The sequence below is a fragment of the Chenopodium quinoa genome, unplaced genomic scaffold (genome assembly GCF_001683475.1).
Source record: "Chenopodium quinoa cultivar QQ74 unplaced genomic scaffold, ASM168347v1, whole genome shotgun sequence".
Lineage (NCBI taxonomy): Eukaryota > Viridiplantae > Streptophyta > Magnoliopsida > Caryophyllales > Amaranthaceae > Chenopodium > Chenopodium quinoa.
In genome coordinates this window covers 2,068,963-2,129,910 of record NW_018742904.1, presented here as the reverse complement: position 1 = coordinate 2,129,910, position 60,948 = coordinate 2,068,963, and the positions used below count along the sequence as shown (strand labels likewise).

Genomic DNA, 60,948 nt, shown 5'->3' with positions numbered 1-60,948 from the left:
CGATGTACGACCGAGTGTCCTCCAGCCATCCTTCTATTATTCGTGACGCTACTCATGTACTTCATGACATGTTCCACACGTCTACCTTAGATTATGAGGAACCCAAAGGAGTTGACCGTCCTCGAGGTCGACAACGGCGGAACAGGAGTGCGTTTGAGTATATCCGTGGTCTTGGTCGTGGTCGGACATCGTCATCTAGTCGTAGTCAATCTTCATCGTCTGTGAATATGCCCCTGAGAACTGGTACGTTTTGGTTGTTTACATTGCACATAGTTTTAAAGTGTTACTCCTGCCTTCTTAACTGTCTATAATTATATGGTGAATAGGAAGAAACGATGTTGATCAGTTTCCGTACAAGGAAAGGATACCTGCGATCATCATGCCGTACTTGGAAGGGTGGAATGATGTAGTCGGAGATGGTAACTGCGGATTCCGGGTCGTGGCTGATGTTTTTCAAATGGGCGAAGACAACTACGGTTTGGTGCGTCAGTTGATGTACAACGAAATTGCCTCTAACCGAAATGTTTATCGTCATGTGTACCAGGATGACTTGGATGGCGCTCTGCGGCGTATCCGGTGGGGAGGTGGACCTTGCGGCCAAAATCATTATTTTGACGCGCCCCTAGATCTGTTCGCCGTTGCAAACATTTACAAATGCGCAGTCATGCATTTCGGCCTGGGAGTGCATAGTCAAGCTTATTATCCTTGTACCACGGTTCTCCCTTGGCGGTCGCGTGAGACTGTCACCACACCGATCAGAGAGCTAGCTATTGCGTTTCTTGGGTCGTCATACAGAAATTTCATCCGACTAGACATGTCATCCGATTTTCCAGTGCCACCGATTATACCTCGGTGGTACAACATTTGCACAGCGAGCGTAGAGGGTTGGGTGCGAATACCGGTTGAACCATTCCATGTAGTAATGATCACACATGGGAGTAACCCCAGAGGGCGGCCGCTGCAACTCCGCAGTCCATAAGCGGGCCACCATCGGAAACTGGTCCCACGTCCCGGTCATGATATCCGGCCATTGCACGACGTAGTCCCCCGAAGATGCAGGTCGGACCGCCTTCATCGGGCATGCCGGGGGAGGAGGGACAACTTGGACAAATCCAAGCTGGCGAAGACAACGCTGGGCATGTACGCCTCGACGATCTCACGATACTGAATGAGTCCCGTGTACAAGGTCATGGGTACCCTAACACTAGGGTTCGGGTCGAAAGGCATCCAGTTCACCTGCACATAGTTTTAAAATTTAATAACATGAATATAATATGTGCAAATAATAAAATGTAGAAACAATTTATAAACGTTACCTCTAAGGGGGACAACCTGTCCAACAATAACCGTATCGATCGGAGGCGGTCAACGGACTTCTTCTCCGAGCGCGGACTCCACGCACAAGCACGCGGCATCCCCTCATCAATAGGAACTGGGTCACGATGTGGTCGCAATGCAGGAAAGTACTCGTATATCCAGGTCTGCAATAGAGTCAGACACCCAGTGATACCTGCCGCGTCAGCCCGACTCGCAAATCCTAGTTGGCGATACAAATACGCCAACGTAGCCGATCCCCAGGAAAACTGGCCTACACTGTCGGGGTCACACGCCTCCACTATGTCGCGTGGCCTGAGCTTGTTTCCGCCGCTCTTATCCGGAAACAAGGTACATCCGAGGAGTAGAAAAACATAAGCACTCAGCTGTGCGTCGTGCGTCCTACGTGCACTGGGGTACAAACACCGCTGCAACACGGATGCGATCTTCACACACCTCCGTGTTCCCAAACACCTAGCGCCTCGGTGTACAGTGCAACCCTGTCCACCGCCAACAACTCCGCCAGCAAATCTGCCTGATCCGCATCAGCCACAGCACAAAGTCGTTTACCCTCAACACGAATCCCCAGAATGGCCTCGACGTCATGTAACATGATCGTCATCTCACCGAACGGAAGGTGGAAAGAGTTTGTATCCGGCTGCCATCGCTCAATGAAAGCCGTGATCAGCGTACTGTCAATCTTATCGTGCATGGTGGCAGGAACGTGATTCACCCCAGTGCCCTCCAATCGCTCGAACATCTCGCTCTCCGCCGGCCAAGCCTCAGCCCATGTACGCAAAAAGCTACAAGTCTTTTCCCGGGTATGACATTTCAACAACCCCGTAACTGAAGGCCTCTCCTGGTCCTCCCAAATACGAGCAGCTATGTGTCCTAGAAAGCTAGGAATCACACTCCCGTCAACAGGCCCACCGGGCACCTCACTCCTAACAACCCAAGAATCATTACCGGCCCTCGACCGTTTCCTGCTTGCCCCAGATACAGTGGACGCAGATGATGTGCCAGATCTACTAACAAACCTACCACCCCTACCCTTACGCACCTCCACCATATGTGTCTCGTACATGTCATCAAACCTCTGACTGAATGGACCGTAATCATCATACGGTCCACTGCCATCGTCCACATCCTCATCCTCATCTGCGCCCTCCTCCTGCTCCTCCTCCTGGTCATCCTCCTCAGCATCATCATCGTCATCGTCATCCTCATCCAGACGGTGGATCCGTTCTCTACGAGCTGAGGCCGAAATACCACGGGATCTGACATGTCTATGCCCCGACCTCTCCACTGAATAGCTTCTACTAAGAAGCTCTACATTCTTCCCCGCACCATGACGACCCAGTGAATTCTACACAAAATTTTAAAATATATAAACATACAAAAATTTATACGAAAAATAGCTACCACTCCCAAATCAAATAAACTAAAAACATACAAATAATTGTAAACAAAATATAAACATAGAAAAAATACAACAAAATTGAAAAAATTTATAAAAATAAACAACAAAATATAAAAACAATTCAAAAATATATTACACAAAAAAAAAACAATATTTTAAAACAAATATAAAAAAAAAAAATGGGGGGGGGCGCCTTGGCTGGACGCCCAGCCAGCGGTGGTGGCGCTAGCTGCAGAAGACGCCACCAGTGGGCTGGCGCCTGGGCTGGACGCCACAGCCACGACTGCGACGCCTTGAATAAACGCCACAACCGTGGCTATGGCGTCCAGCCCAGGCGCCAGCCTACTGGTGGCGGCGTCTGCAGCTGGCGCCACCACCGCTTGCTGGGCGTCCAGCCAGGGCGCCCCACCTCCGTCACGACGATTTTTCCTTTTTTTTTTAATTACAAATTGTACCTTGCCTCCTTGGGACCTCCTTCCCTCCGCCGCCGCCGCCAATTCCTTGCCTTGCCGCCTCGACATTGCCGTTGTTTGAATTTTTTTTTTTAAGAGAGGTTGAAAGAAGATGAGCAATGAGAGTGTGAGTGATGAGAGTGTGAGTGTTTTTTTTTAAGGTCAAGGGAAATATTGTCAAACCAAGTGAATTTTGTGGGCTTTATGTAGTAATTTGTGGGCGATGTTTAACAAATCCCTTTTGCTTACCCATATCCACATGATGAAGGGACTCCAATGAATTTCAATATGCACAAGTGATTTGCTCCATCAACATGCAAGTTGCTGTTATTGTTGAGGTACCCTTGTGCATATGTGTGGTATTCAACATTATAACCCTCTGATGGATTTAGTGCCCACATAAATTGTCTATCTTTGTCATTCATAATCAACTAAAAATGTGGGTACAAAATACAATATGTTTGAGTAATGAACATAAAACTTTACAAAAGACCATATCATAATCTAATGACATTACTTCAGACTGCCTGACTTGTTTGGGTAATTGTAATCAACAAAATACACCTAACCACTTGATTGTTCAAAATGTTTTTAGGAAAAAAAACCAATAAAACTTACTAGGAGAAGTGGTTATGTGTGGCAGTCCATGTGTTGCATGGTTGTTGTAAAGAGTCCCCTAATCTGCATCCACCTCCAAATCTTCCGTGAGTTCTTGAGTCCCTTGATTTGCTGGCCTAAACATAATGTTTAGGTACTCCACAGCCTCCAATACATCCTTCTTCTGAACCTCTACCAAATCTGGAAGATTGCCTAGGTTTTCCATCTTTTTTTTGTTCATATGTGGTATTTTGTACTTGTTACCACCTTCAGCCTTGAGTATCTTAATCATACATTTTTGCAATGTAACCCAGATGTACTTGTTAACCTGGGGGTTGAATGTGTCATAAGACTCTTTCACCTTTGCAACCAGCTCATCTAAGTCCCTAGGAAAAGACTGATATTGCAAAGACTGTATAGACCTAAATAGCCCTAAGTCAAGGACATTCAAATCAGGGGACTGAGCTGGCTGAAAAACAAATTGAATGTTAAACCCATTAGCTGTTGTTGCTGCCAGAAACTCAACATCTGTAGGAACTTGGTGAGGCCTTGCATTGTCCCATTGGATGACCACATCCTTGGGCAGACCTTCAGGCCACTTTGACATGATTGCTAGAATGACCTTTGTTAGTAGCATCTCTCTGATTACTTCTCTGTTTTTGTTCTGGAGTGCCTTAGTTTCCATAGTCCCTCTTAGTCTTTTCTTGCTTGATTTCTGTGCTTCTATCTGGACAGTGAATGGGAAGATGCCATACTTCCCATCATGTAACAGTTCTCCATTTATGCCATATAATGGCTTCCCTATGATTGCCATGAACATTGCCTTGAGCTTGAATCTTCTTGTCTGAACTGCCATGTAGGGATCATCCTCACTTGGCAGTAGATAAAACCTCCTTTTGTTAGGGTTCAAGTAGAACCACTTCTCATCACAGTGTATGACATTCCTCATGTCAACAAATGTGGGGTCCTCATGCCCTGTAACTGGATTTATATGTGACAAAACCCATCTTAGTGTGGAAATCTTATGGTCTGCTGTTAGCAATGGTTTGTTGCAGCATGTGTGTGTTCTTAGCCTTCCCCTCTTCTTCAAATTGTGAACTGTACTAAGACTGATCTTCAATGCTCCTGCATAGCTCCTTTCTGTCTGCCTTAAATGTAGTGGGACTGACTGGAGAGTTTCATCAGAAATTTGCAATGGCTTTCTCCCTGTTTTGCCAATTTTTTTAGTCCTGACATCAATCAAGTCCCCTAATGCCAGCTGCCTTTTTATGTCTGTGAAAATTCTTGTGATTATTGATTTGTGAACATTGAATTCAGATGATAATTGCTTCATGTGACCCCTTGGTAATGTCCCATTGTTCATTTTCACCAAAATTGCATCTACGATTTTCCTTCTTTGCTGCAATGTTAATTGCTTTCTGCATACACTATGAGTCCCTCCATGAGCTTGCTGTTGCATTTGTGTTTGTTGAACATCAGTGTCTGCCTGTTGTTGCTGTTGTTGTTCTTCTTCTTGGTTGCCCTCCATGATTTCATCTTTTGAGTCGTACTCCCAAATGCCTGCATCCTGCATTTCTTCTTCTTCCTCAAACCACAACTCTGCCATCTGTTCTTCATTTAGAATGTGTTCGATATAAAAAAAAAGAGTCATCATTTTTTGCCATTTCTATTTTACAGCACAGGGGGGTGGAGTCAGGGCCCTGCTGAGTTGTGTGGGTTGAAGATGAACACTAAACCCACCTGTGCAGGAAGGACAACAGAGAAGCCCTGTTTTTGTAAAGCTTTCAATAGTTTGTAGTGTGTAATTATGCTAACCGTAACGGTTTATGTAAGAATTGGTAATCTTTTGGGAACCTACTCAGTTTTTAGTGGAATGTGTCACCCACCTTCAAACAATATTGATTGTAATTATTGGTTGACAACGGAGGATGCTTTTATTCCCTCCTTTAATGCTGAATGGTAGAAAATTATGGGGGCATGAATGTTTATATAGCCTCCTAAATATTTTGGAAAAAAATGACTTTGGTATCAAATTTTTAAAAAAGGGGGGGAAACAAAAATTTCACCCCAAAAAATCCCACCTTTTAAATTTTCGGTGGGTTTGTTGGGGGGAAATTTTGGCTTTTGTACTTTCTGCCAAAATTTCCCACCAACAAAATAAAGTGTGGTCCACACTTTCTCTCTCCTTCTACTTTAATTAAACCCACTTACTTTTTCTAATCTTTACCCTTCAATCTTTTGCCTCGTGAACCGTTTTTAGTCCCAAAGTTGCACAAAAAAAAACGGAGGTAGTATAACGTTATTAAGTATTACTTTTGTTTATTTTGCTTTTATTTCATGTTTTATTTGATTGCTTTATTTAATTGCTTATTAATTATGTCTTGTTTAATTATTTTGTTTAGCTTAGATTTGATTATGAGTGAGTAGATTTATTTTTAGGGTTTGTGGGGATCCATGAATAATATGAAGGGGTAATTTATTATTGTTGATTATTAATGATTGATTAATTTCCTATTGATTGATTTAAAGCTATGCAATTAGATTAGGTCTGGTTTAATTGTATGAATTTTGCAATATTGATTCGAGATTCGAGAGATGAGAATTAATGTTTAGGCTTAGTTTCAATAGGCAAGTTAATTTATAAATGGTAAGGTCAAGATTCGAGAGATGAGATTTAATACCGGTAGATTAATTATGTGATTATAATACGTAGCGAAAGCCCTTTATAATCTAGTTAATTTATACATTGATGATTGATTGTTACTTTTACCCTGGAGTATTATTTATTGGTGAACCTATACCCTAGGCCCTTTTATTATTGATTATTCCATTGATTAATTTGCTTAGTTTAATTATTAGTGTAATTCACACAACATAAATTGGTTACTCTTATAATTTAGATTATAATAATTAATTAGGAGTAAAAGAACATTGTTTCCCTGTGGATTCGACCCTACTTCTCTATCTACTTTAGTTAAAGGGTTTAAGAATTACTTTTGATTAGGTGATACGACTTAAGCCTGTCATCGCTCCTATTTTACCGCTTGCATTTTTTATATGAACTTCTGTATTTATTCCTCGTAAATATATACTCACGACACTCATTTCTAAAATCACAACTCACTTCACTCTCATTTCATCTCTCTAAAAAAAATCAAATTATGTAAAATTTGGAGAAAAAAAAAATGGAGTTTACAGGAGAATAAAAAATAAACAAAAAAATTAAAAAAAAATATAAACGAGTTTATTCGTTTTTTTTTTTTTTTTTTTTTCAGCCGATACCTATATAAAAGGCAGTTCCAGTTTCAGCTCCTAACTCCAAACCTCTCCCTCTGCCTCTCCTTCTGCTTCCTCTGCAACTTTTTTTACGGAGGGATCACCAGTTAAGCTCCCGAAAGCCGGGGAGCGAAACATCCTAGTGATGTATGTTTGGTTTGATGCTCCTCTTGGTTATATATCTATCACAAAGTGTCACACATCCGAGTGGGAGCTGTGGTGGAAAAATCCACAGAATGTCGAGCTACACCAATTCATGGGAAAGGATAATATTTCTTTTCATTCGGTAATCATTTTATTTTTGACATTTTTTTTCTTTTATTTTCATGCTGCTCTTTTTATCTTTTAGAGCTAAATGCCTGAGTATCACCCTTGCTTCAGGTTCATTTCCCTTCTTATTTGATAGGAACTGGAGAAAATTGGACCCTACCTCATTCAATCAATACATGCTACGCACTTTCTTCTATTTGGAGCAGGTCCTTCCCAGCTCTTGCAATTTTTTCTTGCATCATTTGCATTCTAAGCTATATCGATCATAAGATGATTTCAAACTGATTATCCATATTTTATGCCTTTTTCAGGAAAATTTTCAAAGAGCAAGGGTATTGGAATTTTTGGTGATGAAGTGAAAGACACAAATATACCTGTAGAAGTATGGAGATATTACCTACTTAGTGCTAGGCCAGAGGTAAGCATTTGAGGTCACTTTTTTACCCTCATTTACCCCTCCCCTCTTCTGAAATTATGTGCTTACATTTTGCAGACATCAGACTCAAGATCTCTTGGGAGGACTTGCAAGCAAAACTCAATAGCGAGCTTGCTGATAATTTGGGCAATTTCATGAATCGTGTGCTCACCTTTGTCGCTAAGCCCCCTGGTATTGATGTCTTTCGTTTATGCCTATGTTTCATTACCTAATGATGTTATCTTTACTTTTCCATTCCCTAAACTTGAAGATGATAGTGCACTGACTGAAATGTCCAAAGAGAAATCATGATGTTACTTTCTACTTATTCTGTAAACGTCAGATGCATCTCACCTTCGTGTGTAAGTGATCGGATTTTGCGTTTATTTAGGCGGTGACAAAAATAACCATGAATGTGACTACTGTCTTATTTAAATTATAAAAAAAAAATTCGTGGCTTCTCAATCTACACTACTTGTATATTTATAGGTGTCCTCTCAATCTAGCATCACTCAAGTATTCAAATGATGAATGGAGAATAGTTCGTATATATATAAATGATATTAAGAGACAAGGATATAACTCATACAAAAACGTGTAATGTTGTAATTAAAATAGCCTTTCCACTTCGTTTTATTTTCTTATTTTTAATTTCTCCAAATAGGCAAAGGATATAACTCTATTGTCCCTGAAGTCCTTGATGCTGTGCTCAGTGAGATAGACATCGAGTTTGGTGATTCCCTTAAACATTATGTAGTATGTACAAGAATATGTCAAGTTTTTAGAGAAGGTAAACTTTGTTCTCCCATTTCCTGAAGTTGCTGTCACTGCATGAGTGCATCTACTAGCTTGTCACCTAGCATAGTGTTTTCAATATTTTGTGCCTTAATTGCAGGGTAAGTTGAAAGATGGTCTAAAGGCTGCAATGGCTATTGCTAATGAGGGAAATCGACACTTCCAGGTAATGGTGATTTTTGGCATGGTCACACATTCATTAATCATTTTCCCTTGCTGTTTATGTATGGCACTGACATTTTGCTTTCATGTTTTCGTTACAGAGAACTAAAGTTTGGAAACTTTATGTTGAAGACAGGTCAAGGTGTTCTTTTGTTGTCAAAACTTTAGTTGGAGTTCTTTGCATTCTTGCATGCCTGCTTCAGCCGTATATGCCATCATTCACCATAAAGGTATGTGTTTCTTGTGGCTTTAGTTCTTGAAATTTATTGGCTTCCCTTTCCCACTGAGTGCTGTAACTTGAACTTGTGCTTGGCAATATAGGTATTGAAGCAGCTTAATCTGGAAGATTGTGTGCTTACTCTTCATGATGAAGATATTGAAAGGGCTCAAAAGCCTTGGGAAATTGTTCCTGCTGGCCATAAAATAGGGAAGCCATGTCCTTTATTCAGGAAATTGGTATAATGCGATTACCCTTGCTAGCTCCTTCGCTGTTTAGACAATCTCAACTTCCATTAGACTTTCTCACTTCATTTGTTTTTTGTTCTTCAGAGCGATGATGATGTCAATGAACTGGAGAAAGAATTTTGTGGAAGCCAGACAGAACGCCATGAAAATGTGGTTTTACTTAACAAAAGTGAGGTAATTTATCTTTCAGATCATGTATTGTTGCCTAATGGTTTTACAACTATGTGGAATTAATCACTCAAGCTATAGGAAGAAAACTGCCGGGTATCTAATTATGTCTGTTGGGAATTACTTATTTAGTTATTTGTGCATTAATTGTCTCTAATGACAAGTTATGTCAATGGTTATAGTTAAACTATAATTCAGGTCGACGGGTGTATCAATTTTTAAGATGATTACTATACTGCTGGACTGCTGGTTATTAATGTGTCTTTTTTTAATTGTAATAACAGGTTGACGTTACAAAATAATGGGAGCTAAATATCTATGCAAGTGAAACAATAGCAAACGTTCAAAAACTTCAAACTATCAATGATCCCACTATGGCTGCTAAATATTTTGTAGTGACTTAATTAGGATTTATTTGCTATCTGATGTGAGATATGAATTGTAAAAGAAGAATCTGCAGGATTCCAGGGATTAACTCTACTCACATGAGTTTCTAAAGCATGATTTATAACATAGTTCATAAAAACTTTCTTCTAAGCCTTTTTAATATTAATTGTGCTACTATGGATCCTCACTGGTGCTAGAGGATGAAACTGGTTATCGTAATGTTACTGAATTTTAACCTCTTATTTCATACCATAAGTATAGCTATGGTTGGGGAATTAGTATTCATGCTATTACTTTATGAAGATTAATTACCTTAATATTGTAAAAAGAACTAGCAAAGCATGTCATGTCGTCTATTAGCGCACTCCATCAACACAAACATGGATTTGCTTATTTTTCTACATTTTAATAATGTTTCTGACAGTATCTACCGTCATCTTTCATATCTATTCTAAAGGAAAGAACGAAATTTCTGAGATTGTAGCTTGGACCTGGCACAGCGAGCTCCATTTAACACTGCACTTTGCATGATACAGGTGTTGTGGATCTACCATCTTCAAACAGACATTGTGGTTTACATGTCTTCTTGCTAACTGTATTTGGTCTGCATATTAAGGGCACATGCCTGCATGGAACAATTTAATATTGTGCTTTTATGCCTTTGTTTGTCACCTTTAATGTCATACTGATTGTTTAGGCCAATTTCTGATTGCCAGATAAGACCAGGTTCGAAAAGACAGCTAGATTAATTTGAATGAGAATGACTATGCAGGTTCAAGGAAATATGGTAAAGGGAGATGCGATGAATGAGCAAAGGGAAAGGGGAGAAGAGACACGAGATGATGACGCAGAAATCCCCAGGAATAAGGGTAAAAACTGCGGGTGACAATGAGTCCACCAATCCACTAGGTTGACAAATTAAAACGAATACAATTTAGGTTTACAATATGATAGTAATGATGCTTAGGATTGCTAAATAATACTTAATTGCTATCAGTAATAAGGCTGGATATTTTGTGATGCCTCTAAACAATAATCACTTTCTTATTTATAGCATGAAAAACAACTTGGTAGCTCCTACTTCCTCGCTTTTACTCTTGAAGACTTATGCTGCAGTTTGAATTGGTCTTCTCTAACGGCATACTAGTGCTTTGTGGTTCCGATATTCTTGGCAACTCTCTTAAATTATTCAAACAAAGATACCCTTAGAATATTCCTTCTTAGAAAGATCTTTGCTTGACTTCGTTTAGTATCTAGGACCGGGTAACTGATCTCATAGCAACCTGGAACCTGGAACCTGCAACCTAGCAACTTAGCAACCTGGTAACCTACGAACAAATGAACTTGAGATGAAAATTTGGGCATAACATTGATGTAATAATCATGGAATCTTATTCCGTCTTAGAAAGCATACTATCTTTCACTAATTGGCCTGTGTCAGTGTGTCTTTAAATTCTAGAGCTTATTTTCATTTGTGTAACATTCTATACCGCTGCCCTCTTGTTATTGTTAGTGCTTTGAAGTGAATATTAAGTTTAATTGATGGAACACTAGTCATGATGGGTGATATCTAAAATTGGGTCTAGAGGCATTGTTATTGTTAGTAAATGAGACTTTTAGTGTTCAGCAATTAGTGAAGAAATCAGTGAATAAACTTGAATGTACTAGAGTTATTAGGAGTAGTTGAAATGCCAAAAGTTGTGACTCTTCATTGCATCACAATAATGTAAAAGGCATCCCTCACCCCTATATAAAGTACTCTTGTACATATCAAAATAATACAAGAAATCTTCCCACTTTCTTTCTGCATACACTGTCCTGCTTTGCTCTAACAATTGGTATCAAGAGCCTTATGATCTTAAGGGCTTGAAAAAAAAAAAAAAAAAACCAAACTGAGCAGTTGAAGTATGGCTTCAACGTCAACCTCTTCCACAACTTCTATGCCAGCACCTCCTACTTTCACAGGAGAGAATTATGATTATTGGTGCATAAAAATGAAGCTTTTTCTAAAAGCAAGTGCTTTGTGGGAGATAGTGGAAATTGGTTTTGTACGAAAACAAGAAGGAGTGCAGTACACAGAAGCACAATTAAAGAAGATAAGTGATGATGAGATGAAGGATGCTAGAGCCTTATCTCATATCATCAATTGTGTTTCTGACACAATCTTCCCCAAGATCATGAGAGCCTCATCAGCAAAAGAAGCCTGGAGTCTTCTTGAGGAGGAGTTTCATGGCGATGAAAAAATCAGAAATATTCAACTCAATACTTTGAGGAGTCAATATGATAATATGAAGATGAAGGAGAATGAGGATATAAAAGGTTACACTTCTAGATTCATGGAAGTTGTAAACCAAATGAAGATTTATGGAGAAGAGATCTCAGATGCAAAAATAATGCAAAAGATCTTAGGATCTTTTGACAGAAGGTTCAACACAATGTCCACAATAATTGTTGAATCTAAGGGCGTCACAAAACTCAGTGTGACGGAGCTAATGGGTTCGTTGCTTGCCCATGAGCATAAATTTGCAAAGGATGACCTAGGGAAATCCCCACCCTCGGAGATTGCTTTTCTGTCAAAGACTCATCAAAAATTTCCATTCAACAAAGGCAATAACCGGAAGAATCAAGGGGTCCCACGATTTGACAGAAAAGACAAGGAGCAGCCACAGTCCAAAGGGAAATTCCTTCCATGTGGTATATGCAATAAGACAAATCATCTTGAAAAAGATTGCTATCATAAGGGGAAATCGAAGTGCAGCAATTGCAAAAAACTAGGCCATTTGGAGAAGGATTGTTGGCACAAACAGAAGCAACAATCGTCAAACACAAATGCTCGTGCTTCCAATGAATCAGAAGACTATTTGTTTTGTGCACGTCAAGTGATGAGCGCCTGTACCAGCAAGGAAAGATGGTTGATTGATAGTGGGTGCACATCCCACATGACGAACAATTCAAGCTTATTTTTCAAGCTTGACTCTTCCATCAAAGTTTCAGTTCGTATGGGGAATGGTGTTGTTGTACAGTCCACTAGAAAAGGCACAATTGGTGTTCAAACCAAGAAAGGTATGAAGTGCATCAATGATGTCCTCCTTGTTCCAGATTTAAATGAGAGTTTTCTTAGTGTTGCTCAGATGGTCAACAATGGTTATTCACTTGTCTTTGAGAATAACCATTGCACCATCATTAACTCGTATAAGAAAGAGATTGTAAAAGTCCCGATGGAAAACGAAAGCTTTCTATTGAAGTGGGATTATCCGGTAGAGAATGTGAATGCAGCAACCTCAAGCGACACATGGCTATGGCATAGGAGGTATGGACACTTTAATATGCGTGCTCTCAATGAACTTCACAAGAAAAATCTAGTGAGAGATTTTCCTGCAATTAGTATATCTAATGATCTTTGTGAGTCTTGTCAATTTGGCAAGCAACATAGGCTGCCTTTCCCGAAAGAGAATGTGTGGAGAGCATCAGAAAAATTGCAGCTTGTTCACACTGATGTTTGTGGACCTCATCGAACTTTATCTCTTGGTGAAAACAAGTATTTCATCCTTTTTATCGATGATTTCACCCGCAGGACGTGGGTGTATTTCATGAGAGAAAAATCTGAAGTTTTCAGTGTTTTCAAAAAAATTTAAGCACTGGCAGAAGCTCAAAGTGGATGTAAACTACAAAAAATCAGATCAGATCGAGGCAAGGAATATACTTCCTCTGAATTTGATATTTTCTGTGAAGATGATGGAATTGAACATCAGCTTACAATGGGTTATACACCTTAGCAAAATGGAGTTTCTGAACGAAAGAATAGAACCGTTGTTTAGGGTAAAAATACCCCTAAGAAACGTGACCCTATAAAGGCTTGCCACGTGTCAAGCTTGCAATGGTCAACAAGGGCCCAATCCCTTTGCGATACGTGTCATTGTACCCTAATTGAGGTACAGCTCTCCCCTACTATAAATAGTAAGGGCAGACCTCATTTATGGGGATCGACAACATATTCCAACAACCAACAAAACACAAAACCCATTGCAAACGCTCTCCAATCGAGAAGCATTTATTGTTCTTATTTCCTCTTCAGAAAGATTATAACTTAATCTTCGGAGGTGGAACTCCCACCCCCCAGCCGGAGTCTCCGTTATTTGTGCAGGTACAGGCGAAGGAAAGGAGCATACTAGGAAATTGTAACTCTCCCGCAGGACACATAAAAAACCCCCAAACATCTGGCGTAATCTGTGGAGAGAGTACTTTCTAGATGACTTCAGAACCTGTACTACCGGGTAAAGATAATCAACCTGCTGTTGAGGCTGAGGTCCACTCAGACAAAGATACATCCGACAATTATGAGGTGGAATCTTACACAGCTGCCGACGGTTCTTTTAGAACCAAGCATACTCGTTCCAAAGACAAAAGGGAACGGGCAAAGCAGTAGGCAGGCCAAAGCCATCCCATCAGGGGACTGCTTGGGTTAACTCCTGCTTCAGAAGGAGCCACCCCAGTCTCCAGGGAGGAACTCATAAGTATGATGATGAGTTTTAAAGAGGAAATCAAAGGCCTTCTGGATAACTCAGCCGGCCCCCGTAAGGGTCAGGGAAAAGAAAAGGAACCATGGCGAGGAAAGGTCTCAGGCGGAAGCAGCCGAGGTCAAGAAACTTTTAGATGTCGGGTTTATTCGGCAATGCTTCTACCCGGATTGGGTTGCCAATGTTGTCCTTGTGAAAAAGTCGAATGGTACCTGGCGGATGTGTGTAGATTACACGGACTTAAACAGAGCTTGTCCGAAAGATAGTTACCCGCTTCCAAAGATCGACCACCTGGTCGACTCTACAGCCGGTCATGGTCTGATGAGTTTTATGGATGCCTATTCCGGCTTCCATCAGATACCCTTGTGGAAGAAAGATCAAGAAAAGACAGCTTTTGTCACAGATCAAGGGTTATACTGTTATACGGTGATGCCGTTTGGGTTGAAGAATGCGCCTGCTACCTTCTAACGAATGATAAACTCGGTCTTTTATGATCAGATTGGGAGAAATTTAGAGGCGTACATTGATGACATGATAGTCAAATCCAAGCAGCAGGCGGATCATCTATCTGACCTCCGAGAAACCTTTACCACCCTCAGGCGGCATAAAGTCATGCTTAACCCAAAAAAGTGTGTCTTTGGCGTTGAGTCTGGGAAGTTTCTCGGATTTTTGATTGACCAGAGGGGCATAGAGGCCAATCCGGACAAAGTACAGGCGGTGATTAACATGCAGTCGCCTCGTACCGCCAGAGAAGCTCAAAAGCTTACCTGTTGTCTGGCGGCATTGGGGAGATTCCTCAGTCGGTCAGGTGACAAAAGCCTCTACTTTTTTCAAGCAAACAAAAAGAGGTCAAGATTTGAATGGGGTGAAGAGGCTGAGGCGGCATTTCAGAGGCTGAAACAACACTTGCATTCTTTGCCAAGATTAGTGAGTCCCCTACCCCAGGAGGCTCTCTATATGTACTTAGCCGTCTCAGATCATTCCCTAAGTGTCGTTCTCCTTGCTGAGAGAGACGGCAACCAACTCCCGGTCTACTTCATAAGCCATGTCCTCCGGAATGCTGAACTTCGCTATCCCATGATTGAGAAATTTGGCCTGGCTTTGTACAAAGCAGCCAAACGGCTGAAACCTTATTTCTCGGCTCATCCGGCTACCATCTATACTGATCAGCCGCTCAAACGGCCTATGACCACTTTAGAGTCATCCGGAAGAATGATTAAATGGGCCGTGAAGATTCAAAGCCTGGAAATCGCTTTCGAACCTAGGCGAGCAGTGAAGGGTCAGGCGTTTGCCGACTTCATTGTTGAAATGACAAGGTCGGTACAGCCGGATAATACTGATCAAGTTTGTAAAGTGTATGTAGACGGGAGCTCTACTGTAAACGGATGTGGGGCAGGCGTAATTTGTCATTCCCCAGAGGGGGACAAATACGAGTATGCTCTACGATTCAAGTTTCAAGCTTCAAATAATGAAGCAGAGTACGAGGCCCTGCTAGCCGGTACCCGCAGTAAGGCAGCCGGGGCAAGGAAGGTGGACGCCTGCTCTGATTCTCAACTCATCGTTAGCCAATACCATGGTGACTATGAAGCCACCCATCCGGTCATGATTAAGTATCTTCAGATGGTTAAGGAAGAAGCTGGGGCATTTGACGAATTTAATTTAAGTCAAGTACCCAGGTCCGAGAATAATCAGGCGGATGCATTATCAAAACTGGCGTCATCCGCCACTTGTGATACGCCTAGGTCAGTCTTCTGGGAAGTCATGGAAAAGAAAAGCATTGAACATGATCCCATTGGAATTCTAGATCGAAGCTCTACCTGGATGGATCCCATCCGAGACTACTTGGTAGATGGCACTTTGCCGGGTGTCTCTTTAGAAGCGGCTGCTCTCAAGAGACGGGCATTAAGTTTTGTCATGTACAAGGGTGAACTCTTCCGAAAGGGTTACCTACAACCGTTATTCAAGTGTGTAACCCTAGAAAGGGGAAAGGAAGTGCTAGAAGACCTTTATGCCGACTTCTGTGGATCACACATAGGCGGCAAGACTCTTGCAAAGAGAGTCAGACGGCAAGGATACTTTTGGCCAACTCTTGAGGTAGATGCACTAGATCTGGTAAAGAGATGTGACAAGTGCCAGAGGTTTGGCCGGCTAATTCGTCAGCCGGCTACTGATCTAATGGCCATCTACAGCCCTATTCTGTTTGCCAAATGGGGCATGGATATTTTGGGGCCATACACACCTGCCCCAGGCGGCAGAAGATACATTTTAGTAGTCGTTGATTATTTCACAAAGTGGGTTAAGGCAGAAGCGGTAAAAGGCATCAAAACTAAGGATGTCATCTCCTTCATCTGGAAAAATGTCATCACCCGGTTCGGTGTTCCTATGTCAATGGTTTTTGATAATGGTCCACAGTTCGAAACGTCTGCCCTCAAAACTTGGTTACAAGACCAAGGAATTTCACATTATTTTGCATTGGTAGGCCGTCCCCAGGAAAACGGTCAGGTAGAAGCTTTTAACAAGCTCATCTAAGGCGGAATCAAGAAAAAGATTGAAAAAGCAGGCGGTCTTTGGGCAGAGGAGTTGACCCATGTTCTTTGGTCTATCAAAACGACTGAGAAGGGGTAAACCGCTGAAACCCCATTTCTTCTGGCATATGGCACAGAGGCGGTGCTTCCCATTGAACTGTATGAACCAACACTTTGAATCATGCTATATGATGAAGATGCAAATTGGGAGGCCATGCGTCTGGCTTTGGATTCTCTGCCTGAAAAAAGGGGCAATGCCGCCTTACGTCACGAAATCTACCGTTTGAGAATGACGAGATTTTACAACAAAAGGGTGCTCAAAAGACCCCTTAAAGTAGGAGATTTTGTACTACGTAAGCTTGAAGCAACCGGTAGGGCTAATGAGCAAGGGAAGTTAACTCCCAATTGGGAAGGACCCTACCGGATTTTTGAGGAAGTTAGAAATGGCACTTACCGCCTGGAACCCCAGACGGAATGCAGCTACCTCGCACCTGGAACGTAGATAACTTGAAAAAGTACTACTTCTAAGGAATTTGTAATTTTAGTAAATAGTATTGGAATGTGAAAGTATATAATTTCCATTTATCCAATTGTATTAGCACCTGTCTAGTGCAAAAACACAGACGGAAGAACACTTATTAAAAATCACTGCTCCAAAAAGAGCAGTCATCCGGCGACACCCATCTGGGTGAAATCGTCGAAGAGGACAGCTCCCTTCCGGGTGGTACATTGTCCTGGCGATCATAAAACTCAAACGACATTACTAACACCTCATTGAAAGTAACAAACAACCGTTCAAAATGATCCATTGCATCTAGGATTCAGCCGGCATAGACCCAAAAGTGGTCCATGCGGCAAAATCAAAATCCTAGTAAAAACACCAACCGGTTTTTGCAGCAAAGCACTACACACGGTTAGGTATTCCGGATAAACACTCATAAAGAATGATGTTACTCCATGTATAAAATCTCAAGTTATATTAATATGGGTTAGGACAACCGGGCCTTATCTAAAGGATAACCAGACGGTTATACCACCCATCCGGTCGCCTATGAAACAGTTGCTTGTCTACTGTTGTAGACAACCAATCATTTCAGGGGCACATTATTATACCATCCGGTATATTGCAACCCAAACAATCATTACCCAGCTGGCTGTCTTTGAAACGGCTGCCTGTTTACCGTTGGAATAAACAGTCATCCGCTTTAGGGGCATTTTATTGTATCAGCCGGTATGATTGAAGGTCAAAAATCGTTACCCAACCGACTGTCTTTGAAACGGCTGCTTGTTTACCGTAGGAATAAACAGTCATCCGCTGCAGGGGCATTTTATTGTATCAGCCGGTATGATTGAAGGTCAAAGATCGTTACCCAACTGGCTATCTTTGAAACGGCTGCCTGTTTACCGTTGGAATAAACAGTCTTCCGTTTCAGGGGCATCTTATTGTATTAGCCGGTATAAGTAGAGGATACTTGTAATACTTGTAAAAATTGCAATAATTTAAATTTGCAAGTAAAAGATAAATGTAAATAGCAAATCTGACTGAGTCGGCTAGTAGATTAAATTTAAAAATGTTAACCGGACCCATGTCGGGGAAAAGTACACAGAAACTACACGGTTCGTAGGCCGGTAAAAAAATTGTTTATGGTTGTTGCTGTTGTTGAGGTAGTTGCTGTTGAGATTGCTGATGCTTAGGTTGATGGGTTGGCTCAACTGGAACTTCAGCTGACTGCTCCACCATGGCTTCCGGCTGGTCTCCAACCGGCGCCCCTTGATCAGCCTCATCCGTCTGAATCTCCGCGCCTCGCTCGACCCACTCATTGAAAGGGGGAGGAGGGTCAACGCCGAGTACCTTAGCCTCATAAACTTCAAAGGTATCGAAGATTGAAGTATTCATACTCAAAATCCGGATGGATAAGGTTCCAGGCCAGCTTCATGCGCTCCTTGCAGTCAGCCTCATTCTCTTCAATCAGGCGGAGTTGTTCTTTTTCCAGCGCCTCCTTATGCGCCGCCTGATTGGTAGCAAGTTCATCCTTCAGCCGGCTGACGTCCTTGCGAAGATCATCATTTTCTTTATCAGCATTTTCCAGAGCTTTAAGATAAGTTTGAAGGTCTTTAACCTTCAACTCAAGCTCATCAACTCTCTTCATTGCAGCCTCCCCAGCCGCAACTGCTTGCCTCAGTGCTTCCTCCTGTTCTAACGCCTTTTGTTTAGTTTCCAAATCAAATGAAATGGCATTGAATTAGCAGACGTCAATTAGCTCAGATGTGCGTATTTGAGCGTCTCTTACCTCCTCCTGCTTTTTACGCAAGGGGACATTAAGCCCATCCACTCTCAGCATCACCTGTGATATCAACCGGGAAGAGTGTTAGGAAAATCATGACAAAACATTTGCATGTGGTGAATAAAGATCATTGCTCAAGCATAGGTCATCCGGTTTAAATACCTCAGCAAGGAGAGAAGTGATTCGGTCAAGATTGGCCGAATCACAGCCGACACAACCTCTTTTTCAGACCGGGTAAGAGCCTGGACCACTTAGCATATTGTTGATAATTTGGACGGCTAGAGGAAATATCTGCAGTCATAGAATCATCTGTAGAATGCTGGGCATACGCTCCGCCTATATTCAGGCGGTATCCAGAAGAATCCCCGGATTGGCTAGCTTGGGTTTTGACTCTCATATGCCCAAGCGGCCATGGGGGATCAAAGGCAGAGGTTTTACCTTTTTCGGACTGTGGGGTCAAAGCCCCCCCAGCCGCATTTGAGTCTGTGCCCGTCTGGGTACGAGCAGCTGGTCTTATTTCCTCCACCACCATTTTGAAGTGGTGAATGGATTGCAGGCTCTTTCCTACTGTAGTAGGCCTGTCCTTGACAGGAGTTTTTCTTGAAGCAGCAGCCGGGGCGGGAGCATCTACCCTCGGCGTTTTAGCAGCCAGCTGAGGAATATTTCCAGCCGATCTCTTGTGCATGCTCGCTAAAGAGCGAGGAATGACTTGGCTCCCAGCCTGAAAGCAGTCAAGTATAATACAACCGGTTAAAAATCATTTACCAAGTATAATACATCCGGCAAAGAAAGAATAACTACGCAAAGAAAAATGGCTAACGCAGACTACCCCAGCATTATTGGCGGCCAGTGGCCCCTTCTTTTCTTCAATCTGCTTCTTCCTTAGAAGAAGAACAGATGTAGCAGGTGTCTTCTCCGGAGGCACCATTCCTTTGGCTACTTCTGCAAAGAGGAAAAATACTGGGTTAGAAATCTGATAAACATATGCATCCGGTAAATATTCTGTCATTCAGCAACCTACCCTTAGTAAACATAGTGCTAAGGTTACAAAGAGACAAGAAGCACTCATCCTGAAACCAATCCGGATGGGGAACCCAGAATTGGGGGACTATAATTTCACTCCCATCATCCAGCCGGGATGTAGTCTTAAGAAAGAGGCCTTTTTCCATTATCTGGTCCCAGGCCTCAGCCGGCACTTTCGGGAGAGCACATTTCTTTCCCAGCAAAGCCGGATGCTTATTGTATCTACGCAGCCGATGGTTAAGTTGAGGGGATGGGGAAGAGATGACATAAAACTTGCTCTTCCAGTTACTCCATTTGGACGGCTTGTCCAAAGTCATTATAAATTCTGGGAGCGTAGTTAAAGTATACCACACATTCCACCCACCCGACGCTCTGCTGAGATAGTGCATATGCGCGAAAGCTTCCCAGCTTGGCCTAACATCCTACAACTCGTAGGCGGCAATATATCCCAAAATGTTGACCCATGAGTTAGGGGTCAACTGCCATACACCCAAGTCATATCCCCTTAATATGGCTTTTACACAGTGATGGAGGGGGAACCGGAGGCCGGCTGTGAATGCCGCCTTGTAACAGCTGAAGTAGTTGTCGGCATTTTCCACGTCGTCGGTCCAAACGACGCTTGCCTCTACAGGCGGGACAACCACTTCCCATTTCTCCCCAACCGGATTCTTCTTTAAGAAAGCAGGGAGTGTGGCGTTTAAAGTGACCACATCCCAGGCGGACATAGTCATATCGGTTGGATCCCCCTTAGCCGACCATTTATAGGCTTCCTCATCAATAGGGGAAACCTTTTCAGAAGACTCTTCATCAGAGCCAGACTCTTCATCATCCGATCCCTCACCGGATCCTTCACCGGATTCCTCGGCATTAGAACCAGAGCTACCCAAAATGCTATCACCCGGTGTGCTGGGTACACCCGGGGAGTCTTGCGGAATATCCTCGTTTGGAACTCTCAACCGAATCAACGGCTGCATCATTGGACTTGTAATCAGGATCTACTACCGTCCATCTAGTCCGGGCCATTCTGCCCTGCACATGAACAGATACGGTCGGATTCGAAGTAGGTGAAGGTTGTCCCAAGCACCCCCAGACGGCAGTCCCAGTCCTAGACTCAGCCGTCCCTGGTGACCGGCTGACCACTGTCGTAGGCCGTGCCGTGTTTATATTGGTGGAGTCCATTTTCTAACTACTATGCACAATCGGAAATTAAAAAAGAAGAATGAATAGGATACAGACGGTACCTTTGAAATGTGAAGCTTAGTATATGGAAAATGGCTTGAAGTCACCTCAAGCGGACAACTCCACGAATGTATTTAAAGCTGAAAAAGACAAAAGCACAAGTTCGCCGGTTATTCATAAACTCATTCAAAGATACCACGGCGGATTTCTGTGGTAGTTAGACGACTGACTAAACAATGTACGAAGTTCATCCCAAGATACCCCAGACGGTATTCAGTGGGTGGGTTCAATAAGACCCCATGCGGTGCAACACCGGATGGGGTGTTATGATTCAAGATAGCAAGTTGCTCTCAAAAACCCCAGGCGGAGTAAAAGACCGAATGGGGGATTATAACACATTTGTAAGAACTAGCTAGATAAAATTGTAAAGTTCACTCCATGATACCCCAGACGGTATCAAGTGAATTGGTTCAGAAGTACCCCAGACGGTGTAAGACCGGATGGGGGCTATGAAAAGCACTTGAAAAAAAAAAAACTAATCAAGTTAAGAGCACCCCAACCAGTATAGACATCGGCTGTAGGCGCTGCAAAGACTATTGAGGTCATTCAACGATACCCCAGACGGTTAAATACCGGATGAGGATAAAGTAGGACCTGCTTCAAAGAAGCCTGTTCAAGAAGGCCCCAGACGGTGAATCACCGGAGGGGGATGCATTGAGTATAATTAGAAAATAAATTTAAAAGGTCATGAAAAGTCAAGGATGATGACCCAAACGGTATTAAACCGGTTGGGGGTTTGAAATCATTTCTTGGCAAGCTCAGAAGTAACCCAGGCGGTGTTAAACCGGATGGGGGTATTTTGAATGCATGATGTTTTAAGGTTGAAGACCCCTCAGACGGAGCTATGCCGGCTGAGGGAGAGAATTCAGTACTGGGATATGGGTTAAAGACCCCCAGGTGGCATGCAACCCGGATGGGGTAAAACATTCAAAATCCTCAAAATCAGAAGTTAAAAGTAAAAAGAAAGGGACAGCCGGTACCTTAGAGAAATTAAAGAAAGAATACTCAACCGGTAGCCGGATGTGCTTGATCTAAAAACGCCGGATGCAAGAAAACTAAGGAAATTATGCAGCCGGTATCAGAGCTCTCTCTATGAATTTTTTTGAAAATTATGTAAAGTGTGGAGGAGAGAGGGCATGCCTCCTATTTATAGGAGAGGGGCAGAAGGCAAAACGGTTCCTTCTGCCCTAAAAACTTAAAATTTGAAAAAAAGGAGGGAAGAAGATGAACCGTCTCCTCCCATGCGTCTGACACCTATCACAGGTGACACGTGGACATGCCACGTCACACCTGTGAGGGGCATATGTTTAGGGTAAAAATACCCATAAGAAACGTGGCCCTATAAAGGCTTGCCACGTGTCAAGCTTGCAACGGTCAGCAAGGGCCCAATCCCTTTGCGACACGTGTCATTGTACCCTAATTGAGGTACAGCTCTCCCCTACTATAAATAGTAAGGGCAAACCTCATTTATGGGGATCGACAACATATTCCAACAACCAACAAAACACAAAACCCATTGCAAACGCTCTCCAATCGAGAAGCATTTATTGTTCTTATTTCCTCTTCAAAAAGGTTCTAACTTAGTCTTCGGAGGCGGAACTCCCACCCCCTAGCCGGAGTCTCCGTTATTTGTGCAGGTACAGGCGAAGGACGGAGCATACTAGGAAATTGTAACTCTCCCGTAGGACACATAAAAAACCCCCAAACAACCGTGATGGAGATGGCTCGTTGTATGTTAAGTGAGAAAAATCTGCTAAAAAAATTCTGGGTAGAAGCAGTTCGCACATCTGTTTATTTGCTGAACAGATTGCTCACAAAAAATTCAAGGCAAAACTCCAATTGAAGCATGGAGTGGAAAAAAGCCAACAGCAAAACACTTGGATCAGTTTGCTATGCTCATATTCCATCTCAAAAGAGAAGCAAACTAGATGCAAAAGCCGAAAGAAGAATCTTCATTGGCTATGATTCACAAGCCAAAGGATATCGACTTTTCAATCTTAGCAATAAAAAGATCATGATTAGCCGAGATGCTGAATTCGATGAAGATGCAAGTTGGAATTGGGAAGAAGAGAAGGTTGAGAAGAAATTTTTTCAAGTTGATAATGAAGTGCATGATGAACCTAGAGATGAAAATATCGAAGAAGCTCCTTCCACTCATATACAAGCTGGAAATGGCACTGGCAAAACTAGTGATGATGATAATGCCACGGGTCCTAGAGGTAAGAAGACTTTCTCGGATTTGTACGAGAAATGTCCGGTCTTTCACCTAGACCCGGAGGAATGTGAAAGGTGTTACCTTGGTGTTGAAGAGCCCCAAAATATGAGCAGACTTTTGAAGACACAAGGTGGCAGCAAGCAATGGAAAATGAAATCAATATGATCAAGAAAAATCAGACTTGGGAGTTGGTTGATAGACCAAGTGATCGCAAAGTGATTGGCATCAAGTGGGTCTACAAAATCAAATTGAATCCTGATGGGACCATAAGCAAGTTCAAGGCTAGATTGGTCGTCAAAGGATACTCTCAACAAGCAGGAATTGATTATGGAGATACATTTGCTCCGGTGGCTAGGCTTGACACAGTTAAAACCCTGATTGCTTTAGCAGCTCAAGAGACATGGAAGATTTATCAACTTGATGTCAAGTCTGCCTTTCTCAATGGTGAACTCGAGGAGGAAATTTACATTGAGCAACCTCCCGGATTTGCTATTAAAGGGCAAGTGTGCAAGCTGAAAAAGGCTCTTTATGGGCTAAAACAAGCGCCATGAGCATGGTACAGCAAGATTTACTCATATCTACTTACACAAGGGTTCAAAAAAAGTAAAAATGAGCACACTCTCTATGTGAAGAATCAAGGAGAAAATTATTTTCTCATTGTTTCACTCTATGTTGATGATCTTCTTGTCACGGGAAACAATTCAAAGATGATCCTCTCGTTCAAGGAGGAAATGAAAAGGAAGTTCGAAATGACAGACTTAGGCTTAATGAATTATTTCCTAGGGATGAAGTTCATCAAGCTGAAGATGGAATCTTCATCTCTCAAAGGAAATATGCAAATGATGTTCTTAAGAAATTCCATATGCAAAACTGCAAGCCAGTCAATACACCTCTTGTAGTGAATGAGAAGCTGTCTAGAGATGATGGTCAAAGGAAAGCTGACACTAGGCAGTACGGGAGCTTAGTTGGAAGTCTACTTACCTAACAACCACAAGGCCAGATCTGATGCTCGTGGCAAGTTTGCTTTCAAGGTTCATGAGTGAACCAAGTGATGTTCATATGGGTGCTGCCAGAAGAGTGCTCAGGTATATAAGAGGAACCTCATATTTTGGTGTTATGTTTAATGCAAGTGCAAACTCCAAATTGTTGGCATATTCAGACAGTGACTGGGGTGGTTCAAACGATGACATGAAAAGTACTATGGGATATGTTTTTTCACTTGGATCTGGAGTGTTTTCATGGATTTCGAAGAAGCATGAAGTAGTAGCTCAATCCACAGCTGAAGCCTAGTACATTGCAGCATCGGCAACTGTCAATCAAGCTATGTGGCTCAGGAAAATACTTGCTGACTTGAGACACAAACAGGAAGAAGCTACTGAAGTTCTAGTAGACAACAAATCAACAATTGCTATTTCAAAAAATCCAGTTTGTTTCAGCAAGACAAAGCACATGAAGATTAAGTATTATGCACTTCAAGAAGCTGAGCAAGAGAAAGAAGTTAAGCTGATTCATTGTCCTACTGAGTTCCAGCTAGCTGACATTTTGACTAAGGCTTTACCAAAAAGCAGATTTGAGTTTCTCATACTCAAGCTTGGTATGATGGCCAAAAGTCTCAAGGAGGAGTGTTAGTAAATGAGACTTTTAGTGTTCAGCAATTAGTGAAGAAATCAGTGAATAAACTTGAATGTACTAGAGTTATTAGGAGTAGTTGAAATGCCAAAAGTTGTGACTCTTCATTGCATCACAATAATGTAAAAGGCATCCCTCACCCCTATATAAAGTACTCTTGTATATATCAAAATAATACAAGAAATCTTCCCGCTTTCTTTCTACATACACTGTCCAGCTTTGCTCTAACAGTTATTACCTAGCAATAAACTCATTATTCTGAGTTTTTAGAAAAACTCAGGTTTTCAAGGCAGCATAGTTTGTTAATATGATGTCATTATTTATTTCATTAATTGGGTATGAGCTTTTTCAATTTTCTCTCGTAAAACTAGTTTAAAAGTTCTCCTCAAGTCCTTTATAATTTAATAACTTATGCTGGTGGTGACTAGAGAAAAATATGTGACTTGTGCAGTTGTAGCTGCTATACTTTGCTGGGAAGTAGGTTTGATGATGCTGATCCTACTCTAGTTATTCTGTATAGGAATTTCTGCATCTCTTTTGGGTGCTAGCATGCACTAATCTGAAAATTGAAATTTGGTTTTAATATTTTGATTACTGGAATTGAAATTTATGCCCACTTGCTGGTGCTTGCACGGGGTGGCCATTTCGGATATCCGATCCGATCCAATCCGAAAATTTCAGATCGAGAAAACTACGATATGAATCCTATCTGAAAAAAACTGGATATCCGATTTTCGGATCGGATCACCGGATATCCGATGCGCTTACTAATATTGAAATATTTGTTTTTCTTTTGGTAAAATGCCCTTGATTTGAGTTGTTTAAAATCTTATATTTTATGAACTTTCGTAGTGATTATAAGAATTTAAATAAACACAACAAATTCAAGCACAATGATGCAATAAGGTTCACTTGATTATTTAGGCAACTAAAAAATACTTGTAAAAAAAAAAACACTTCCTTGAAATCCAAAATACAAATACAGTATTACACTATTATTGGGAGTTTGTTGCAAATTAGTTAAATTTTTTTATAATTTTATTTTATATTGAAAAATCGGATCGGTTTATGACATAAAAGGTGGTTCTCACCGGATTCCGACTCTATATATATATATATATATATATATAGGATCGAGTTATAATGAGAACCTCTTATATAATAGAAACTAGGAACTAATTAGGGCCGTTGGATCTAACTTAGAGCGGCCCAGATGAATTCACAATCAAGCGCACTTTCTGACATTTCTCTCTCCTCAAGCGCAGCGATTACCCTACTCCATTGAAGCGGATTTCGAGCTTTCTCTACTCCATTGAAGCAGCTTCTGAGGTAAGATGTTTGTTTTCCTCTTTTTTGAGTCACGAATTTCAATTTCACTATCTATGGTTTATCGTTAATTATTTTGTCAGTTTAGGATTCTTTATAGTGAAATTCGAGCTTTTGAGGTTATGAATGATTATACGATTAATTTTGTTGCTAGAATTTCTAAACACCTAGATCTGAAAGTACTGTCATTCAAATTTATATGAATTTTGGTGAGTTTGCAAACAAATCTATGTGAACTGAGTGAATTCGTACTATAAGTTTTTAACAATTGAATCTATATGATTTTTTGAATGTTTTTAGCTTATGATTTGGAGCTCGATTCTAAACACTAGTGAGATTTTCATGCCTGAATTTGTCTATTTTTTTACTTTACATTGAATTAATTTTGATTATTCAATTATTGTTGTTGATTTCTTAATGCACACCAAGTGTTTGACAAAATGCCTCAATGAATCTTATTATTTAATCAATTGCAAATGTAGATAGAAACAAAGTAAAAGTAAATCAATTATATTTTATAGTAGATTGAAAAACTGACATTGTGATATATATATATGAGCTATCAAAATCAAAGGGAATGTAGAATTAGAGGTTTAGGAAATTGAAGGTCCCCTAAAACTATTATATATTTTTTGAAGTTAAGTGTAACTTTAATTTTGATCTCATAATACCGATTTTAATTCTAGTTAGAGGCTTTTTTTTTTTCCTGAATTCCACTCTGCTGCATATCAAATTATAAGTACACTTGATAGTGGCTGTGAAGTATGAATTGTGTTTGGTTTATAAATGATCTATTACTTATATACGATATTATTCTTTCATGAAGTTCTGTTGTTTTTAAAAGTAGATAGAAAATTCAAAAAGTTTGTTTCATTTTTTGTACGTACGATTTTTAGTGAATATCGTTGAGATTTTTGGAGAATTTGGCAAAGTTTAACATATACAGTGATGCTTATGATGCATTGATGCTTAATTGTCTAAGATAAGTCGTGTCTTTTATTGGTGACTAAAGTAAACTAAAATTATTCAAATGTGAATTAAATCAATTTTAAAGTACAATATTTTTTTCTGTACCTAGTGAGATGATGTTTGAGAGGCTGCCAAGTGGGGAACGAGGTTATTTTATGACTCTGTGTTTGAAAGGCTGGCAAGCGAGGAGCGAGTTCAACCTGAATGTTGCACAACATCATAAACCAACTTCTGGCAAATCTCATCACTCCAAGTATTGACGGAACTTGGTTTCAAGACTGAAGTTACACTTGATGATGTATTGGCAATGCTTCAAACTTGGAGAACGTTGGAGTCTACATTCACAGCCAGGACGCCAGGTAGTAATCTATTGCAGAGCTCGTCACTTTTCTGCCTATTCTTGATCATTGGTTGATAAAAAGCTGCTCATTTCTTTGTTCTTAATCTAAATTGCTGATCTGTTGATTTAGAAATTCATTGTAATCTAGCCCCTGCATATTTCACAAAAACTTAAGCAGTCATTCAAATCAACGTGACGGCTTTGTAAGAGAGATTGAACAACCTAGTACAATTTTACCATCTAAAGAAGTTATAAAGCTAAATCTTATATTACTTGCTGCTTACCCACTGTGCTGTTATTGAACTAATAATGTCTCCTTTGAGTATTATTTTATCAATTTCAAAAGTAGATAGAAACCAAATAAAAGTAAACTAATTACATTATAAAGTAAATAAATAAACTGAACCTATGATTTAGAATATGAGCAATCAGAAATTGTAGCTTGTGTTTGCTCTTATCAGATTAGAAAATATATGGGTGTAGCATTGATATATATTGGCCATTAGCAAGGGCATATATGGTTTCATTGAAATCATGTGGTGGTAGGAATGTGGAAGTGCTGATGCTCTAAGGGAAATGCTCAATGACCCAAATTCCTATTTGGACCATGGCATGGGAAACATTATCAGGGACGTTGCTCATCTTCTCCAACGAAACTTGTCTGTTACTATTCTCCATGCTGGGAGGGCAGTTAACCATTTGGCTCACCAGCTAGCTGCTCTTGGAAGATGTCAACCTCAGGTAAGAATGTTCCATCTCTGTCCTCCTAATGAGGTGTTTGACACTTACACTGCTAAAATTCCAGATCTTGAAGCTGCTTGATCAAGGCTTCTTTGCTGCTGTTCCTCGCCAAACTTTTGCTTCAACTGTCACCTTCACTCGGCATTTTGTCAGCAGCTTTATTTTTAGTTATTTCTTGCTTTCTTTGTCTTTCTGTATTCTTTTCTATTCTAGGAGTGGTCTTACCACTTTATCCTCTTTTGCGTTAAAAAAAAGAGTTTGTGGAGATGAGAGTATGGATTGAGGAGGCTCCTCCTTGTGTAATGGATGCTGTTATGCTAGCATTCCTTAATAAAGTATGTTGCTGCTTTCTGTCAGCAAAAAAAAAAAAAGTTTTCATGCCGAGAAATATATCCGTTGTCTCTAAAAGTAAATTAAAAGAATATAAAGTGAATAAAAAGGACTTTAAAGTAAACCTTAGCTCAAGTGGTATAGCACTGTGCGGATGCATAGAGGTGTAAGTTCGATTCCTACATAGGTTTAAATTCATTTAATTGCTGCAAATTAAATTTATTTGTGTATTTTTCTACTAATTATAATAGATGCTTATGTTGAGAAGTTTCCAGCTAAAATTTGTGCTAATACAAATTGATGTTGGAAGCAAATTTCGTTTTAAATCTTATGAAACTTTGCATATTTGCATATTTGAATTTTGTTAATTATTGTTTTTATATGCAGTAGTTCCACATTAGCCTCACCTGGACAGTAGGTTGTGGTCTAGATTTAAAATTGGAAGCAGAATAGATACCATAATGCATTGAGGTTGCAAGCTAAGTGAACTAATCGGTACATTTTTCTAACTGTTTGTTTAACAAAATGCCCTAATGAATCCAATTATATTATCAATTTCAAATGTAGATAGAAACCAAGTTAAAGTAAACCAATTATATTTTATAGTAAATCAAAAAAGCTAAACTATGATTTATAATACATGAGCAATCGAAATCTAAGGGAGTGTAGAATCAGAGATGTGAAAGCTGGTGTGGGGGATTATTAAAACTACACTGATGGATATTCTGGGACATGTAGAGAGGAGTTTTAGTGGGCACCTGCTGGAAGCTCTTGCAGAGTTCGTGTGTCAAATCAGATGTAGCAATTTTCGAAGGTAGGGGGGTTGGCTTGGGTGTTGTAATTAGTGATGAACAAGGGAAGATTATGGCTGTTATGGTGCAAAAATTAGATGTAGAGTTGGTTGTTGTCATGGCAGAATCCTTGGCTGCAAGAATGAGAATGGTGCTTGCTAGAAGAATGGCATGTCAATATATGGAGTTCGAGTATGATGCTGCGTTTGTTGTGAATTAGAATCATAGGTTTTCATTAATCCTTTTGTCCTCCAGACTAGCAATTGTCTAATTTCATAGAAGGATCATAATCCCAAGTGATCTCTAAAGTAAATAAAAAAGAATATAAAGTAAATAAAAAAGACATTAAAGTAAACCTATTAGCTCAAGTAGTAGAGCACTATACGGATGCATAAAGGTGTAGGTTCGATTCCTACATATGTTATCTCTAAAAAAGATATAAAACACACTAAAGTAACTCAAAATTTCTCAAAAGTAAATCAAAATAACTAAAAAGTAAATCACATTAGCTTAAAAAAAAATCAAAATTTAAAAATACAGTAGTATATAGCAGTAGTGGGTCTGACAATAGTATATAGCAGTAGTATGGGTCTGACTCTTTCAAAACACCATCATATAGTATTTCATAGTAAGAAAGAGAAAGAGAAGCTTGTTACATGTGCCCTCTTAGATTGTACTTTGAAGTCATCCTCTAATATATTTCAAAAGTAGATTCAAAATACTAAAAAGTAAATTGAAATATTTTAAAAGTCAATAAAAAAAAATCTAAAAAGTGGAGTAAATAAAAAATAATTTTATCTAATAAATAAACCTTCATGGGATCGGCAACTACATATCTTTTGTCCATTTACACAATGCTCAGCGTATTTAGCTAGTAGGCCAGTGTATTAAATCAGATGCAACAATTGAAGTAAAACAAAATGACTCAAAAGTAAATAAACAATTCTCAAAGGTAAATAAAAAAATCTATTTAGTATATATACAAGCATTGGAAAATTTGGACCATTACCATTATAATGTCAATTAGACGGTCAATCATTGTATTGAGTTTCAACATAAAGATAGACAGCCAAAAATCCATCAAAGTTCACAGAAAGCTTTGCGAATAGCACAAATTAAATCAAATCAAACAAAAAAATTCATCTAATAAATAAACCTACATGGGATTAGCCCACATATTTGTGTATTTGCACAATGCTCTACCCGTTGAGCTAGTAGGCTAGTAATACTCCGTGTTAAATATTCAAAGTGAAAAAAAAAACTCAAAAAGTAAATACAAAAATCTTAAAAGTAAAACGAAAATTCTTATAGAAATGGACCTAAAGAGGAATTGTCAAGTAAGCATCTCGACTACTTGCATTAGTGCAGATTAACTTAAGAGAATCAATAATCAGATGGAAGAACTTGTATTAGTGCTCATTAGCAACGCACAAACTCAATTTAACAAGGAGAAGTGGTACTTGATACAAATCTTATTACTTAAAGACTAGGAAGGAGTGGCCATTTAATTTTTCAGCCTAGGAACTTCATGCTAGATGTTTTAGACAAGTCATATCCACAATCATTCATCAATTATCACAAAAGCAAGTCTAATTTGATAATATCTGTACTAACACTGTAACACTATCATATGGTGCATAAGATTTAAGCTTACTAACACTGTAACACAATCGAAAGCAAGTCTAATTTAATTCTTATAATATAGTAATGCTATTGTAATCAGCAAATCTGTATATTTCAGTTCTTACTAAACACACGCCAATAACCAGCTTAGTAATCTGTATCAGGACCAAATTTAACCCATCCCCTTAAGATTCATTTAGAGAAAACATGCAAGTAGAAAGGGAGAAAAGAGTTTGTTTCTTCACAATCATTATTTACTGAATTCTAACTGTAATTATTTAAAAACAATTGCCCGAGCAAACTAAAGACAGCCAAAAAATCATCAGAGTGCAAACAGAGCTGAACTATAAGTGATAGACCAAACAGGATGAATTGTCTCTGATGTTTCCTTTCTTGTGGCCAAAGAGTATTCCAAGCTGCACCAACGAGTTTAGCGGCGAATTTAGGTTTACCAGTATCTAATTCTAATTCCTAAAAGCGAACTACAAGCTATACTATATCTATACAAGGTTATCACTTAAACAATCTTATATGCAATCATCTTACTTAAAGCCAAACAAACACATAGCAGGCAGCATTGTTCTAGCATTTTTTTGGTTCACCTTGCCTTACATGACCCACGAACTACACCAACTAAAGCTTATACACACAACACCACTTCACAGCCCCACAAACAAGCCACTAAAACCCATTAACTACCTCAAGAAATGAAGTAATAAACTTCCAAAATTAATTAAAGTACACAAACTAAGATTGATTAACGCCAATATTAACTATATTGTAATTTGTAATCTAAGACAATAATATGAGATAAGCTACTGACTACTAATCAAAAATAAGATTATAAATGAAAGAAAGGATGAATTAACCTATGAACATAATGCACCTAAAGCTAAAGATTGTTTGTGAACTCAGATGAGCAGTTAAGTTCTACATTGATTCACCTTAAAATAAAAAATCCCCAATTTATGCAAATTAATCGAGTAGTTAGAAATTAATAACTACTACAATGTAACTCAATTGCACTCTAAACCCTAATTAGTACTCGAATTCTATTAACTATATTCAAAATAATTCACCAATAACCCTTAATTCCGTAATAAAACCCACAAAAACGTGATTTAAAAATCAAATTAAATCAAAGACAAAATCAAACAACTTACTTTTGATCACCGGAATAACCAACTATGAAACTCCATTTACCAAATCAAAGAATAAGGTGCGAAGATCGAAGGAAAAAAAAATCGCCAGACAGAGAATTCATAGTAAGAGAGAGAAAGTATAAAGAAGAGAGAGAAAGCATAAAAAAGAAGTGAACTCTGGATAGGATTTGATAGAATTACCAAAATGCCATTACTCATGCAAAAAGGCGAACAACATCCCAGCCGTCTGATCAAATGAATCAATGGCTCAGATGAGTTTCTAGTTTCTATTATAAACCTAAATTCTCACATGATATATATATATATATATATATATATATATATATAGGGTCGGGATCCGGTGAGAACCACCCTTTATGTGAGGACACTCCTTATATATGAGGACAAATCTAAGCCTTAGGATCAAACAATATCAACGGCTATACTGCTGCGATATATCAAACATATACTCTGCTGCGAGCTTCAATTTAAGTGAGGTTCAAATATTTCAACATTATTCAATTCGATTTTTGTCAAATTTCAGCAGCAACAAGAATCAACAAGCTTCATAGATTATACAGGTAAATAATCAACAAAAGTTTTAGTGTTCTCCGAATGTAATCTACTTAATTTTTGTTAGTATTTTCGAATTTTATGGTTTGAATGTTGGATTTTCATTAAAATTTTACCAATGAGTGATCTTAGCATCAAAATTTACAAAATATTTTTCAATTGCATGTTAAGCTTAGTGTTTGACGATTTCAAATTGTTCAGTTCGAATTATTTTCGTTAATTACATGTTAATTGCATGATAATTTTCGATTTTTGAGGTTTGTTCTGTTCTCATTGAATTACATGTTTAATTGCATCAATCGCCAATTATTGAATTACATGTTAATTACATGATAATTTTCGATTTTTAAGGTTTGTTCTATTCTCATTGAATTTCATGTTTAATTGCATCAATTATTCATTTGATTGAATTTACTTCTTTGAAATTTTTTGAATTAAATCAATAATTTAGGTTCGTTTGATAGAGATTGAAAATTTGCAATCAAATTTAAAATGAGCAAATGAATTGAAAATGAGCAAACCTAAATATTTGTAATAATATAAAAAAATATAATGAGCAAACATAATTAAAATGAACAAATGAGCAAAATAAGTTGGTAATGGTGGTGGTGGTAGGGTGCAGGGGACAGAGGCGGCAACGGGGGAGTGAGAGTGAGACAGGTTGTGGTGGTGGTAAGGTGCAGGGACATGGGCGGAGGAAGGAGAGAGTGTTTGGTGGTGGTGGTGATTGTACAGTGTAAGAAAAAGGGTGAGAAATGGCATTTAGCTCATTAACATGAGTTGCAGAAGCAGTGAAAGTGAAAGAGATGGATGTAACTAATAAGCAAATATTTAGTTGCTCATTTATCAAATGAGCAAGTAATTAGTTGCTCATTTATCAAATGAGCAAGTAATTAGTTGCTCATTTGTCAAATGAGCAAATACTTAGTTGCTAATTTCACAAATGAGTATGATTGATGTACAAGATATGATTGATGTTGTATATGATGCGCTTAGCTAATTAAAATTTCATCAATATTTTCACGAATTTATCCTTTTATGATTTTGGCTTGAGTCCATGAGTTTATCCTTTTATCTGATTTATTTATGATCATGGCTTGGGTACACTAATTTTATATAGCATTATGGTGGTAAAAATGATGGTGGCATATTCCTGCAACTTATCGTTGGCTTCGCTCATAAACTATGTATGAAAAACACTCAGAGGAATCCTATAACTTGGCTTGTATTCTTACTCTTCCTCCTTACCAGAGGAAAGGCTAAGGAAAATTTCTTATTGCATTTTGTAAGCCTCCACCCTTAACAATTTTCTAGTAATTTTTCGCTCTGCTGTGTTACTTCACTGCTTCTTATTCTAAGGATCCAATGAAGTATGGGGTGTTATGGTCTTACACAATAGGGAATTTATGCTCGGCATTTTGCTAATATATGCATAGCCATTTCTCTCTTTGTTGCTAACATCAGCTATGGTTGCAACTGCTTATGAATTTTCTAAGAAAGAAGGTAAGGTGAGCACACCTGAAAGGCCACTCTCAGATCTGGGGTTGTTGAGCTACAGGGAATACTGGACACGTGTTCTTCTAGATACCTTGAAGAAGCATAAGGGAAACATATCTATCAAGGTTTGTAAAATGAAAATAAACCAAACTTCTGAGGATCCCTGCGTCTATTTTTTAGTGTTTTTTACTAAAACTTTTGTACTTCTGTTTCTTGCTCGATTGTGATGAATATGTGGCTTATTGTTTTGCAGGAGCTCAGTGACATGACAGACATCAAAGCAGAGGATATTTTGTCTACTCTCCAAAGTCTGGAGCTGATCCAATATCGCAAAGGGCAACATGTCATATGTGAACCTATTAGCTCAATTGGTAGAGCACTATGCAAATGCATAGGGGATGTAGGTTCAATTCCTACATAGGTTATCTCTATAAACAAAATTAATTAAAAAAAAAAATAAAATCAAATTCGTACTAAATTATATGAGCAAAAAAATGGTATATAAACTTTGTTACAAGTAAACTCTCATACATACAAACTTGTGTCTCCACATTACATAAATGAACCTACGTGGGATTCGAACCCACATCTTTTGTGCATTTGCACAATGCTCTACCCTTGAGCTAGTAGGCTAACGTATTTAAAACATTCAAACACACTCACAAATGAGCATTAATTTGACAAAATGAGCAAGAATCGTTTTCTCATTTGACAAATTAGCATTAAATAGTTTGCTCATTTGACAAAGGAGTAAAAATTAATTGCTCATTTAATTTGACAAATGAGCAAAAAATAGTTTGCTCATTTGATAAATGAACAAAGAATTGTTTTGCAATTTTATAACCTGTAATAGTGGGTGTCTTTTGTATTGTTTTGCCAATAGCCAAAAGAAATAGATTTCATTAACTACTCAAAATTTTCAAACTCTACATTTTCACATTACTCTACATGCTAATTGAGTGTAGTTTACTCATTTGTGAAATGAGCAACCATTAGTTTGCTCATTTATTTGCTCATTTGTGAAATGAGCAACCATTAGTTTGCTCATTTGTCAAATAAGCAAATAATTAGTTATTCATTTGTAAAATAAGCAAACATTTCTTTGATCATTTGGAAATGAGCAATCGATTTTTTGCTCATTTAGCAAATGAGCAGATAACTAGTTGCTAATTTAACAAATGAGCAAAAACTTAGTTGCTCATTTGTCAAATGAGCAAACATTTCTTTAATATTCATTAAATCAACAAAACCATTAGTTTGCTCATTTGTCAAATAAGCAAATAATAAGTTACTCATTTGTAAAATAAGCAAACATTTCTTTGATCATTTGGAAAATGAGCAATCAAATTTTTGATCATTTGGGAAATGAGCAATCAATTTTTTTTTACTCATTTAGAAAATGAGCAAATAGTTAGTTGTTCATTTGTCAAATGAGAAAACATTTAGTCTTAACTTTTTAAGTGTAACACAACACACAATTGCGGATTTGTTACTCAACATTGTTACTTCCAAGAAACTAAAGTAAAACTAAGTGAGCACGTTCAAAGGTTCAAGGACCAATTTAGCCATAAATAAGGTGAATGAAACCAAGGTCCTCAAATACTCTACATATAGTGCTATATTATGATTTATTCCTCTTTATGTAGTACCTAAGAACTAAACTCTGAAGGAACAACAAACTGAGAAACAAAAACCAGAGAATAAAACATGGAAATTCCCTTGCCCTATAAACAGCTCAGCTAACACATTTTCAAATTACAGAGTATGCTTGTATTAGCAAAGATTTCTTTTCATTTTTTAATGAACTTTTTTTCTTCTTTTTTTACTCCCATAAATTAAGGTCTCGCTTAAAATTAAAGCATCAAAAGCAAACCTCATGGTAAACTTTCAAGTAAGCCTTTTTTTTTTCTTTTCCTATTTGGATCATTAGGGGGGGTGATTACTAATAAAGTCCCCTGACAATCTTGGCTCAGGCAGAAGTGGAAAAATTGGCCTAATCATTGCAGATAGGAGTTGCATTGGCAAAGTATGTAAATGTTAACCCAAGATATTAGAATGGACTAAAGGCAATGATAATTTGATACTGATTAAGTGAAATTTTGATTAAATTAGTGAGTCAAATTGACATGACAAGATTGACAACTGAACATGAGATACCTGAATTTAATATGCATAAATGAAGATACATCATGATTGTTCTGATACTCTGAAAGAAAAAGGAAGCAGCTACAAGTGAAACCCTAAAGTTTGAGAGCATACCCATTGTGACTGCCATGACCACCATTGTGTTGAAGCCAAAGTACGCCACATGATTAGCAATGGCCTGTTCAAAAAGATCATGTTGAGCTAGGGGAAAATATAAAAATATTTAATAAAGTTCGCAATGATTGAGAATAAATTACCACCATCACTCGATTTAGAGGTAGCTTGTAATATGCTACTAGAGGACCCGTCTACAATCAAGTGAACAATGATTAGCACCAGTTTCCTGAAAAAGAAGCTTGATCACTTATTTTAAAGACATAATCCATGAATGAAGCATATGATATTCTGGTAATAAGCAGAGTATCATCCACATTCATTCAAAAATTTCAATAATAACACAATGGAGTTATAGGAAGTCGACTCACAGATTCGCCACATAAGTTCATGTAGGTCTGAGGTTGTTTGTCCACTTGCCTCCATTAGCACAAATTGGATCCTCCCATTTAGGCTAAATTTTATTCTTGAAACGGTGAAAATCTGCCCCTACGACATGTATCTTAATCATATAATTAGAAAGAATAAAACTTTAAAGTCTACAACATGTTCAAATTGTTGCTAACTCTTATTTTCATACTAAGTAAAAATTTCAAACTATAGTTCAGATTTCTCAATATCATTCTAATATGCCACATGCCGAGAGTAAAGACATAAGACAATTCTTGATAACCTAAGACATGAGCTACTTTGCAATTTTACACTATTAAACCTCTATCACTTCATCCATCCCCTATATTTAAAAGGCATGAGTTAGCGCACTTTGATGAGCAAAACGTAATATTGGGACATCAATAACATGGATATCAGAAATGTAATATTCATCAACAGCCAAAATTCAATGAATAATTTCTTAACTAGTGTCACTTATCCAATAGACCTATGATATTGTTCTTGCAAGAAGATCCAATAACCTTGTATTCCGGTAACAGTACAAATGGTTCTTCCAATATCCGAAAAGAATGCTCCAATTTGTATGGAAGAGCTAAATCCTTCTCTTCCCCTAAATATTATCATCAACAATATACCAAATGACAGTTAAAAAGTTGACGCTATTAGACTATTAAACCCATAAATATCACAAGCAACCCTCACTAATCCTACCAAATGCCTCGAAAAATCAAGTTGTTCACAGAAACCATTAACCTGATTCACAAATTCAACACTCATGTTTCCTTAATCCAAGAATAATGATCAACAATTAGCTACGCTAATCAAGAAACTAACACAAGAAATCAAACTAAACAAAATCACACAAGAAAACCTTAGTCACCCACATAACATTTCTCCAAGAAAACGAAATCAAAACCCTAATTCAATCACCCACATCACAAAAAGATTCAAACAACCAAATTCAATAAATTCGCAATCAAATTAATAAAATTGAAAAACAAAGATAAAAAGAGATAATCTCGCCTTCCTCCAAATCATCATCGTCTTTTCTCTAGTCTTCAATCTCAGTTGCTGCCATTGATTTCTCAAGCTCTTCTACTGCCATAGTATTGCTTCTCTCTCTAAAATCTTTCAAATTTGTTGGGATTTTCGATTTTCTAAGTTAGGATGAACTTGAACGAGGAGAGAGAAATTATGCGTGAAAGAGGAACGAGGATAGAGAAAAAACGCAGGAACTTGGTTTCAAAAGAAATTGTTTTGTTTGACCGGGATTAATTGTGGCCATTGGATATAATTGATCCAACGGTTATAATGAGTCCTCACATATAAAAGGGTTCTCACATAAGAGATGTGGTCTCATATGATCTCATATATATATATATATATGAATATGAGGTTCCGCTGAAAACAGAGCTTATGGTGAAAACTAAAAACAAGCAATCTTAGCCATTGAATGTTCACTAGATAATCTGATGGTGTGAAACAACCCATAGGATAAGGTATATAGATTTTGATAACATTACATAAAGGTAACTATATACTAAAATAAGGTAATTATATTGATTTGACAACATTTCATTAAGGTCACTATATATAAAATTAAGGTAATTATATCAATTTGACAACATTTACACAAAGGTCACTATATACAAAAATAAGGTAACTATATCAATTTTTACAATATTTACTTAGAGGTCACTATATACAAAAATAGGGTAATTATATCAATTTTGACCACATTTACATAAAGGTCACTAATATACAAAAATAAGGTAACTATATCAATTTTGACCACATTTATACAGAGGCCACTATATATAAAAATAACAAATGTCACTATATATAAAAATAAGGTAATTATATCAATTTTGACAACATTGACCACATTTATATAGAAGTCACTATTTACAAAAATAAGGTAACTATCATCAGATAATTTCTTCTGCTCCTCCTTATCATCAGATAACTTCTCCTGCTGCTCCTTATCATAAGATAACTTCTGCTGCTCATTAACATCTGATGCTTTCTCCTGCTGCTCCTTGTCATCTGAGCCTTTCTCCTGTTGTCCTTTATCCTCTGATTGTCCCTTCTGAGTAACACTTGGGGAAGAAATCTTTTCCTGATGAATTAGGCCTTCGTCAATAATGGAGCTGCTCAATTTTTTGATAAACTCATACAAGGCCTCTACTTCACTCTCTATGACTGCAGACAAAGAAGTCATCACTGATATATGAAAGGTGATTCGTATTAATCAACAGAGGTTTCCACAAAATCAAAACAAGTATTTGAAAGGTAAGCAGTATTTTGGGATATGATGCACACTCACAATTTTACTCCTTGCTAATAGCTAGGCTATTCCTCATTATTCAGCACCATTTGGTCTTCTAGGATAAACAATTTTTGGAATTTGGCAAGTGCTTATCTATTCAACTTTGGCACTTTATAATATGGTAGTTTATTGAAACTTCTAAGTAGAAGATTTCAAAATATACTAGATATATTGGCTAATCTGCATAGCAAATCATGAATGCTTCGAAGCTGAAACAACAATATCAACTTACAAATTCCCATGAACCTAGAATTCTGATTTCAACCCATATATTCCCCAAATTAACCACAACAAAGTATAAATAATGCAAGAATAAAACAAAATTCATAATAATGAAACACATGCAACCGAAAAAATCATAATCGAACACAAAACCATAATCGAAAAAATTGAAAAGATCATAATGGAACACAATCATTAAGCCATAAAACACTGTTGGACAATCGAAATAAAAGACCTAGAAATTAATGTAGATAAAAGAATTTCTTACGATGAAATTAAGTCGAATTTTAACGTAATCACACTCATATGAAACGCAACAATAACCAATTCACAGTTTTCCTACATTAAAGACAGATATATGCAGCAACAAATTCTTGAAATAATAACAATATAACCACATCCAAACAGACAAAATAACCTAAATTCACATAGATATATTCACATCCAAACAGAAAAATTAACCTAATTGACAGAAATATTAGTAAATTTCAACTAAATTAAACAAAATAAACAATGCAAAAATCATACGATTAAGCAATTTACATTTTGCAATCCCTAATCATAATTTGTACACAGTCGACTACAGTTTTGAGCATAAGCACAACCAATTTTAATTGAAATGCAATTCATAAACTACCAAATTTTAATCATAATTGCAAATAAATATACAACAATTTGGAATCTGAAAAAATTGAAACATAACATTGTGAATCTAAAATATTAACAGGCCGGAAAAATTGAATGCTTGACTTGACAAAATTCGCATGCTATACAACAAATTTTGAATCCAAACAACAATTTTTATTTCATAACAAAAACATTCGAGCAATTAACTAGCAATAAACCCTAGATTGTGAAATTGATAGTTGATAATTTAAGAAATACTACATGAGAAGCCGCTTCAATGGAGTAGAAAGCTCGAAGTCGCTTCAATGGAGGATCGAGAAAGCTCAAACTCGCTTCAATGGAGGAGAAAGCTCAAAACTCGCTTCAATGGGATGAATATTCAACGACGAAAATGACTAACTCACATAATAGATTGTTGATTGAGAAATTGATGAAGAACCGAAGAAATTGTAGCTGGATTTCCAAAGTTAACATGAATTTTGGAAGAAGATTAGAGAAATTAAGAGAGAGAAGGTAGGAAATAGAAGAGAGAGGAGAGAGAAAATAATTGGCATGCATCTAATCTCAGTCGTTGGATCTAAATAATTGGCATGCATCTAATCTCAACCATTGATCATGTGAGAACACATCCCTTATGTGAGAACCCCAACTTATGTGAGAACAACTTACAACCATTGGATTTAATTAGATCCAACGCTCTAAACTCTACCCGGTTTGAGTAATGGCACTTTTTGTAAATAAAATAACTTTCTAAGTTGTATATAAGAAACTTTATAAAAATTAGTCTAGCTTATTCTCTCTCTAAAATTGTTGCAGCTAATTCTTTTTCTCTCTCTCTATCTGATGTCCGCTTTCTTTTCTAGAAATTCAGCTAGCTTTCCCCTTTCTCTCTCTTCTCTCCCATAGATCTTCGATTGTAATGCCTCAATATCATCAATTTTCAGCTTGAATCTTCAACTATTTTGTTAGGTCTGTAATAATTACTTATAATTCGATTTTTGGCTTCAATCTTTAAATATTGTTAGCTTATAATATTTTTCAATTTCACTTTAAACCTTACAAATCGTGAATTTCTAAATTGATTCAGCACAAGCTCCCAACAACGAATCTGAATTTCTTACCTATGAACGAAGAATGGAAGTAACAATTTATTGATTTTTATTTTGTAGCATTTTTACTTGTCAACACAATCAATTTATTGATTTTTTTCGATTTTTTTTTCACTGAGCAATTGAAGAATTGTGTAATGTATTTCTTTAGTATTATGGAACTCTAGAAGTAAAATACGTTAATTACAATTTCTGTAAATTTTTTTATTTAGCATGATTTTAAATAGGATTTTTTTGGTTTTATTGACAACAAATCATGAATTGCTTTTGTTTTTTCCAATTATTTATTTGCTCATTTTATTTTACTTTGCTCATTTTATTTCAGTTTGCTAATTTGAATTCAGTTTCTATGATAAATTCCTGAACTTGTCATCCGACTTAAAAACTTTTTGTGTACACTAATATTATTTTTGATAATCATTAAACATGAATGGCCTATGATGATTCCTGAACATTTCATATGAAATGGCATTGGTGTGTCTTGAGTTGGTGTAATTAGTGAAAAAATCATGTATAAACTTTGATGTTATTAGTGTAATATTAGATCAATTAGATGTTATTTTGTTGGATACATGTAGTTTCCATGTGTTGGTCAGATTTTTGGAGTAAATGCCTTATGGAAATTGGATTGGTTTTAAGTTGAAGATTAGGGAGTATGCACTTTTTCTAGAGCGAATTAACATTGTCCTGGCCTAATTTTGGCTCGGTTTAAGTGGATGTTTCTAAGCCAAAGTTGAAGAGTGTTAAGAAATATGCATAGAGGGATGTTGTCTAAGCCATCTAGAAAATTGTCTGTTACCTGAGCAAGTCTTGTTTGTAGGAGATATCAGTTCTATATGTTCTGACATAACCGCTAGTCAATGCAATAACCAGAAACTATCATCATCTTCCTACATATTAGGGCCCATGATGTTAGTTAGCTTTTCAAAAAATTGATATTAATTCTTTAACCCATTCAAATGCTCATTTATCAAATGAGCAAATTCTTTGCTCATTTGTCAAATGAGCAAATAATTTTTGCTATTTTGTCAAATGAGCAAACAATTACTTGCTCATTTGTCAACTTACAGATCATGTTCCTCTCATCTGAGTATCATAAATGTCCTTTTCTGAGGGATTTGAACCCTCCGTGCTTTGATAGTTGCAAATACTAAAATACTTATTTGCTCATTTGTAAAATGAGCAAATAATTATCAGCTCATTTGTAAAATGAGCAAATAATTATCAGCTCATTTGTTAAATGAGCAAATACAATTGGTACCTTTTATGCCTTGTGATTCAATGGTTCAATGATTCAAATGAGCAAATACAATTGATATCTTTTCAAAGGTTCTCAAATGAGCAAATGTGACACACACTCCACCAAACTCGGAATATTTGGAAGAGTGGCTGCATCACTGCATGTATAGTTGATTTTGGGATCTTTTTTATTCATAGCTGTTGTGAACCATATTGGGCTGTATTTTTTTTTTTTTTTTTTTTACTTCTAAGGTTTTATACCCATACCCAGCTTGAACCTACATAAGGGCACAATAAGTAGTAAGACTGTCAATGACCCGATCCAAAAACGACCTGACCACAACATTTTTGAATCTTTAGCTTTCTTGGCAAAAAGTTTCCTCTCGATATCCTTTGGTATGGTCTCCTCCACCACCTTTGGTACCGTAATGATGAATTCAGTAACAAATACACCTTTTATCTTGGGATTTTCTTCTAGGTACTTGTACACACTCTGGGTCAAAAGTACAGACATCTATGAATTCAAGGAAAGATTCTAAACTCTTCTTTCTTCCTCATAAAATGGTGAGATTAATGAGGTTTTGTGTGAAAGTTAAAAACTAATGAACAACTATTCTTCGGACTTTAGTTGCGACTTAGGCTAAAATTTGTGAGCATCTTGTTGATATGCATGCATGAAGCCATTACTGATCTTTTGTACAATTACCAATTCAGAATATAGAGTGTAATTGGGTAATTATTTTAGTCATTTAATAAATGAGCAAATAATTATTTCATTTTATTGCTTCATTTTTTTCTCTTTCTCCTTACACTTCTGATTTGTTTGCAAGTCATAATCATTGAAAAACTTCGTTCGAAGTATAGCTTCTCAATTATTCCAAGTGAAGTAAATACTGTTGAATCTGATAATTAAATTGTTCAAAAGAAAAATAAAGCAGAAGAAAGCTAGTGTTACAACTGAACAAAGCTAGTTGTCAGTGATATTATATAAACAACATCACCAAGGGGCAGCAATCCAAGAGCATTCAAGGGAGAGAATTGAAGATTGAAGTTGATAAGATAAGTTGACTTTAGGAAGAATTACATTTTGGCAATTATTGTATATAGGGGAAGGAAGGCAGATAAGAAGGTTAGGAAATTGTTATAATGTTCTTAGGATTTGTATAAAACAATATTAGTATTAGTTTTTATGATGTTCTCGATGGGACAAATGTGTTTGCCCTATACAATTTCAACTTAGATAATTCCATAATGATCAAATTTGACAAATGTGTTTGTGTTAATATTGTTCTTATAATCCTTGGTATGTTAATGCATGGTAAAAATTTTCTAAAAGTTAATCTTTCTTCATTGATATTTACAAAAAATTACAGGTTATATAATTGCAAAACAATTCTTTGCTCATTTATCAAATGAGCAAACTATTTAATGCACATTTGTTAAATGAGCAAATAATTCTTGCTCATTTTGTCACAAATTAATATTTATTATTTACTAATTTGTCAAATGAGCAAATAATTCTTTGCTTAATTTTTTTACTCAATAAATAACCTTTCTCTGCCTCTGCTTGTAGAATAGAATAGGTACAATTCTTTGCTCATTTGTTAAATGAGCAACCAATTCTTTGCTCATTTGTCAAATGAGCAAATAATTTTTGCTAATTTATCAAATGAGCAAACAATTATTTGCTCATTTGTCAACTTACAAGCCATGTTCCTCTCATCTGAGTATCATACATGTCCTTTTCTGAGGGAATTGAACCTTTCATGCTTTGATATTTGCAAATACTACAATACTTATTTGCTCATTTTTCAAATGAGCAAATACAATTGATACATTCTATTCCTTCTGCATATACAATTGATACATTTTCCGAGGTTCTCAAATGAGCAAATGTCACACACAGTCCACCAAACTCAGAATCGGACGATACAAAATTAAAAATCAAATGAACAATGAATAAACAAGAATTTGTCAAATGAACAAACAATTCTTTAAGAAATATCAATTCAAAAATCTTCGCAACAGTAAATTGATGTTTAATAAAAATAAAAAATATCATATGTGCTAAAAATATTCTAAATACTAAATTAAATATTCAACAAATATTTGATAGATCAAATATGCTAAAAATATTAAATCAAATATGTATCTAAAAGTATCACTATACTTTCTTTGGACAATTTCTAATATCATGATGACTCAATTCCCTACAACCTCTGCATAATCTCTTCTGCTACTGTAGAAGAAACTAAACCTCTGCATAACAAAGGTGATACTTTAGGAGAAACTACTACTGTAGGAGTAACTAGCACATTGCCATTGGCATTAGAATCACTATTAAGTTGTTCGTTGTTGCTAATCATTTCTGCAGAGAAATACAAAAAACAAGTCAATAACATAGTAAAATAGAAAATATAGCTTTAATTATATTTGCTCATTTTTTTTTATATTTGCTCATTCTAACTTTATTTTGCTTAATAACAAGTCAAGTACACAATTAAATAGTAATTATATTTGCTCATTTTAATTCTGTTTGCTCATTTTGATTATATTTGCTCATTTTAATTCTATTTTTGCTTATAGTTCTGTTTGCTCATTTTAATTATATATGCTCATTTTACACACCTTCAATTGAAATGATCAAATTTATAACATTAATGTTAAATAAAAAAATTCAATAGGAAAATAAACAAGCAATACAATTTTTTTTTTTATTAAAATCTTAAATTGAGACTACTCAATGATCATATTACTCATATAATTCTGTTTGCTCATTATAAATTTTCTATATTACTACACATATTTAGGTTTGCTCATTTTCAAATTATTTGCTCATTTTATAATTTTTTTTAAGTGCAAATGATTAAGAACATTCAACTGGACAAAATATGAACATAATTAGAGCATTCAATTGTAAATTTATTTGAAAATTGAAAATTCTCATATAGTAAGATTAACATGCAATTCAATAGTTCTCAAATACTCAAATCGAAAATTTCTCATTGAATTTTAACGAAAATAATCCAACATTTTAACGAAAATAATCCAAAATTTTAACAAAAATAATTTATGTAATTTCGAAAATAACCAGAGCAGAACAATTTGAAATTCACAAACACTAAGATTAACATGCAATTGAAAAATATTTTGTAAATTTTGATGCTAAGACTAAACTAAGATCATTAAATTTACAAAACTAAGAGAAATATAGACCTTAATAATCGATGGAAATTGGTACTTGTGAACAAGAAGAGGAGAGAGAAATTGTCGAGTTTGAGATTTTAATTAGATGCCATTGATAAAACCTTGAAGCTTCATGGTGGAGACAGAACAGAGCAGAAAGTGCGAACAAGAGCAAACAATTAAACGTGGTTGTTAGGGAAGGGTTATATCATTAATCTTAGTTGTTGGATTTAATACAATCTGATAGTTGAGATTTGTTCTCACATAAGGGATGAGTTTTCACATAAAGGGTGGTTCTCACTGGATCCCAACCCAATATATATATATATATATATATATATATATATATATATATATATATATATATATATATATATAAAATTTTAAAAAACAAAAAAACAGAAAATTACAACGATCCCAAACGAACCCTTAATTTTGGTTTTACATTGAATAATTTGAAAGAAAAAAGCGTGCAAGGAATTTCACTAAACAAATTGAATAATTATGAATATTTATTATTGATAAAGTACATGCATATTTATTATTTAAATTATCGCACCCTTTACGAGTATAATAGGCTAGTTAAGTTTTAATAAATAAAACCTCAGTCTTAATTTTTTATAATTACTTTTGATAAACAAAATTTCGTTATTTTTTAAAATTTTCACTTTTAATTAACCCCAACTTTCTTTAAATTTTGAATCAAATTTAATCAATTCAACGTCACAATTCATTTTTATTTGTTATTTTAACTTGTGCAAACATGTCAAACTTTTTGCATCGTGTAACACAAAATCGTAACGTAAAGACATAACCCTTCCCCTTTGGTTTGAATCGACTGCCTCAACTCTTATTAATCCGGATTTACATTGATTTTAATGAAAAAAAAAATTCAAATCTAAAGACAATCAATGATCATCTATCATTAATACTTCAAAAGCGATTTCAAAATACTAGTTTATGTGTATTTTTTTTTAGAGACTAATCTTTCAAATACTATAAAAACAGTGGAAAATAATAGTGTAGTACTACCTCGAAGGCCATCTCAAAATATCTAGACATCTCAAAATAGTTCATGTGACTAATATAATCCGAGTAGACGCAATAAACTGTTTTGAAGATTCTATTTCATCAGTGATCATCTAGTACTACTTCAAAGGCCTAAAGGGGCCATGCATATGTAAATGTCTTCTTATCCATATCCATATATTCTCTTGCAAGAATTTCTTCCTTTACATCTTTTCCAATTATATTAGTACAATTATTCAACATTTGTTCTCCTTTTTTTTTTTTTTTTATTAAAAAAAATACAATCCATTTATCTATCCATCCCTATAAATTGGCTATCAAAACTCAATTCTACACATTTTCTACTAACCAAGTAAATACATTCAAGTGTTTTCAACTCTCAACTTCCCTTCAAAAAAAAAAACCTCAACTCATCTACTTTCAAAGAAAATATAATGGATAGAGTAAATGAGCTAGCAAAATCCAAGGCAGCTGTAATTTTCACAAAGAGCTCAGACTGTATGAGTCATAGCATCAAGTCCCTCTTCTACGAGCTCGGAGCTAGCCCGGCAGTGTACGAAATAGACCGTGATCCTAGAGGTCGTGAGCTCGAGATGGCATTGCAGAGACTAGGGTGTAAGCCTACAGTCCCTGCAATCTTCATCGGTGGCATGTTCGTGGGATCGGCCAAGGACGTTCTTGCTGCCCATCTCACTGGTTCTCTTAAAGACATGCTCATTGCTGCTAAAGCTATTTGGTTTTAGCAATATAAACATCCAAAAACAAGGATGTATATAAGTACTTTTTTTTTTTTCCCTTTTCTTTTTTGGTTTTAATGGAGGAAATTTATGGCCTCCAGTTTAAAAAGAGCTGAGCTAGCGCAGTGCAGCATTCTTTGAGGGCTTTTCGTTTTTTGTAAGGCCTTGATATGTAGCTGCATTTTGTGAATAACATTGTAATGTAACAAAAAGAGAATTATGAAGTAAGGCTTCAGAGATGTTCTCTGTCTCGTATATTTGTGTGTTCTTTATCGTTATTTTTCCATCTAATTTTGTACATGACTATGTTTTTCCTCATATATAACGTGAATTCACAGTCAAAGTTGATGAACTTTGACTCTAAAAAATATATGAGGCAAACAATTAGGGACGGAGGAGGAGGAGGCAAGATACGGAGATTCTATTTCAGGTGGATATTGTATGATTAGGTATAACATTAGGAAGAAGTCAAAATTCTAACTGAATAACCTGCAGTCTATGTCACAGAGATGGGAACGAAAATCTGCCACTGGGTGACAGGGTACTGTCAGACTCGGCTATTTTAAATTAAGAGTTTCAATGTTTTTGGTCAAGAATGAAGGGCTGGAGTATATATACCCATGCATGTTAGAGTGTAGAGAATCATACATGAGTAATTAAAATGAAATAAAAATGTCTGAAAGGTAAACGAGAACTTCTTAGCCTCTAGTATTGCTTGTAATTATTGACGAGTAAAAAAAAATCTATTGATATGAAACAAAGCCTGAATTTTAGTAGGTAGCAAAAAGAGTATTTTGGTATAGAATGCTTATCAATTAAGCTTAATTTAACACTAACAAGATTTATCATCAAACTAAAATATATAAGGTTACATTTTTTTTTTTTTTTTTATTTTTACAAAACGTATTTCGTTTGATTTCCGTTCTTATGAATTGATGATGCATGGCCAAATTGACAGGCAGGGTAATTCAATAGGATTATTTGTGTATCTACTTCTATTTTGTGAGGAAAATAAACCGATAAATGTTTACCAAATCCGAAATTTTAAGGAATATAAGACGAAAATATTGACACGTATCTCATAATGACTTATTATGCAATTTCATCTAAAAATGACTTCTACTTTTTCATACGATGAATTTTGTTTGACACATATATACAAGATGACTTTCTAAGATAGATGAGGTGACTATTATTCATTAATAGGGGGGCCTATACTAGATCGAGTGGTAAATTACATTTCTTCTAAAACGTACACGTGTCTTATTTTAGAATTTCTATCTCCGATGTATCTTATAGATGATTACTTAATCTACGGACTAATATGTAAGTTGTGACTTGTAAATACATGGAAAAGCGGGTAGAGTATCCTGATTCACTAGACAAAGAATATATTGTACTGTATTTATGCATCAAATGCATGTCCTATAGGTTTTCTTAATTATGTTTTCTAAAAAAGCAATTCAGAGAGATATTTGCACTCTTTATATAAGCATTTTAAGGCTTATCTAGAATCCTTTGCTGATACTAATCCTGGGATTATTTATAGTCCTCAGGTCGATCAGATCATGTGCTTGGACGACTGTTTCGTGTAATATTATTGTTTCGATCTCCAACCAGGCCGCGACAGCATAAGTGACTACAGATCAGAAAGGAGAATATTTAGCCATATATGATTCTTGATTGGAGCATTATAGGTTAAAGCTTTCGCGCTAAGACAGTGGATGGCTCTTGTTAATCTATGTGTTCCACTTTGTTAGACGTAGGACCAAAAATGTGTTATAATACTATAGTTTAAATATAGGATAAGAACACATAGATTCTTCAGCAATTGCTATACTGTGAGTTGTGACAGGTATCATTTCCAAAAGTGACCTTTTTCAGTAATAAGATGAATGAAGCTTCTTCATTACAAATTAGAATTTGGAACTTATAGAATATGAAAAATGTAATGTATGTTAGAAAAGAATTAATGAAGGTTAGTTTAATACATTAACTTGAAGAGCATAATATATCATATTTGATTTTGTTACTTCTATGAGTTTATTAATGTACTGATCACAGAGTAACAAAGGCGTGAAATATTTATTCAAAGGGACGGTTTGAGCAGGATCGTTGTAGGAGAAGGTGCACCAAAGGAGAAAACCCGCAATAACAACAGTAACAGAAACAGATAATTTGCTCTGCACAAATCCAACAGATTGTATCTATCTTAACTCGGTTAGGGAAGGGCTTGAACATCCTAGCAAGAAATAAAATCTGAGAGACGAAAAGTGATGCAGACATAAGCCAGTGAAATACTGACATTCTACAAGTGGGAATGCACTAACAGTTATCCACTATTCCTAATTTTACAAGTAGATGCCAGTATGCCAATTTCGCCCGCTATTATACAGGAAAAGTTGAATCTCATTTTGTATGGGAATTTTACTTGTCTCCTAGATGATCGGTAGTGAAATGGACAGGCAAAAATAGTTCAGATTCTATACCTTCAGAAAGCATATTGACTTTTTTTGTGTTTGCGTTTGTGTTTGGGATTTTTTTTCTCAATGATTCAATGAATATCGACTCCTAAGGCTGTGTTTGGGTTAGAAGACATTGACCAAGAAAGTGGTTTTAATTTTGTAGGGAATTTTTCAAACCCAACTTTGAGCCCACTGTGATCATGCTTTTAAGCATGGTAGCGTCCAAAGGGAAAGAAGCTAGAGATAAAAGAGTCGCCAACAAGTTTTAGGAACTTGTAAATCGTTCACGAGTGTGAAGGTTACACCCCATTCACGATCACGGAGATCACTAACTCCATATTAGTCTGGAAACATGACTGGATATTTGGGGATGATGGTACGAATCCAACCTAAAAGAGATTGAACCCACCCTAAATCGGCATCTACTTAATTCTTATGATATTCATGTGCGCTTTACGATCAACATACATACAACAAGTTAGCCCAAAACTTGTTTAATATATGTTGGTTATTATTAATGCACAAATAAATCTATTATTGATAACCACTTGAATTAAAATCATATTAACCTAAAATCAAATTATTAATTATCTTATTAGGCATGATTTCAAGTACAAAATCCCTTTTAAGCCTGCAAAAAGGCGCGTGATCAAGCAATAACTATAAAACATGAATAATCAAGCAACGTATAATTGACACAACAATCATCATCATAATAATATCATCAAAACATGATCAGAACAATATTAGCAAGATCCTAGGCATGATACTAAACGGATTAATAACAAATCCTAGCATGTCACTAAATAAAAACATAATCAAAGCATTAGGCTAAACATGATACTAGAAATCAACATGATATTAGAAATATTAGTTAACACCATAAATATGATACTAGGAATCAAAAGAAACATCCTAACATGATTTTTATATCGAAAGAAAACTAAGAAATCGAATTACTTAAGTTGATGTCTCGTACCTCTTTCTATCAAAACAATACATACGTTATTAACTTCAACAAATATTAAATCAAATAAACCAAATAAAACAAATAAGAATTGAAATATAGCTTAGGGACCAAACCCTCAGAACTATCAACCTTTCACGTCGAGATCGAAGGCAGCGTTGAGATTAGCTAGGAGTATTCAAGGCTCATGAAGGAGGTATGGTGTTGGGATGTTAGGCTAAGGCTAGAAATCAAGAAAAAAGAGAGAAAGAGAGAATATGCTTTAGCTTAGTGAGAGGATTAGATGATGATTGTTGGTGAATCAAAATGGGGTGAAATGAACTCTATTTTTAGGGAAAGAAGGGTCAAAGGGTTAGAAAAAGAGTTAGAATTAGAACCAAAGTAAAACAGGTTCCATCGCGGCATGACAGGCTTATCGCGGCACGACAGCCCTGTCGCGACGCGATGGTGCTGTCGCTCAACGATGGTTTTTGAAAAGATTGAATTCGTACCGAATCCGATTTCTAATTGAATTGGGTTAATCAAATTTCCGAACATATTCTAATTTGACCGGGATTAGGATCATTAAAAAACAGATGTTTTATCTGATGTAAAATTCTTAAATCTATATCTTTTCGAAAAATAGGATAAATTAGAACCTCCTAGAGGATTCTAGAAGCTAATAATAAAACCTAAGGGATTTAGGATTGAAAACAACCTTCAAAAGGATTCTAGAAGCTTAGAATAAAACATAATTGGTTTAGGAATGAGATTAAGGTTAATGGACTCTCCACATACTCATTGGGTTGTAGGTAAGGCTTGGTTCGGGCTCGGTTTAGTATTTTGGCCATAACTTCTTTGTTATATATAAGTCGGATTTGGGCTTATAATATATCGTTGGAAAGCTCTTTTCAAGCCTCATCCAACTATAAAATAATTGGACCAGGATCATGGACCAGAATAGACTAGTTTGGATGTTTTATAAAGAGGACATGAAATGAATGATTTTGGTCTAAAACATTTTAGGAAAGGTTAGAAATGGTTAAGGCTAAAGGGAAATTCACGAGACTCTTCAACTCTTCACCTAACTCGATAATCAAAGACGTGAAAGGTACCTAGCACTGGGTTTGGTTTTCGGGGAGACACAATCAGGTGTTTACAAAAGCCCCCACTTTTACTGAGTTTGGAGAAACGTAAGTTTCAAAAACGAAAGTCAAAGTAAGTTGATAGGGACGGAGAATGATTCAGAACGTTTTGCGATCCTAAAATCATCCTTTTTTAACGCCGATACTTGCAGAAAAGCGTTAGTTCTACAAATAAAGGAGTTAAGGGGAAAGAAACACGTATCTAACACCGGTGCATGGCAACAATCACATTTAGTAGTTTTCTATGCCTCGAGAAATCCACCGGATGATAATTTTCCACGCCTCATGAATTCTATCGTGAACCACTACGCCTCGAGCGATCTACTGGATGATGATCTTCCACGCCTCGGGAATTTTGTCATGAATCACTATGCCTAGAGAGATCCATTGGATGATGATCTTCCACGCCTCGGGAATTCTATCGTGAACCACTACGCCTCGAGCGATCCACTAGATGATGATCTTCCACGCCTCGGGAAGACTGATATGAGATAGTTTCCACACCTTGGGAACTCTATCGTGAGCTTCTACGCCTCGAGCAACTCACAAGTGAAAGGTGACAAGTTTCCATGCCTCGGGCAGCATGTCGTAGACTCCTACGCCTCGAGCAGCCTATTGAATGATGATTTTCCACGCCCTGGGAAGATTAATATGAGATAGTTTCCACGCCTCGAGAACCCTATCGTGAGCTCCTGCGCCTCGAGAAACTCACAAGTGAAATTCCATACTCCGGGAATAACATTAAGTATCCACGCCTTGGGACACAATCTCCGACTTCTGCTCCTTGAGAAATGTGTAACGATCTACAATTTTCCTCTCCTCGGGAAAAACTTGTTTGATAAAAATTACAGGTCTCTACGCCTCAAGAAACTTGCAACGTGACCGCGCCTTGGGACACAATCAATTTTGTTGAATCAAAGTTGACAACCTCCACATTGTCAGGGAGCGCTGTCGAAGATCAACTACGACTTGAGCCGTCTTCTCAAATCAAGGTGACAACCTCCACATCTTAGGGAATGTCGTCAAAGATTACTTCGCCTTGAGTCGTTTTCTCAAATCTTCTCGTCTTCACGCTTTGAAAGTGATAGTTTCTCTTGCCATGGAAAACTTATCATAAAACCTTACTCTTTAAGATTTTACCGAGTTCAAATTAACTTCCGTAGAAATATTCCTTCTTAAGAATTTTGTGATTATAATCAATCACTACTCAAATGTTCTTAAACAATACTCAAATGTGTTTAATCAATAGGTAATCAATAATGTGATCGTCATCGGACTAATCATCAATCAAATCAAGATCTTTGGTAAATTGCACATCACGAGACTTAAGGAAGAACAATTCGCGCATCACGAGACTTTGCTGTTGTTTGCGTTTTTTCGTTCATTTGTGCTCAATCAAATTTCCTCAAATCTTCTGTAAAGGTTTCTCGCCCGCTAGGGACTTAGTGTACCTGCATCTGTATTTTCGACTATAGGACTTTGCTCATATTTATAGTTTCTTGAGGTTGACCCAAGGCTTGGTGTACTCGACTCTTTGTGTGACTCATCATACTCAACTCAACTTAATGTATTTTGAAACGTGTGTGCAAACTCAACTCAATGTAGTATGACTTGACATGACTCAATGTGCATGACTCGTGCGTGATTTGTGTTGTGATTGTGCTCGTGCAACTCGAAAATGTAGAAACAGTAAAATTTTTCTATCATTTATGTGGAGGGTACTGATTTTCTCCCAAAAAGAAAGACATGAAAAGGAAAAGAGGTAGAAGGTAGGTGAAAAGTGAAATATAAAAAAGGGTGAAGTTTAATTTTCGAACTTCCTCAAGATGAATCAAGCAAGCGATTGTGCATGTTGTTTGTGAGTTTAATCTAGTAGTGTATGCGTTGATGTTGTATATCATGGTGCAAGGATTGTAGCATCCTAGACTATCCCTGTTGATGACTCGATAATGAAAGTATTTGGGTAACTTAGGCGCGGAGGCTAAGTACTTCATACTTTGTGATTTGATGATGATTATGATAATGAGTGATTTAAGATGACAAGGCATGCTTCAGGGTTGTATCAAGATTTCATGACAAAAGGTTCCTAAGGGAAGGATTATTTGTCTATGTATGTGTGATGTGTGTGAAAGTGACACTAAAGTTAGGCTGCAAAGGCTAAGGGTGTGGAAAAATATTTTGAGAAGAATCAAATGATGGTGACTCTAAGGCTGGGTAGGCTAATGAAGTATGGATCAAGCCCCCAAGTCTAGCTCTAAATGGATAAGGATGAGCATTGGAGATCCCTTGATATGATCATGATGTGATCATGAGTAAATGCATTTTTATTACGGCCGCACCTCAATGTAAGGTTGCCTATGTATCCATTAGGAATTAGGCCGAACGTAGCTCTAGCCAAACCTCGCACAAGTGTGTGTACACCTCAAAGAGGACTTTAAAGGGTAATAATGGGGTTAGGCTAAAGGTTTGAAGAAGAAGGGATAAAGGCTAAAGACTCAAAATAAGCCCCCAAGGTGTGCAACCTTGCATTTGAATCTTGGTATTTGTATGCTTGAGGTTTTCTCACTTTTGAACTCTCTTTTATTTGTTTTTGCATTTGAAATTTGTTTTTGAATCTTTTAAGATAAGTGTGGGCAATCCCGATCATGCGGTCTATCACTCACTTGGCTTTTATGTTTCTCAGGCACGGTGCCGAACACTCAATAAGAGACGTAATCTGAGACATGTTCATGTCAAAGACATTGGAACATTTGCCCTTTTTGCACACTTTTATTGTTTTTTTTTTCCTTTTTGAACTTTCGAAATTTTGGGAAAATCACTCAAGCTTTCTCTCTTGGCTTTAAAAATTGCATAAGTTGCACACCATCCCATCCCAAGGTTAGGTAGATATGGGTTGAAAAAAGAAAGGTCATTCATTAGACGAGGCTCAAAGTGGCTTATCAAGAAAGGACTGTGTAATGAATGAAAAGGGTAAAGGTGATATGATGTGGCTACAAGGGGTGTCTTAAATCATTGGTATACCTTATGCTTAGTTTGGCGATGATATTTTTTTTTTTAATTTTTTTTTTCCTGGAAATGCAATGATCATATGCAAGGAAAGAAATGCTCATTTTATTGAAATGGAAAGGTTGAAAACAAACTCATAAAATAAATCTATGAAATGATGGAGGGTGCCTGTGTTAGATTTATTGGGGAAGGGAAATAAAAAATAAGAATAGAAATCATGAATCTTGTCATTGAAGCGCGCCTCATGCTTCGTGCTTATCATCACTCGGTCTTCTTGCCAGCTGGAAGAACGGGAAGCTTATTATTATCGACTAAATCTTGGATGGCCTCTTTTAGTTTCCATCAACTCTCGGTAGTATGACCCCTACCTTGATGGTACTTGCAATGGGCGTTAGGATTCCATTTGAGCGATCTACTTTCGGGTGCTGGATCTTGAAGGGGTCTAATGGGAGTAATGAGTCCCTTGGCATGGAGTCGATCGAAGGCGGTGTCATAGCTCATCCCAATAGGGGTGAACTCTTTTCTTAGTTGCCTTCTTTGCCCTTGATTATTCATGGCTAGGACATCATTTAGATTAAAGGTACTAACATTATTACTAGAATGGGTGTTTTTGAAAGAAGAAGGATTGTCATTCTTCTTTCCTCTCCAGCCACTATTGTTACTATTGTTAGTAGCTTGCTGTTTTGCGAGATCATCTTCAATCTCAATACCTATGTTATAAACAGCTTTGAAAGTATTTAAATTGCATTTATATTTTAAATGTTTTTGGTATTTTTCTTGGAGGTTCTTAATACGTCCTTACAGATTCCTTCACACTTGAAACTTCGATCATTCTAGCGGAAGTTTCCTTCCACTTATTATAGAATGCAGTAAAACATTCATTCTCTTTTTGTTTAAGCATTTCAAGTTCTCTATGATCGATTTCTACTTGAATATTATATTTGTATCTATTAATGAAAGCATGCGTGATAGAATCCCAATTAGCGATTTTCTTAGTGCCTATAGAGAAGAACCATTGTTGGCATACTGGCTTGAGAGAAAGTGAGAAAAGTGAGGGAAAAATCTTCTTGTCGATTCCCTTAATCTCCATAATCGTCTCAAAGGCCCTCAAGTGGAAGCAAGGGTTGTCAGTAGCTTTGAATTTAGGAATGTCATTGGCAGAGAACTTCTGCAGAAGAAGTTCCTTATCCACTGAGACTCCCTTAGAACTTATTCCAAAATACTTATAGTCATTGGATATATGACTTAAGCTATCCTCCATGCGCTTAATGGTTGCAATGGGTACTTGCTTTTTAGGGTCTTCGACTCGAGTAGTGAGTCCCTTGAGCATTTCGGCAAGTCCATTCACAGTTTTTTGAAGCTTCTCGAATTCTTGTTGACTGGCCATTATTACGAACTTTTTTCTGTGTCGAATCAGTTTAGCAAAGAGTAGTACTTGAACGAAAGTGTTGTCCTTGATTAAGCGCCTTCTCTCCTTGACCAAGCGCTGTAAAATTAAATCATTGACTCTTTTAATGACTCGAATCAAATTGACTCGTATTTTTTATTGGGTTGAAAAAGCAAAAAATAATGGGTGCATATTTTAGGAATCAAGTATGGGGATCAAGCAACATGATTTATGTTGGGAGGATAATATCCGACTTACCCCCTTAAAAAAATGACAGAAAAATGCACACAAGACTTTAGATATGGTCATGGTGAAAGACATATACAAAGTGTGTGCATTAACTCGTGAGTGAAAGTGACATGTTCAAGACTCATGGGATGACCATGGGACTAAATATGTGAATAGTCTCAAGCAAGACTAAGTTAAGACCTCATTTATACATTAATCCGATTAATTATGAAGAATAGACTTGACACGAGGACTTGGAAAGGAAAAGACTGAACCATCGCGTAGCGATGGAACTGTCACGGCGCGCTGGGTCTGTTGCGACGCGGTAAACCTGGCGTTCTGCGGCACAAATTAAATATCCGCACCAATCAATGGAACATCAATTTAACTTGTTTTCGGTAATCCTTTCGAAGGTATAAGCCTATAGTCATGCTAAGTCAAGTATATTTAGACTTTATAAGTTCAAATTAATCAACGAATTAATTAAGCAAAGGTCTTTTTTTCGTCTTTGGTTAGTTGATTAAGACTTTATTTACAAACACAAGTCAATACAAGATGTTAGTTTAATCACAAGTAGAGTATGCACAAGTAAGGTGTGCACAAGTAGTCACAATCATGATGCAATGAGTTTGCAACCTAACCATGGCTCTAGTTCTCTAAAGGTCAAGAATTATGGTGTCCGAAGAGAGTCCATGGTTATGAGTCCAGATGCATCGTGCGGAAGCCTTACCTTTGGAAGGGTTGGCATAGTGGATGGGACCCCATAAGTTAGACTTTCTTCCATGGTTTGGTGAATTCACAGTCTCGGATGCACTCATCGTTGCACGGAGCGTTTGTTAGGGTGGATAGAGCATGAATTCCCAGGGGCTAAGACCATATGTAGAACACATATGTGTTCAGAACAGAAGGAAAAACTCAATTAGGAAGTAGAATCGTCGAGACAGTACTAGAATCGGTCAAAACAAGAAGACAGACTCCTGGCGTGGTGTCGCGAGAAGACAAGAGTTGTCGCGATAAAGCTGTCGCATGGCGGCAAACCCTGCCATCTCGCGACAGTTCCAATGCGTTGCAACAGTTCCAACGCGTCGCGACAGTTTTCTATGTTCTACGATTTTTCCGATTTTGGTAGTATCTTTTCGATTCTAGTTGTGAAAGATATTTCCAGCTTTTCCTACGTGTAAAAATCCTATGTTTTTGACGCATTTCGGTTGGTCTTTCTAATGCGAACCTTTTTATGCTTATGCCACAATGTTAATCAAAATTACGCACATGAATATCTAGAATCTTTCAAGTCTCATCCACTCATTCTAAAGTCAATTGCAAAAATAAATTTTAGGAATCAAAATTAGAGATCCTCCCTAGTGGAGTCGCCAAAAAACTGTAGGGAATTTTTCAAACCCAACTTTGAGCCCCACTATGATCATTCTTTGTAAGCATGGTGGCGTCCAAAGAGAAAGAAGCTAAAGATAAAAGAGTCCCCAACAAGTTTTAGGAACTTGTAAACTGTTCACGGGTGTGAAGGTTACACCCCATTCACGATCACGGAGATCGCTAACTCCATATTAGTCCGGAATCATGACTGGATATTTGGGGATGATGGTACGAATCCAACCTAAAAGAGATTGAACCCACCCTAAATCGACATCTACTTAATTCTTATGATATTCATGTGCGCTTTTCGATCAACATATATACAACAAGTTAGCCCTAATCTTGTTTAATATATGTTGGTTGATTATTAATGCACAAATAAATCCATTATTGGTGACCACTTGAATTAAAATCATATTAAACGAAAATCAAATTATTAATTATCTTATTAGGCATGATTTCAAGTACAAAATTCCCTTTAAGCCTGCAAAAAGGAGCGTGATCAAGAAATAACAATAATACATGAATAATCAAGCAATGTATAATTGACACAACAATCATCATCGTAATAATATCATCAAAACATGATTAGAACATTATTAGCAAGATCCTAGGCATGATACTAAATGGATTAATAACAAATCCTAGCATGTCACTAAATAAAAACAAAATCAAAGCATTAGGCTAAACATGATATTAGAATTCAACATGATATTAGAAATATTAGTTAATACCCTAAATATGATACTAGGAATCAAAAGAAACATCCTAACATGATTTCTATATCGAAAGAATAACTAAGAAATCGAATTACTTACTTTGATGCCTCGTACCTCTTTCTATCAAAACAATACATACGTTATTAACTTCAAGAAAGATTAAATCAAATAAACCAAACAAATCAAATAAGAATTGAAATATAGATTAGGGACCAAACCCTCAGAACTATCAACCTTTGACGTCGAGATCGAAGGCAACGTTGAGATTAGCTAGGAGTATTCAAGGCTCATGAAGGAGGTATGGTGTTGGGATGTTAGGCTAAGGTTAGAAATCAAGAAAAAAGAGAGAAAGAGAGAATAAGCTTTAGCTTAGGGGGAGGATTAGATGAGGATTGTTGGTGAATCAAAACGGGGTGAAGCGACCTCTATTTATAGGAAAAAAGAGGGTCGAAGGGTCAGAAAAAGAGTTAGAATTCGAATCAAAGTAAAACAGGTTCCATCGCGGCGCGACAGCCTTGCCGCGGCGCGATAACCCTGTCGCGGCGCGATGGTGCTATCGCTCAACGATGGTTTTTGAAAAGATTGAATTCGTACAGAATCCGATTTCCAATTGAATTGGGTTAATCTAATTTTCTTAAGTATTCTAATTTGTCCGGGATTAGGATCATTATAAAACAAATGTTTTATCTGATATAAAAGTTTTAAATCTTTATCTTTTTGAGAAACAGGATAAATTAGAACCTCCTAGAGGATTCTAGTAGCTAATAATAAATCCTAAGGGATTTAGGATCGAAAACATCCTTATAGAGGATTCTAGAAGCTTAAAATAAATCATAATTGGTTTAGGAATGAGATTAAGGTTAATGTACCCTCCACATAGTCATTGGGTCGTAGGTAAAGGCTCGGTTCGGGCTCAGTTTAGTATTTTGACGTTAACTTCTTCGTTATAAGTTGGATTTGGGCTTATAATATATCGTTGGAAAGCTCTTTTCAAACCCCATACAACTATTTAATAATCGTACCAGGATCATGGACCAAAATAGATTGGTTTGGACGTTTTATAAAGAGGACACGAAATGAATGATTTTGGAAGACACGAAATGAATGATTTTGGTCTAAAATATTTTAGAAAAAGGTTAGAAATGGTTAAGGCTAAAGGAAACTTTACGAGACTCTTCAACTCTTCACCTAACTCAATTATCAAAGACGTGAAAAGTACTCATCACTGGGTTTGGTTTTCGAGGAGACACAATCAGGTGTCTACAACTTCTTACTTGGGTTAAGCTCGATTTCCCAAGGGTGGAAAGGAGTTAACAATCTAATCCATCCTCTCCTTCAATTCCTTGCTCTCCATTGCAAGGAAATTGTTAGAAAAATAAGCCATGAATGAGTTGGGATTATTGTACCTCATTGAAAAATAAGAGAAAATAACAAACATAATCTTGTGGATACTTTTCCTATCGCCAATTGGTATCAGGATGGAATCCCACGGGGCTTTTATGGGGTCAGACACTATACAATCAGCTTTCATATATTTACTTCACTCGTCTCATATGTTTAATAACTGGTTCACAGGTCCAATACATACTCCGCTTGCCTTGGAACTTTGATGATTGAGCTCGTATATGTTAACATCCTTTGCTTGTGGTCTATATTGACAGTAGACATTTTCCGCTTGCCTTGGAACTTCGATTGTTCCTTATGTCAGCATTGGGTACACAGGTCCAATCATTAAGACTTTTTTCTTCAATTCCAGCTTACTTGAGCGCATATAATACTTTGACATCGATGTACATAGATCCTTCAACTACTAGGTGACCCCTACTCTTTTCCAAGTGACCACTCATCGAAAAAAAGTTGAATGAAGCTTCTTCATCACAAGTAAAATTGAGAATTTTTCGAATTCACACGTCACACAAGCACCTTTCTTTAGCATCTCTAATGCCTCCTATTCTGACAGTGGGTTGACATTCCTTATTATCATGATGCTAGAAGCTTGGTACCTCAACTGTGCATCTCCAATCGATCAGTGAAAACTTTATTCTATCCCATCCAATTTCTCTTA

At 37.0% G+C, this 60,948-nt stretch overlaps 3 protein-coding genes, 2 long non-coding RNA genes and 1 pseudogene across 10 annotated transcripts; 3 read left to right on the top strand and 3 right to left on the bottom strand.

The window, feature by feature from the left end:
• Window positions 1–3,862: 3,862 nt before the first annotated feature.
• On the bottom strand, window positions 3,863–5,389 carry LOC110727410. Its single transcript, XM_021906972.1, has one exon. The coding sequence runs from the start codon at window positions 5,387–5,389 to the stop codon at window positions 3,863–3,865; it is 1,527 nt and encodes a 508-aa protein (XP_021762664.1).
• Window positions 5,390–6,994: 1,605 nt separating this feature from the next.
• On the top strand, window positions 6,995–10,314 carry LOC110727409 (annotated as a pseudogene).
• Window positions 10,315–26,304: 15,990 nt separating this feature from the next.
• On the top strand, window positions 26,305–28,918 carry LOC110727362. Of its 4 annotated transcripts, XM_021906925.1 has the most exons (4): window positions 26,305–26,483; window positions 27,559–27,808; window positions 28,336–28,530; window positions 28,595–28,918. In XM_021906925.1, exons 2-4 carry the CDS (start codon window positions 27,743–27,745, stop codon window positions 28,811–28,813), a joined length of 480 nt encoding a protein of 159 aa, XP_021762617.1. In that variant the 5' UTR covers window positions 26,305–26,483; window positions 27,559–27,742; the 3' UTR covers window positions 28,814–28,918. The 4 variants fall into 4 exon arrangements, 2 of the variants coding, with proteins under 2 accessions (XP_021762617.1, XP_021762618.1); XR_002512541.1 differs by having other exon boundaries at window positions 28,296–28,918; XR_002512540.1 differs by having other exon boundaries at window positions 28,251–28,918.
• Window positions 28,919–31,321: 2,403 nt separating this feature from the next.
• On the bottom strand, window positions 31,322–32,649 carry LOC110727363. The gene is made up of 2 exons (XR_002512542.1): window positions 32,438–32,649; window positions 31,322–31,690 (listed from the first exon to the last, which is right to left on the bottom strand). It is a non-coding gene; the product is annotated as an uncharacterized LOC110727363 (long non-coding RNA).
• Window positions 32,650–36,621: 3,972 nt separating this feature from the next.
• Window positions 36,622–38,348, bottom strand: LOC110727360. 3 transcript variants are annotated; one of them, XR_002512538.1, is made up of 4 exons: window positions 37,660–38,348; window positions 37,117–37,234; window positions 36,889–36,974; window positions 36,622–36,809 (listed from the first exon to the last, which is right to left on the bottom strand). It is a non-coding gene; the product is annotated as an uncharacterized LOC110727360 (long non-coding RNA). The 3 variants fall into 3 exon arrangements; XR_002512539.1 differs by having other exon boundaries at window positions 37,117–37,228; XR_002512537.1 differs by having other exon boundaries at window positions 37,117–38,348.
• Window positions 38,349–47,029: 8,681 nt separating this feature from the next.
• LOC110727299 (glutaredoxin-C11-like) lies at window positions 47,030–47,873 on the top strand. Its single transcript, XM_021906861.1, has one exon. The coding sequence runs from the start codon at window positions 47,314–47,316 to the stop codon at window positions 47,620–47,622; it is 309 nt and encodes a 102-aa protein (XP_021762553.1). The 5' UTR covers window positions 47,030–47,313; the 3' UTR covers window positions 47,623–47,873.
• The last annotated feature ends 13,075 nt before the right edge of the window (window positions 47,874–60,948 follow it).

Bases quoted from the DNA above. Each gene is read 5' to 3' on its own strand.
- LOC110727299 (XM_021906861.1), top strand. From the start codon at position 47,314: ATGGATAGAGTAAATGAGCTAGCAAAATCCAAGGCAGCTGTAATTTTC.
- LOC110727410 (XM_021906972.1), bottom strand. From the start codon at position 5,389: ATGGCAGAGTTGTGGTTTGAGGAAGAAGAAGAAATGCAGGATGCAGGC.
- LOC110727362 (XM_021906925.1), top strand. From the start codon at position 27,743: ATGATGTATTGGCAATGCTTCAAACTTGGAGAACGTTGGAGTCTACAT. The intron at 27,809-28,335 runs GTAGTAATCTAT...ATGTGGTGGTAG, and splicing joins ATTCACAGCCAGGACGCCAG to GAATGTGGAAGTGCTGATGC. The intron at 28,531-28,594 runs GTAAGAATGTTC...CTAAAATTCCAG, and splicing joins TTGGAAGATGTCAACCTCAG to ATCTTGAAGCTGCTTGATCA.